This window comes from Fistularia commersonii, chromosome 7, assembly GCF_037954325.1.
Source record: "Fistularia commersonii isolate RoL2024-O1a breed Wild chromosome 7, RoL_Fcom_v1.0, whole genome shotgun sequence".
NCBI classification, from domain to species: domain Eukaryota; kingdom Metazoa; phylum Chordata; class Actinopteri; order Syngnathiformes; family Fistulariidae; genus Fistularia; species Fistularia commersonii.
Genome location: NC_141290.1, coordinates 2,856,205 through 2,925,434, shown reverse-complemented (window position 1 = coordinate 2,925,434; position 69,230 = coordinate 2,856,205). Strand labels below are relative to the sequence as shown.

The 69,230-nt window shown below is 43.9% G+C and overlaps 6 protein-coding genes across 7 annotated transcripts in view; 5 read left to right on the top strand and 1 right to left on the bottom strand.

Annotated features, from left to right (window-relative positions):
* ticrr (TopBP1-interacting, checkpoint, and replication regulator) overlaps positions 1 to 3,216 on the top strand; it is an 11,731-nt gene extending 8,515 nt beyond the window's left edge. Inside the window, exons 19-21 of the mRNA XM_086148754.1 lie at positions 1 to 1,094; positions 1,337 to 1,468; positions 2,942 to 3,216. The exon at positions 1 to 1,094 is cut by the window's left edge and continues 854 nt beyond it. Of these exons, the coding sequence (XP_086004880.1) occupies positions 1 to 1,094; positions 1,337 to 1,468; positions 2,942 to 3,069 (1,354 nt within the window). The 3' untranslated portion in view covers positions 3,070 to 3,216. The remainder of the gene's footprint in view (positions 1,095 to 1,336; positions 1,469 to 2,941) is intronic.
* Positions 3,217 to 10,878: 7,662 nt separating this feature from the next.
* LOC147232354 (creatine kinase U-type, mitochondrial-like) lies at positions 10,879 to 23,828 on the top strand. The gene is made up of 9 exons (XM_086149131.1): positions 10,879 to 11,103; positions 12,596 to 12,794; positions 13,933 to 14,028; positions 14,126 to 14,347; positions 15,194 to 15,279; positions 19,191 to 19,314; positions 19,635 to 19,769; positions 21,881 to 22,006; positions 23,087 to 23,828. The coding sequence occupies exons 1-9, from the start codon at positions 10,961 to 10,963 to the stop codon at positions 23,198 to 23,200; spliced, it is 1,245 nt and encodes a 414-aa protein (XP_086005257.1). The 5' UTR covers positions 10,879 to 10,960; the 3' UTR covers positions 23,201 to 23,828.
* Positions 23,829 to 26,846: 3,018 nt separating this feature from the next.
* pdia3 (protein disulfide isomerase family A, member 3) lies at positions 26,847 to 33,194 on the top strand. The gene is made up of 13 exons (XM_086149173.1): positions 26,847 to 27,153; positions 28,211 to 28,289; positions 28,369 to 28,486; positions 29,325 to 29,432; positions 29,525 to 29,654; positions 29,741 to 29,857; positions 30,364 to 30,489; positions 30,564 to 30,746; positions 30,815 to 30,923; positions 31,311 to 31,439; positions 31,575 to 31,654; positions 32,449 to 32,506; positions 32,575 to 33,194. The coding sequence occupies exons 1-13, from the start codon at positions 27,020 to 27,022 to the stop codon at positions 32,686 to 32,688; spliced, it is 1,485 nt and encodes a 494-aa protein (XP_086005299.1). The 5' UTR covers positions 26,847 to 27,019; the 3' UTR covers positions 32,689 to 33,194.
* Positions 33,195 to 34,111: 917 nt separating this feature from the next.
* isg20 (interferon stimulated exonuclease gene) lies at positions 34,112 to 39,244 on the top strand. Its single transcript, XM_086149130.1, has 4 exons — positions 34,112 to 34,170; positions 35,357 to 35,977; positions 37,602 to 37,802; positions 38,327 to 39,244. The coding sequence occupies exons 2-4, from the start codon at positions 35,390 to 35,392 to the stop codon at positions 38,519 to 38,521; spliced, it is 984 nt and encodes a 327-aa protein (XP_086005256.1). The 5' UTR covers positions 34,112 to 34,170; positions 35,357 to 35,389; the 3' UTR covers positions 38,522 to 39,244.
* A 2,130-nt stretch (positions 39,245 to 41,374) lies between these two features.
* Positions 41,375 to 52,121, top strand: rlbp1b (retinaldehyde binding protein 1b). The gene is made up of 8 exons (XM_086149172.1): positions 41,375 to 41,429; positions 43,112 to 43,156; positions 44,932 to 45,060; positions 46,521 to 46,725; positions 48,641 to 48,819; positions 48,897 to 49,055; positions 49,639 to 49,749; positions 50,934 to 52,121. Exons 2-8 carry the CDS (start codon positions 43,145 to 43,147, stop codon positions 51,060 to 51,062), a joined length of 924 nt encoding a protein of 307 aa, XP_086005298.1. The 5' UTR covers positions 41,375 to 41,429; positions 43,112 to 43,144; the 3' UTR covers positions 51,063 to 52,121.
* Positions 52,122 to 54,185: 2,064 nt separating this feature from the next.
* LOC147232350 (monoacylglycerol lipase ABHD2-like) lies at positions 54,186 to 65,752 on the bottom strand. Of its 2 annotated transcripts, XM_086149171.1 has the most exons (11): positions 65,645 to 65,752; positions 65,246 to 65,326; positions 63,723 to 63,953; positions 62,394 to 62,569; positions 62,083 to 62,250; positions 61,641 to 61,824; positions 60,716 to 60,808; positions 60,370 to 60,471; positions 60,212 to 60,281; positions 58,625 to 58,709; positions 54,963 to 56,192 (listed from the first exon to the last, which is right to left on the bottom strand). In XM_086149171.1, exons 3-11 carry the CDS (start codon positions 63,932 to 63,934, stop codon positions 55,927 to 55,929), a joined length of 1,356 nt encoding a protein of 451 aa, XP_086005297.1. In that variant the 5' UTR covers positions 63,935 to 63,953; positions 65,246 to 65,326; positions 65,645 to 65,752; the 3' UTR covers positions 54,963 to 55,926. The 2 variants fall into 2 exon arrangements, with proteins under 2 accessions (XP_086005296.1, XP_086005297.1); XM_086149170.1 differs by lacking the exon at positions 65,246 to 65,326 and having other exon boundaries at positions 54,186 to 56,192; positions 65,645 to 65,721.
* Positions 65,753 to 69,230: the final 3,478 nt, after the last annotated feature.

Here is a 69,230-nt window from a genome sequence, read left to right as displayed (position 1 = left end):
CGAGAGCGTCCCGTCCGGGACAGACACGGGAGCCGAGCCGGACCCAAAGGAAGAGGCGCCGGTCGACTCCGTCCCCGCCCGCGGGTCCGACTCCGACTCCCAGCAGCCGGATTCCTCGCAGCTGTCCACCACCGACGACAGCGTGGACATCGTCGACGCCTCGGTTGTGGAGACGCAACTCAGCGGCGGCCTGAAGATGAACATCAGCTACTCGCGCAAGCCCTCCAAGTCAGACGAGGACTTTTTGACGGACGCCAAATCTGCCGTGCCGCCGCACGTCACGCCGGCGCGCAGCTACGGCTTCAGGCAGACGCCGGACCGCCAGCAGAGGGAAGCAGCGGCCAGGCTGGGCTACGCCAACGATTTCCCGAGGTTTTCCACCCCGAGGGGCCTTTCCAGGAGGCCTCAGCAGAGCGGACCCCCCAAGTCGGTATCTTACCAGGTAGAAATGGAAATGCAGTCCTCGGGACTCCCGAAGCTGAAGATCAAGCGCACCGACTCCACCAGCGCGGGAGAAGCGGCCGGCGACGGCAGCCCTCGGCAAGCCGATGGGAAGCCTTCGTTTCTGGAAAGCCCCTTGGCTCTGTGCACCAAACACAGAGACCCCTGCTGCGCCTCGCCGACCGTCTGCACGCCCGGGAAAGCGGGAGCCGTCCAGACGTACATCTGTCGGTCGTACACGCCGACGCGTCACCCCGCGGGGACCGTGTCCCCGCAGGCGCCGACCGAGGTCTTCTCCCCGACGCCGTCGCCTCAGAGCGCGGGGAAGGTGACCCCGGATAACCTCAACAGCTGGCCGCGCAGGAAGAGGGCCCAGGCGGGCGCCGCCGTGGGGAAGGAGCGCTGCCTGAGGGGGGAGCCGCTGCTGGAGGAGCTGCTGGAGGAGGCCGAGCTCGGGGTCAGCAGGCTGCAGGACGTGGAGGACTTGGAAGAGCCTCCGGCCGCCAAGACCTCAGCGCTACCCCTGACCTGTAAACCGTCGCCGCCGGCGGTCCGGGCCTCCGCCGCCGAAAACCTGGCCTGGATAGAGACGCTGGACCAGCAGCCCGACAACGCCAAGCCTCAGGCGGCCGAGGAGGAAACAGTTTGGACAGGTAAGGTTTCCCTAGGAACGTTCCTCTCTGAACCGGCGGATTTCAGATATTACAACCGGAAAGAGTCCTATTATGTCAAAATCTAGTGGTCCAGCATCAGGATGGGGGTGACACATGCGTGTGTAATATATGCTACTGTAAATTTATCATTAAATTAAATAACTAACGTAGGAAAGGAAAATGATCATCGAGCATCGCAGATAAATAATTCACGCCCGCCTTGTTTCCCCATGTTTCGACAGGAGCGACTCCCCCCACCCTCAAGGGGAGGAAGTCTGTGACGGCGAGCGGGATCCTGGCCCTCACACACTCCCCGCTGCTGTTCAAGGGCCGAACGCCCGGCTCCGCCAACAAGCGAATGCATCATTTTCAAGGTGAGATTCCCCGGTAGATCCAGTGTGCCGTCTCAGATGGACGGCAGCTCAAAATTCAGCACCTCCTGCAGCCCCCTAGTGTCCGACCGAGCATACAAGTCATCATACGCCCTTCGTTTTGCCTTTACTACTTCTATCTTTACCTTATGCTGTAACTCCCTGTACTCCTGTCTGTTCTCTTCAGTCCTCTCAGTGTCCCACTTCTTCTTTGCTAACCTCTTTCCCTGTATATACTCCTGAACTTCCTCATTTCATCTCATTTCTCCCTGATAACACTCGCCATTGTTGTCCAATCATCTGGGAGCTCTCCCTGACCACACACAGCCTTTCTCAACCTCTCCCTGGAAACCCTACAACCCTCCACTTCTTTGTCCTCTTCATCTTCCTTGTCACCAGAGTCATCCTACAAACCACCATCCTATGCTGTCTGGCTGCGCTCTCACCTACAGCTACTCTGCAGTCACTGATCTCTTTCAGGTTACCTCGTCTATACAAGATGTAGTCTACCTGCGTGCTCTTATCAGTTACCCTATGTTCCTGTTTCTTCTGGAAAAAGGTGTTCACTACAGCCATTTCCATCCTTTTTGCAAAATCTACCACCATCTGTCCTTCTGCATTCCTATCCTGGATACCAAATCTGCCCATCACTTCTTCATCCCCTCTATTGCCTTCACCAACATGTCCATTGAAGTCTGCACCAATGACCACTCTCTCATTTCTGGGAATATTCTGCATCACTTCATCCAACTCATTCCAGAACTTCTCCTTCTCTTCAGATTCACATCCCACCTGCGGGGCATAGCCGCTAACACACAATATATACACTTTCCTTCTCTGCATCATGTCGACAAACTCTCTACCTTTTCCTGTCGGAGTCCCAATATTCAAAGTCCCTCCTCTCAGTCCCAGACTCTTTCCTTTTCTCTTCTCTTTCCGCTTCCGAACACGCCTTCCTCCTCTTCTTCTTTGACCTCTAGTAGCCCAGTTTCCACTGGTTCCCTGTAGGTCATCGGTACCAATGGCGGTCGTTGTTCGTCCATCGTCCATTTGACCGCTCACTGTATATTTTGTAAATATTATATTTTATTTGTTATATTTGTGTTGCTGTTGTGTCCAACAATGTATGTCTTTGTCCATTTTATTGCCATTTTGACATCATGGCCGGGGGACTACAGATGAAAAATAGCCTCTTTGGCTAATTCTGGCTTTTTTACTCATGTTTTATTCGTGTGTTTTATGAAATATGACCGTCCCCTTTTGAAATAAACTAGTTTAGATAATTAATCTGGCTATTATGGTTGATTCGCATGTTTGGTTTTACGCCGGATGCGCTTCCTATCTGCCCGAGGAGACACCGGCCAGTGCCACCCCGAGGCTGCATCACATTCATCATGGCAGTGATTTGGAATAATATAAAAAGAAGCTCAGCAGGAGACTGGTGGAACTTTACTGACACACGTGTCCCTGTCGTAGATGAAGCTGCCGCGGCGTGGAGGATGGAGGTGGAGGCGGACGCAGAGGCGGAGCGTTCCCCTTTCCAGCGGCCGCTCAGACACTCAAACGGCGGGAGGAGCTACAGCCGGAAGCGGCTGATCGACTGAGAGGCTTCAGGCGAACTTCAACGTGGCTGCTGGTTCCTTGAAGGTTCCTTTCTGCGTTTTTACGGCTATTGAGATCCGGAGCCCTCGATAAACCTTCAGTGATCCAAGGTTGTTTTTTTGAAATTAAAAAAAAAAAAAAAAAAAATCAGATCAGAGTAAATTTTCTTATACATTTTATAAATGCTTATTTATTAGCTCATGTGTATGTCTCGTCGTGGCGTTGATTTTAAACAAAAGGTATGGATTGAATCACCTTAAGGAAATATTCAGAATGTAAATATGTGACATGCTGCCAAAGTCTTTTTGTAAATAAATACCTCTTTACATAATTCACACAGCAGATTCTTCTTTGTTGCGCTGCTTTGCTAAAAACACCGCATTTCTTTCTTGCCCGAGTTCAGTGGCGATCTTGAAGTGCCCACATGTGTGACAGAAAGGATGAATGGTTGTGAGCTTGTCATTTGAATGAATAGTTACATATATATATATATATATATATATATATATTTATTTATTTATTATATATGATGTAAGATAAGATAAAAGAATTTATCCTATGGGAATCAAAAAAGTTTGTCACAGCAGTTCTGAGTGTTGATAAATATTAATATGAATTGAGACAATTTGAAGAAAATCTATTTTTCTGTTAGAGAATAGCCAAAAAAAATGAATGGTTGTGCATCTACATGTAGGGTAAGTGAAAGGGTGAATAGTTGTTCCATATATGATGTGTGTGTGTGAGTGTATGGTTGTGTTTATATGTCATGCCAATGACAGGATGAATGGCAACATGTCTGAGATGTGAATAGTTGTCTATGATATGAATGAGGAAGTGAACGGTTGTACGTCTATGTCATAGAAAGAAATAGAACTTCATTAATCTCGAAGGAAATTCTTTTGTCTGCAGGTTCCCAACATTACACACCGTAATTTCCGGACTATAAGCCGCTACTTTTTTCACACGCTTTGAACGCTGCAGCTGCGACAACGATGCGGCTAATTTATGGATTTATGGAGGCTAAAAACATTTAGCTCGAAGAAGGCCACTAAAATGGTTTTAGTGCGAAGCAGGAAGACAAAGATAGCGATCGGCTAAAGTAGGACAAAGCGGGGATAGAAAACGGATGGATGGGTTTTTCCTTGTTTTATTATTAATCTCTTTCATCAGATGTGTTACAGGCACTGTTAGAGGGGGGGAGCATTTCCAGTTTACATTTGCGGATGTTACCGGTATGTATTTAATTAAATATAGTTTCTGTTTACATATCTCATATATCAACTTGTACACCTGTGGCTGATAAATGTACTCATATATTTATTTAGTTATTTTTAGCCGGTGCGGCTTATATTCAGGTGCGCCCAATAGTCCGGAAATGACGGGACATTCACTCGAAACATAATGATTTTATTGCTGTTAAGTGGTGCAGAAAGGTTATATTGAGTTATATTGAGCTATATTGAGTTATATTGTAAGAGTTATATTGTTTGATGGCGTTCTGTGGTTCAGCATCCTCTTCTCAGACACCTTCATAAACTCGTCCAGCTCAACTCCCAGGATGTGAGCGTGAATAGTTGCATGTTGATGTGAATGAGTGAGGGTGCAGTTACACGTAATACCACAAATTCATTCATTCATTTTAATTATTAATTACTTTTGAATTAATTCTTTTCCATTTTCAATTTTGAAAGTGTTTTTGCGCTATTCCTTCCTTTTTCTTATTTCTCTCGTACTCGCCAAGCAGATACGCTGTGTGCTTTGTGGTTTTGCATTCACGTAACAGAAAGGTAGGTCGTAGTTGGAGTAATTTTGCAGCTTGTAAGTCACTGGGAGCCTCAACTGTGCATTAAAAAGCTCAGAACACAGTTACTCAACGGGTAAGTACCCTACAACTGGTAGGATGGATCCCTTGACAGATCAGGTGGGCGGAGCTGAAGCTCCACAAGGGCACCTGAAGCCTTGCTGAGCGCAACAGGCATTGGCCTCCTCCGTCTTGATTAGACAAAAAAGAAAAGGCTTGACGGCTATAGTCCGAGCACTTGCCTTTCAGCTTAGTCAACTCTGCCAAAAACCCCGCTGGCCGGCCACCACGCACCATCGGTGACCTGGTTGGCGAAATATCCCTAGTGCACCGGTGACGTTCCGTTCTGCTTGCCAGGGAGCAGGACAGCCGCAACGCTGAGTTGGCAGCTCATAACACTGACCTGCAGGACCAGATCTATGAGCCTCAGGTCCAGATCGCCAGATTGCCGCAGGAGAAAGCCAGCCTAAAAAAGGAAACGCAGAGTGTTTTGAAACACCTGCGTGCACTCTGCCCTGATCGGAGCAGAAGGGATGCACCAAGAACTCTGACACGGCCAGGTAATTGACACCACCGAGCCAGAGGAGGAAGAAGACGGACCCTCCAACTGTAACATGTCTGAGCTGGTGAGGACACTGGAACCTCACACCTTGTTGTCAGACGAAACAACAACTGCCTACCAGATGAGGACCCTTTCATCCTGGGATGGCTGAGACCCAGACAGGAGGGCTGTGCCCCCCATAACTCTCAGTCACACCCCCTTTGATGCAAGGGTCCCCACACCCAAGGGTCCCCACATACTATCCCCACACCCAAATGGGTGTTGAGGACTCAGGGCGCACCCAAAGGGACGAGGAGGACTCAGGGTACTATCCCCATGCCCAAAGGGATGTGAAGGATTCAGGGTACTATCCCCATCTCCAATGGGGCATGAAGGACTCAGGGTACTATCCCTATGTCCTATGGGGCATGGAGGACTCAGGGTACTAGCCCCATGCCCAAAGGGATGTGAAGGACTCAGGGTACTAGCCCCATGCCCAAAGGGATGTAAAGGACTTAGGGTACTAGCCCCATGCCCAAAGGGACGTGGAAGACTCAGGGTACTATCCCCACACCCAATGGGGCATGAAGGACTTATGGTACTCTGACTTATGGTATTTCCACGCCCCTACAAAGGGGCTTGGAAGACTATGGGTTTTCCTTAACCTTTGAGTCATTTGCACTTAGAGGCTCAGGCCCACAAGTTGCTCATACTCCACCTCCTCAACCAGGAAGAAGTCCCATTCATTGCTCCAGCGACCTTAGCGACTCTGGGTCAAATCCAGATGATCGGCGGTTAAACCAACACTACGGCATTCGCAATCAGCAGCTCAAGGAGCTTGCCACAGACATTGAGCGTCTGTAGCCAAGCAATTCAGGCTCAAACATCGACAACTACCTCCGGGAGGTCGACAGCTGTCTGAGGGACCTGCCTAATGCCACAACTCGAGAGAAACTCAAGTTGATCTGGAGAACAACGGCAAGGAGCATTCACACCTTCGTTCAATCCTTTTTATTCATAATCTGAATGAAACGGTCCGCTACGACGATGAGCTGTACTGCGAATCAGGTCATCTGACGATTCGGCACATTAAGAAGTTTACGCAGAGGCCATGGGAGATGCAAATGAGTCCCAATAGAGTGAACGAGCTGGTTGGCGCCAGGGTTCTGGGGATCCAAGCCTCAGAGGAGGGAGATTTGGCACTAGAGGGCACCAAGGTCCCTCACGCAAAACCATCCAAGGCAAACAGAACAACCCACGAGACAAGAGGAAAAGCTGGAAACCCAAGAACCGGAACCAGGAAGGTAAGGGCCAAACCCAGCAGGTGGAGGAGGCAATCAAGGTCTTCGGCGGTGCACTGAGTTTGCACGAACACGAACCCAGTTCACCATCCACTCAAGAAGATTATCATTTTACAATGATCTTCCTTTTTCTGTCACTTTTTCTGTACTCCAACCAATGCACAACACTTGTATGACTAGATGTCGTGCCAATTAGAGGGTGGTCGATAAACATTACTGTCCTTTTATCAGGTTCTCTTTCAGGCTACATCCTGCTCCAGAAGCCTGCACCAACTTACATTGTGTGCGTTTATCCAGATGTACAGTTATGGAAATTATTGCTAGATAAATTAAAGTAACAGTTTATGAATTCATGTGATAACCATCCTGATGTAAACGTGTTACCGCAGAAAGTGCAACATGAACTTTGATCCGAGCGCCGCGCTGACCGCTGCGTGCACGTTAAATCCCCGGATTATTGCGTTATCCCTGTCACGAGTTCGCGGCGATACTCTAAGCACCTCGACGTCTCTCTCTGAGGGTCCGACTTTTTGTAAAAGCAGGTGAATGAATGTGAGGCGGGGAAACATCCAGATTAAGCAGTTGACTAATCAGCTGATTCAGCAGTTCGATTACCAAGCCCACCATTATTTCCTTTATGAATATCAAAGTATCATATCAGCTATTAGCATATAGCTGCTAGCACTACTTTTACTCTTCATCTTCCTGTCCTTTTCGTTCTACCCCAACTAGTTAAGACAGAAGGACACCCAAATTGAGCTGTTAGTGTCATCACATATCTGGGTTGTGATGTGGTGCAATTTAGATAAAATCTTGACTACTTTACACCTTTTATAGAATTATTAGAAAGATGTCCAGCGAAAGTTCAAGGTGGAGGTAGGACTCCATCAGGGATCAGCTCTGAGCCTCTTCTTGTTTGCAGTGGTGATGAGGAAGTCTGGAGTTGCAGAGAAGTATGTTAGACTGGTGCAGGACATGTATGCTAGCTGTGAGACACTGGTATGGTGTGCTGTAGGGGCAACAGAAAAGTTCAAGGTGGGGGTGGGACTCCATCAGGGATCAGCTCTGAGCCCCTTCTTGTTTGCAAGGGTGATGAACAGGGTGACAGATGAGGTTAGACAGGAATCCCCATGGACCATGATGTTTGCAGATGACGTTGTGATCTGTAGTGAGACCAGGGTACAGGTTGAGGGAAAAACTAGAGGTGGAGGTATGTTCTGGAAAGGAAAAGAATGAAGATTAGTCGCAGCAAGACAGAGTTCCTGGGAGGAACTTGGGTGGAACTGTGAGGCTACAGGGACTGGAGATCAAGAAGTTGGAGGATTTCAAGTACTCAGGGTCAACAGTCCAGGGCAACAGAGAATGTGGAATAGTGTCAGATTTCATTCAGCCAGAATGAAAGGAAAGGTGGACAAGACAGTGGTGAGACCGGCAATGCTGTATGGACTAGAAACAGTGACAATGACCAAAAAACAGGAGGTCGCAGAGATTAAGATGCTGAGCTTTCTCTTTGGGAGTGACCGGGATGGATAGGATCAGGAATGAGTCCATCAGAGGGTCGGCAGATGTTAGATGTTTTGGAGAGAAGGTCAGAGATGGTTGGGTCATGCACAGAGGAGAGATAGTGAAAGAGAATTTTTGACCCACAAAAACAGGCCCCACTGGAAAAGTGGTTCGGACCCCCTTACTTTGGAAGTCGATGGGTCAGGCCACTGCCTACAAGGCGCATGTACTAGACACTCACCTCAAAATTCACATATATACATATATATACAGGACAGCGGCTACAAGAGGTACTCCACTTTCCCATGCTTGGTTTTTCCACCCTTCCCAGAGTAAACATCCGGCAGTGGTGTCCGCTGTAAGAAAAGTCTCTCCACAATGGAGTAGGGTGCTAAAAAATGCTCGCCGGGTGAAAGGAGTGTCGTTTCAGGCTCGGGTGTCACTGTTTGAAATGTAACCAGATTTGTTTTCTTTTTCTTTATCGGAGGTTCGGTAAGATATACATATTTGACAACCCAACAAATTCGATGACGTCGTCGAATGTGACAGCGCTATCAGGAGTTTAGCGCGCCGTCGTCCGCCTCCATAGATGCTAGTCGGACCGATATTCACCTCTTTGTTCATGCTCATCTCGCAGCTGTTTGGAGTTCCTTCAACCACGTCGAGGGCTTCGCAACACAGTTTATCACCAGGAGTCCATTCTTCATCCGATCCTCGATCATTCCAGGACTCGTAATGAGTTCGCTTAACCATCTCCAGGGCTTCACAACATCGTCTGTCGCCGGGAGTCCATGCTTCGTCCAATCCAATACTACTATTTTCCATCTTTCGGAGCGCGCCCCAATCTCCGATCGTCTTCAGGATGCCCACGAGCGAAGGGTTTCCTGGTCTGAGGTCTGGTTTCATACATTTGTGGATATACGGAAGGTCTGACCCGAGATCGATCAGACCTTCCGCACAACTTCGCGCAGATAAAGACACGTGACGCCTTTGTGCATCGGGGTAGGAGAGGTTTCCTGTTTACCTTCATCGGGCGTTAAAAGGCTTCGCTCCGGGCCTCTTCTGACCTGTCACATGACCTGTTTTGTGTTTCACCTTTTCTCGATTCTCTAGCGCCAGCTCCGTTTTAACCCCACGATAATATTGTAAACCGCTTTGTCATAAAAACACTCTCATACTCGAGTTGAGTTGGGGGTTATTTGTCCTAAACCAATTAGTTTGGGGAGGGTGTAGCCTCTGCTCGTGCCGTTGGGTCCTGAGGAGCTGGGGGAGGTCATAAAACAATTAGTAATAATAATAGCAGTAATAATTGATATCATTACATTTGATTTTGATCTTAAAAACCAAACAGAATGTTGGTTAGTGTGCATCGTGTCAGCATTGCGGTTCTGCGCCTCGGCATTCGCTGCACGCTCCTCTCCGCGATTGTGAAGCGCGCTTTAAATCAAAAGATCAACTTCCGGTTGAGCAGCGGATTTTCAAAATAAAAGGGCGATTCTGCATGGACGCGATCAGTTTGGTTGCAGTCAGATTGTTAATTTTAGCATCGCAGTTCAACGTGCAAAAACATCCCAGTGGATAAACAGGAGAAATAAATGACAAACATGATGTTATTTTAAACAAAAATGTTTAGGGTGAAGTGCCAGTGCAGACTGCCTGATTATATGAATGGATAAATACATGAACCAATAAATAAATACTTGTGTAACCATGTAAATGATGTGTTATTTTGATTTTGGATTGTTTATTGGCGCTGCCCTTGTTTTGTAGGGACTGATTTTGAGGACGCACGGATGAGAAGGCGGTGTCGATCCGGTTGGAAACGTGCGGACGCGCTGAATCCGACTGTCCCGCAAGTGAGTATGAAATAAAGTCTCTCCGGACTTGTCCTTTACACTGTAACCCGAAACACATATGGTTCTGGCACGATACCTCTTAAAAATAAGGGTTAAAACTATATAGATAAATATATGGGTAACTATGATGATCCCCTGGAGGGAAATTAAATTGTCATCGCATCCAGATACATGAAAAAACAAAGAAAAATTTGAATAACAGAAAAAATGTTAATCTGTAACTTCTGTTTTACTTTTGCATGGAAAAAACATTGTTTTATAACTGCTTCAGATGTTTTACATCACGTACAGGAGTGTCTCAGAAAATTAGAATATTGTGGTAAAGTTCTTCATCTTCTGTAATGCAATTATAAAAACAAAAATGTCATACATTCTGGATTCATTACAAATCAACTGAAATATTGCAAGCCTCTTGTTATTTTGTTATAGCTGATTATGGCTTACATCTTTGGAAAACTCAAAAATCCTGTCTCAAAATATTAGAATATCATGAAAAAGTAATTTTTGTTTTTTTAATTGCACTACAGAAGATAAAGAACTTTATATTCAAATTTTCCGAGACAGTCCTGTATATTTTAAAACTTGTGGACTTGTTTGACATTTAAGTAAATATGATGCAGCGGAAAAACAAAAAGGGTCGCATTTTCATTTCAAATATGATAAAACAAAAAAAAAATGAGAATACTGTCGGTTTCATTTTCAAAGGTTTAACTTTATTTAACTTTTATTTTGAAGCAGCACTTCCGGTCCCGCGCTGTCATTCACCGGTTAGCTTTACGTGGTTTCTATAAATACCCCCTGCACGTTGGGGCTCCTCCAGAACCTCGTCTGTATCACCACCGGTCCATCCAACCTCCTCTTCCTCCCCGGTCCTTCAGAAGAAGAAAAAAAATGGCAAGCAGCTTCTCAAGAATCCTGTCATCCAAGCGGAGCATCGGAGTTTTATCGGTGGTCGGCGGTTCTCTAACGGCCGGGTTCCTGCTCCACCGGGACCATGTCAACGCCAGCGCCGGGCGAAGGCTCTACCCCGCCAGGTAACCCCGGTCCCCCGCCCCGGTCGCCCGCCCCGGTCCCCCCTCCGGTCACACACGACGCACCGCCGTTTTCGATGTAATTAAATTAATAATAATTTTAAAAATAAATATACACATAAATATAATCGATATAAACATAAATAATATCGTTTCTGTTAGCTTTTCGGGTGACATTCATACATTAGCTTTAGCTAATCGACAAACGCAGGTGTTGTAATTATCGCGTCATTTAACGCGGGATTTGGAGAATCGCCGTTTGACCTTGAAAAAAATACAAATAAATTTTGATTATTCGTTTTTTAAGCCTTGCTTTTTGGATGATATTATTAAAATGTTAAAAAAAACGCAACTGGAGAAAAAAAAGCCTATCAGAATGTGCCTTATGGATAAGATTTTTGGTTATTTAAAAAGAAATCATCTATGTCAGTTACTGTAATGATAAAAATATGGTTAAAAAATGGTAGATGATTTTAATATTCATGTGTTCTTTCATCTAAACCTGGACATTTCATGATATGACATTGATTTATCCAGAAAAAAAATAGTATCCGGCTGCGGGATACAGTGGGTGTAAACCGTACCGCTCTGTGACAGAAGTGCTTGTAATCCACACCAAGGGAGTTTTTTTATTTTTTTAATGGATGCTTGCTATTATGGGATACGTGCCCCAAGGCTGCACGTATACACAGATTAGTGAACCCTTATCTATCTGATATAAAGCATAACTCGGTGTTGCATAACACACACACAGGGCACTGCCAGGCTGGTGTCAAGTCTTTTCCACATGCAGTCGAGGGTTTAGAGATCAGGTTCGAGACTTCCTGTTGGCCGTGCACGTCTTCCAGACAGCTTCGACGGGCTCAAATCTCTCCTCTTTTGATGAAGTTGTATGTTGGAGGGGGTGTAATATTCCACATGACAGATTTACCGAAGTCTTGCGTGCGAAGCCGTGATGTCGCAAGCGGCGGCGCGTGTGATGTCACACAGGTGAAAACAGCAAAAGGCGTGATGTTACACAGAGGGTGGGCAGGCGGGGATGACGTCGCCGTGAGGTCGGACTGCAGAGAAGCTGTGGAGAGGAGGATGCAGAGGAGAATTTGATGGAGGCCGGCTGGAGGGATCGGCTCGAAGAAAGAGGAAGGTGTGTGTGTGTCTGTGTGTGTGTCCCATCATTTCCCTCAAGGCCATCGTCTGTGTGAGAGAAGAGTTGGGAAGGGACGTCATGACACCTTCATCCTTTCATCGGACGACTTCAGACACAAGGCAGTTGGCTTTTCTGCCTGTGGGAGTGTTTTATTTGGCTGTGTGTGCAGCGTCTGGGATTAAATATCACAGCTAAGACGTTCAAGTTTGGTTCCTACTTACCCGCCGGCCGACTTGTCCTGGACTCCTTGAGAGCGAGAGAGGGCCCTGTGTCTTTTTTTTTTTTTCCTTTTTAATCCTGTCAAAGATTAATTTGGCGGCGGGCTATCTTGCATTTCTGTTTGTGCAGTGCGGAGTATCCCGACCTACGCAAACACAACAACTGCATGGCCACCCACCTGACGCCGGCCATTTACGCCAAGCTGTGCGACAAGGCCACTCCTAACGGCTACACGCTGGACCAGGCCATCCAGACCGGGGTGGACAACCCCGGGCACCCGTTCATCAAGACGGTGGGCATGGTGGCCGGAGACGAGGAGTCCTACGAGGTCAGATGGTTTTGACAAACACGTCTTCGAGGCCTTAGGTTGTAAAACCTAAACAGGACAAAGCATTGCAAGCGTATTATAGTGATCCCTCGCTATAACGCGGTTTACTTTTTACGGTTTCGCTACTTCACGGTTTTGCGTCGTGTGTTGTGTTCTGCATTCTGATTGGCTAAAAAGTCACTCTGCTTCTTCTCTACCTGTGCGTCAATAACGTTGCAGTTTGATATGTACACGTACGTAAAACAGCTCGCCGAATTTACATGACGTACGTGCAAACTCTCTCGCAATTTCGAGTTTCTCTAAAACCCATAATGTTGACAAAACGCTCTGGACCGACAAAAGCACCTTGCATGGCCCAAAAGGCACCGGAAGATGCTATCTATCACAGATAAAGTTAAACTTCTGGACATGCTAAAGGAAGCTAAAAGCTATGCGGCTGTAGGTCGGCATTACAGAATTGATGAATCTTCTGTTCGTTCCATAAAGAAGGAAGAAAAAAACATAAGGTCGACAGCAGCAATGTATAGTAGAGTATTTAATTGTATAATAATTGTAAAAAAAAAAAAAAAAGGTTTCTACTTCATGGATTTTGCCTATCACGGGTTCTTTTTGGAACGTAACCCCTGGGAAAAACAAGAGTATACTGTACACACTTGAAAAAGGGATACTGGAATAAAACGTTTTCAAATTCTGCAACCCGGCGGGAAGAAACCCAATTGGTTCGTTGTCGTAGTGTTCATTGCACTTTGGTAGCAGTAAGTGCACAGCATACAAGTCAGCCTTTTTTTAGCAGGGGGCTGGTTGTCAGTCAGGACGCCTCTTCTGGGACGTTTTGGTTTCCATCTATAGAGACGGACCTGATTCAGATGCTCCCTCGGTGTCTGCGGTCCTCGTGATCATTCATCGCTGCAGGTTAAAACGCTCCGTGGGTGTGGAGAGGTCAAAGTCAAGACCCGTCGTGAGTCACGTCCAAGCGGAGCTCGGCGACGCCCGCCTAGTTTGTGAATTTTCACATTCACTTCCTCCACGGAGAAGGGTTTTCAAACCTGCCACCCAGTGAGCGCTTGGATGGACTCCAGATTGTGCACGTATGAATGAACCAGCTCCTGCAGCTCCTCGCATCTCCCCTGTGTTCCAGGTGTTTGCGGATCTGTTCGACCCCGTCATTCTGGAGAGGCACAACGGCTACGACCCCAAAGTCATGAAGCACCCGACCGACCTGGACGCCAGCAAGGTGTTCCTCACCCTCCGACCCCCTTTGCCTCCCGCAGGGACGCCGCTTCCCGTTTGGTTTGGCCGTCTAATGCGGTATTTCTCTTCCGTATCGTCAGATCTACTCGGGCCACTTTGACGAGCGCTACGTGCTGTCCTCCAGGGTGAGGACGGGCCGCAGCATCCGCGGCCTGAGCCTCCCCCCGGCCTGCACCCGCGCCGAGCGCAGGGAGGTGGAGCGCGTGGTGGTGGACGCCCTGGCCGGCCTGCGGGACGACCTGTCCGGGAAGTATTACAGCCTGACCCAGATGACGGACAAGGAGCAGCAGCAGCTGATCGATGTGCGCTATGTAACACACAGCAACAGCGGGCTGGATTAGAAACGAGGACGGTTCGGTTAAAATCCGCGAAATAGCAACCGTCTTTTTCTTTCTTATAAACACTTCCTTTGCTCTTAAATGAGCTCCGAAACGATCGTACGACGTAACTGATGAGGCCAGATGCTGAATGCATGCTAAGCACGGGTCAGGGTGCTCTGGTTGGTTGCAGCCCCGGAAAATGCTTATTTTTTGAATAATAAATATCCATCGTCTGTCGTCTGCATCCTGTTCTCAGGGTCGCAGGGATAATAAATCTACAAAAATGTATTCATACCGCATAAACATGATATTGTGAAAAATCCGCAAAGATTTTTTTTTGCAAATTAATCTGGATTTTTAATAAAATTCCATGGTGGATTAAATATGAATATTTTTACAATTTGATTCAGTACAGTTCATCACAGGATACAGTCTCTGTCGCCGATTTTAAATCCATGATAAAATTTTAAATAGTTTTTGCGACACCATGGGTTTTTACAGTTTGATATCCCGTTTATTTAACCCGTGAGACTGAAAAGGTGATCCTCTTTAGCGAGGAACTACTGCATTTCAATAATCTGAGAAAACCCACAGGTCTTCCTCACATCTCTTGATAAATCAATATTTGGTGGTGTTCAGGTGATTTATCGCAGCGCACAACTTGGAAAGCACTTCGACAGATGTTAACAAACGTGATAAGATAATGCTTAATTGGTCCCCGCACTTGTGTTTGGCCTCGCCTCACGGACACTGTTCCAGAAAACTACTCCGATTGTATCCCGTTCTCGTCTGGACTCACTTTTTTCTTGCTTTCCGTGTCGACCGCAGGATCACTTCCTGTTCGACAAACCCGTGTCCCCCCTGCTGACCTGTGCGGGGATGGCCCGTGACTGGCCCGACGCCCGCGGTATTTGGTAAGTGGCCCGATAAAAAACGTCTTTTTTTTTTACGTAAAGATTTGGCCAGCCCTCGGTTGGCGACGTCCTGGACTTACGGCGTTTTGTGTTTACGTCCCCGTCGCCCGTAAATTTAGCCTCTTTCCATCATTCTCGCTGTCGACTTCAAAACGCTCGTCTCACCGAAGTATCTCTCACCTTCTGTAGGTTCTGAGTTTTTGCCGCTGTGTAGTATCGTGGCAAAAATCGCATCATGTTGCGGCGAAGATCTCCATCTCTATCTCCGGATTGTGAATTTTCAGACCCGAGTTCACGTCCCGTCTGTCAAGACAGATTCATATTTCCTCCCGAGGCTGCCGGTGCGCAGCTTCGCGACCGCAGACACTCGGGAAACCAGTGTCGTGTGGAAGGTCGCTGCGAGGAATGAAAGAGCGATGAATGACACAGTCGTTGTGAATTATGCAAAGCTCCTTTAGTAGAATCCACGATTACACTCGCCAGAAAGGAGCATCTTTAATATTTATAGGTAGGCGTCCTGATACCTGGGTTGTGATCTAATACCAGGGGTTTTATCGCCCGTTTGTATCTGTGATCGGCAGCTGCCGTCCGCCCTGCAGAGACCTAGTGGTCTCCGCTGTGTCCCACGGTTTGGATGACTGTTGCATCTGGCTTCTGTGGTGCGGTTAGGTGGAGGAAAGACTCCTGATCTGAGCTGAAATATCCAGAGGAGATGAGACTGCAGAGTATCTCCTCCAGGAGAATGTGACCACTGCAAAAAGAGCTTGTTTAACAGGGCGCTGGAACTATTCTCAGACTGTCACAGTCAGAATAATTCACGAACAAGGAATTTTCTGTGAGTCGGTCGGAAGGAATAACAATTTAATAAAGTTTAAAAAAAAGGAAAGGCATTGGTGCGAAGGGCTAGCGTTGCATCCAAGTGGTGAAGAGATGGAGCTGTTTTTGTAGCCAGATGTTTCTGGTCCTGATGGAGCGCCGCAACTTTAGCGAAAACTAACAATTGAGCCCCTTCTTGTTCGCAATGGTGATGGATAGGCTGACAGATGAGGTTAGACAGGAATCCCCATGGACCATGATGTTTGCGGATGACATTGTGATCTGTAGTGAGAGCAGACAACAGGTAGAGGAAAATCTAGAGAGGTGGAGGTATGCTCTGGAAAGGAGTGGAATGAAAGTGAGTCGCAGCAAGACAGAATATATGTGTGTGAACGAGAAGAACTCGGGTGGAGCGGTGAGGCTACAGGGAGTGGACATCAAGAAGCTGGAGGATTTCAGGTACTTAGGGTCAACAGTCCAGAGCAACGGAGAGTGCGGAAAAGAGGTGAAGAGACGGGTCCAAGCAGGTTGGAATGGGTGGAGAAAAGTGTCGGGTACTATGTGATAGAAGACTATCGGCCAGAATAAAAGGAAAGGTGTACAAGACAGTGGTGAGACCAGCGATGATGTTTGGACTAGAAACTGTTCCAATGACCAAAAGACAGCAGACAGAACTAGAGGTTGCAGAGATGAAGATGTTGAGGTTCTCTTTGGGAGTGACCAGGATGGAGAGGATCAAGAATGAGTCTATCAGAGGGACGGCACATGTTCGATGTTTTGGAGAGAAGGTCAGAGAAGCCAGACTGAGATGGTTCGGTCATGTACAGAGAAGAGATAGTGAATATATTGGTAGACGGATGCTGGAATTGGAGCTGCCAGGCAAGAGGTCTCGAGGAAGACCAAAGAGAAGATTTATGGACGTAGTGAGAGAGGATATGAAGGTAGCTGGTGTGAGAGAGGAAGATACAGAGAATAGGGTTAGATGGAGAAGGTTGACTCGCTGTGGCGACCCCGAACGGGAAAAGCCGAAAGAAGAAGAAGAAGAAGAACAATATTAGCAGCGACTCCCTCCCGCGGTCACGTACCAGTCGTGGTGTTTCTGCACGTTGGCGGCACATTAGCGATGCAGCATTGAGTTGCAGCGTCTGCCTCTGCCAGCCGTGATCAATCACCGTCTCCCCGTCAGCCAATCCCTGCCCGCCTTCAATAATTCACCTTTACTCCCGTCTCTTCTTTCAGTCCGCGGCCACTCTCGTCCTGTTCCGCCGTCTGAATCTCCGAAGCCCCATCCGTGTCCCGACAGTCTTTTCCTGTGTTTTGTTTCTCTTTTATTGTAATTACAGCAACGACCGCTCAATGTCATGTCTCTGAGATGCAGAAGACCGAATGAAACGTGACTCATAAGTGTTATGAAAGTGTGCGCTCCTGCATTTCAATTCAATTCAGGTCGAGCAACTTTTGTCTCCCGATCAGTGTAAGATGTGCGGTCAGAAACCTGCAGTCTTTGAGCCAACAAGGTCCGATGTTTTTCAGTTCTCCTCCGGCGTGAGTCACGTCCTCCAGCTCAGACCTTCTCCCAGGAGAGCAGATGACAAGTCGAGCCGTCCAGTTATCGCTAAGGACGGCTTCCACTGGCGACGGGGACGTTTAGAACCCATAAACGGAGGCGAGCTTCGCAGAGACGCTCCCGTGGGCGTATCTGCAGACGTCTGTCTGAACGCAGATCCTGCATTTTTGGATTCGGAGAAGATCCCAAGCGGACCGTCAACTGTTTATCAAATAAGAAAATAATCTAAACTCACTGCGGAACCAGTGCATTTTTGTTGACCAAACTCATCTGTTGCTGATATTTAAATGTTACCCTGTGGAAAAAGTTCCTGGAATACCTTGAGGTCCATTCATTCATTCTCTGGACTGTTTTCCTGCTCGGGGTCACATGGGTGCAACCGTTCACTCATTCATTCACACGTCATATAGAAGTTCAACCATTCACTCGCTTATTCACATCACAAATATACAGGCATTCATTCACATCACATATGTAGGTGGTCCTACTCTACCCACTAGGTCTACAACGACTCGGAGTCATGACAGGCGTTGTGATAATATTAAAATGCGCGCTGAATGCACTGGCAGCGAAATGCAGTGCTTATAATTGGCCTATACTCACGCAAATATGAACATTAAAGGGTTAAAAAAAAGGTCAAATAGCACGGTACAAATAGCCGATATGAATGCAAATACTGAACGGTGCTACGGTAGAAACGGTGTTTCGCTTAACGACGAACTCGCTTAATGACAGACCCCTTGGAACCTGAGGACCAGCTGTCCAGGCTACAATAACCCACTCATTCACACATCTAGAGACACCCACCCATTCATTCACTCATTTACATCTCAAATATTACATACGTACATACACGTATACTTGGATGTGTAGCTCAGTGGTAGAGCACATGCGTTGCATGTATGAGGTCCTGGGTTCAGTCCCTTGTTTCCCCGCCGTGCCAAATGACTGTTCTTGTATTCTATACAAGCTTTCTGGAGTTAATAGAATCCAATATCGTAGAGGCAAATTTATGCATGACATGCTGACTCAGAGGTGTTGCAGGAAGGCGCTGTTGTGAAGCAGCAGTTCTCTATGTTTTGATGTACTGGCTGGAAGAATTTAGCCCCAACACACACACACCTTCTGGCTTCACATCCAGCCCTTAGTAAATCTCTAGCACTGTCAAAGGGGCCGAAACGGGCAAAGAGTCTCTGCAGCGGTTGAGTCCGTCGGGTTGACGTGCACAAACGACGTGACAAACGGTGTGTGATGTGTATGTAGCAGGAAGTTCCAGAATAGATTTAACTGTCATATCATCTCTGACGCTGAGAAAATGTATACCCGTCCTGATCTTAAATATGTTAGATCCTCCTCCTCACAGCAAGAGGGGCCTTTCTGTGGAGACTCCTCTGGTTTCCTCCCACCGTCCAAAAAACATGTAGGCTGCTCAGTAGATATAGATTGTCCAGATGTTTGAATGAGAGGGTGAAAGCTCGTGTGTCTGCACGACGTGCGACTAATGGAGTCGTTCTTTTTTTCCGTGCAGGCACAATAACGAGAAGACCTTCCTCATCTGGATCAACGAGGAAGATCACACCAGGGTCATCTCCATGGAGAAGGGCGGCAACATGAAGAGGGTGTTCGATCGCTTCTGCCGGGGACTCAAAGAGGTTGGGCTTATTTTTAGACTGGCGAGACGAGTATGAGGCGGTGTGTGTGTGTGTCGATCGAACCCGTCTATCGAACCGGTCATCAATAAAAGCCAAATATCGTGAGTTGTCCGGTGATAGAAGCGGGGCGGCCTGCCAGAAAGTCGCTGTCCAAACACACCTTATTTATTCAAGCCGTGCCCGTTGAAATTGAAGTGCAAAGGGCAGCGGGAGCGTCTGGCCGCGGACGTGACGGCCGGCGTCGCGCCGTAACGCCAGCCGTTCCCGGCGGAGCCCATGCATGTGCGTCTTCTCCCCCCCCCCCCCCCCCCCCCCGGCAGGTGGAGCGTCTGATCCAGGAGAGAGGCTGGGAGTTCATGTGGAACGAGAGGCTCGGATACGTCCTCACCTGCCCCTCCAACCTGGGCACGGGCCTGAGGGCCGGGGTCCACGTCAAGCTGCCCCTCCTGAGCAAGGTAACCTTCTGCCGCGGTTTGCAAAAAAAACCCCAAAACAAAGCAAAACATTTGTTTTCCTGAAATCGTCGCCGCACCGGATTGTTGTCTCGTCCTCTGCTATTTGCTGTGAGCTCAACGAAACACCTGTCGGTCTGCAAACTGAGTTTACCGTAATTTCCAGACTAATTAGCGCACCCGAATATAAACCGCACAGGTGCAAAATAACAAAATAAATATAGGTGTACTTATATAAGCAGCACTTGTCTGTGAGCTTCAGGTGTCCACAATGTAACAAGATATTTACACAAACATTTTAAAATCCCGGTATATGTACTGGAAATGATTTTTTCAGAATAGCTCCTGTGACACGGCTGATGGACAAAGATTTACTGGGATAATAAATAAGACAAGGAAAAATCCATTCATTTGCTATCCCCGCTCTGTCCTACTCCAGCTGATCGCTGCCTTGGTCTTCCTCCTGCGCACTGAAACCGTTACAGTCGTCTTTTTCAGTGTCGGAATTGAACGGCCCCGGAATTTCATTGGTCCGATGTGATGAAGCTCAAGGTTTTGGCGGCGTGGAGCTCCATAAATAAGCCGCATCGTCGTTTAACCCGCAGTGGTCAAAGCTCATAGTCCGGAAATTACGGTCGTCATACCCTGACTTAAGAGTTGATTTTATTTCCTTGACCCAGCTCGTAACGCTGCTCGTATATCAACTTAAATTTCCACATTAAGATTAAAATCCCCCCTATTTTCCTATTTTGCTATGTGTTTTTAGACAAGAAAAATACACTTCATAAATCGCAAATAATGTTAAAAAAAAATAAAAGTACATGATATAAGAGAACGTAAAGAAATAAACAGTTTTTTATTCAATGTATTTACTTGAAGATCGTTGAAAGATGCCCGTGGCGGTGAGGAGGTTAACTAACTGGCTACACATTTAATGCTACAGTGTTGCTAAATGTAACTCGCACACTTTGCCACACTTTGTCTAAACTTCATTTATGGGCAGACTGAACCCCACTCCTCCTTTTTAAAACCAAAATCAAACCGTCCCCGACGTTCCTGCCGTTCGTTCCACCACTTCCCTGTAAAAATCTCCTGCCTTCTCACAGTCGATGCTCTCCGTCACCGTATCTCACCGAAAACAACTTCTCCATCTTTTCACGAACGAGTCCACAACACGCTCGTTTTTTCATTATTTTCTCCAGGCTAGCTAGAGCTGCGCGGTGCAACCGACTGATTTTAAACACCACTTCACGGGCGGCGGAAATCTTTGACATGCACTCATAAGACGAGGTTCCACTGTACTCGCTAGAACCTAAAGCTCCAGGTCAGGATGTTTGAGTCCTTTGCAGTTGTTTCCCACAGAAAGGTAAACAGTGGGAGCCACAAAACCCTTCGGACATTGAAAATGAAGCTGACGCTTCTGCTAACAGGCTCTGCTCTATTTGAGGTCCTTTTTGTATTTGGGAAATCAAATGATCCGCTGCTGCAAGCCAAAAGCGAGCTGTCAGCCGTCAGCCCAAATTAAAGGCTATTTCACTGAATGCCGCAAAATAGAAATTTGCAAATGAAATCACCACTTAAAATGTTTACCTGATTGATTTGATTTTTAGTTTATCTTTTTTGCACCCGAATCTTCGCACACAGGGTCTGCACATCAGGGCTGCAACGGCTAAATCATTTTTTTTTCTGTGCATGTTTGAAGCAACAAGAAAATTAATCACATTTTATGTAAATGCTGTAAGATCACCATCATCTACAAATGTAGAATTAAAATTTAATTAAATACTCATTATCTATTCTCCGCAGTGGCGGGATCTGGTTCAGATGCTGTAGGGGTCCATATCTTATTTCAGGAAAAGACTAAATGTCTAATTTTCAGAGTTATAGAGAGAGGATATGAAGTTAGGTGGCGTGAGAGAGGAGGATACAGAAAATAGGGTTCGATGGAGAAGGTTGATTCACCGTGGCGACCCCTGAAGGGGAAAAACCCAGAGGAAAAGAAGATGAAACGCAACATCGATGAATCCAGCGAGGAATTTTCCGATTGCAAGCGAGTGAGAGCGTGTGTGTGTGTGTGTGTTAGTAATCTGCTGTTCTCACACACCTCACCCAAGGATCCCCGCTTCAGTAAGATCCTGGACAACCTGCGCCTGCAGAAGCGAGGGACGGGCGGCGTGGACACGGCCGCCGTGGGAGGCACCTTCGACATCTCCAACCTGGACCGCCTTGGCCTGTCAGAGGTAGGAAAGACAGGATGCGAAGTATCGATTCCTGCAACGGGGAAAGTCAGTTGTCACAATAGTAATATAAATATCGCAGGGATGGGGTGAGATAGGGGGTAGAAGGGTTGTGCATAAAAAAACATTTTGGTGATGCTCGTGAGCGACGTCTAAACTGTGCTGTATTCAAGTAAATGCTCGTGAGTTTGCAGTATTAAACAGCCTGTAAGTAGACGGGATGAAGGACCTGCGGGTGAATCACCCTCGGAGAATATCCTGCACTCATAACAAACTCCACTCCCGGAGAATTTGCACTTATTTTGCAAAGCTTTGAAGGAGGGGGTTAGTGTGTGTGTGAGTCAGCCGAGGTTTCATAGCTGATCCCCGGTCAGTGGGGAGGAGGAGCCGTTATCACTCTGTGTTTAAAGATTCTTAATCCGCATAGTTTTTATTTAATTTTTTTTTTTTTTTTTTTTAAATTCCTCGCACGATAAGAGACCGTTGCGTTTTTGGATATTCAGCCTCCCCAGTTGGGATTTCTCGCTTGAAATTTGTGCGGGAAATTCTCAACGCAAAAATTCAGCAGCTGCACGTTCCGGATGTTAAAGTTGATCCTGTGCGCGGTTTCACAATCGCTGCTGCTGATAAACATCGAAGCGGTCGGTCCCGTCCGAGACGCAAAGTGTTTGCTCCAGCAGAGAACTGAGAGGATTTTATTTACGCTCCCTTCCGTTGTCACATTCCCACCGATATTTTGGAGGAAGGCTTTTCTGGCATCGCCAAGCCGTCAGGCTGATGTTTAGATACAAGCCGTGAATGGCGGCGACTTCACGACCACCCGAAGGTCTGGACTTCTATCTGAAGTCGCAATCGGAGAGAATTGAGATGTAAGTGGGAGGAGGAGGAAGAGAGGCTGCGTCTTGCCTTTGTCAAACAGCACAATGCAGCTGTTCTCTGTTGACGTAAGCGATCGCGCACTCGCCCCTTCGGTCCTCGGGACGTTATAGACGGTCCCGTAGAGAACGTGCTGGAGGGAAAAAAAAAAAAAGGGTTGGCAGCAGTCGTGCCCTGCGTTGAAAGGCCGTCCCGTCCCTCCTCCAGGTCCAGCTGGTGCAGACGGTGATCGACGGCGTCAACTACCTTATCGAGTGCGAGAAGAAGCTGGAGAGAGGCCAGGACATCAAGGTGCCCCCGCCCCTCAAGCAGTTCAAGTAGACCCCGACGTCCACACACACACACACAACCCTCCGGGTGCGCAAACACAGATGTGATAAATATCTATATTTCTGCTTCATTTACTCCGCCTGCGCATCTGATCTCCCCAAGCCGCCGTAAAACATCCAGTGATATCATCTGCAGCAGCCTGGACATCCCAGGAACCTGCTCTCAGCTTAGGTGTGTCTCATCCGGAGGCTTTTTATTTTTTAATCAAGATTAAATCCCGTCGTCATCACACTACAGGCTCATACATATTTATACAAGATGTATTTCTATAATATCCGCTGGTTGAGCACCCAGCCCGACTGCATGGCCAAACTCTATCTTCAGCTCTTCGACCAAACTCCCTCCGATCGTGCTGTTGCCTATGACCTGGTGCTTGTGTAGACCATCTGTTTGTGGATCACGTGCGCATAATTCTGTTCCTCCCCATCTCGAGTGGATTCGGTCGGAGATCACAAGGCGACGGAAGAGACTGCGGTTCCTCGCGTATTTTGAAGACGTGGCATCGAAATGTAGCGACGCGCCAGCTGAGCTGGGTCCCGTACTGTAAGCTGTCAAAGCTATATCATCTCTGAATGTCACACTGTTGTGTCTTTTATTAAAGAAACCATCTATTTAACAAGATCTGCCTCCCATGTTCCTGTCTTAAGGCCCGGCTCCTTCCGGTTTCCCCGTGGATGTAACCCATCCTGTGGGATCTGAGGATATTGTGGCCGAACCTGAAGCTGGAGGAGCCGGATCGGGATCCAAACAAAAGTGTTTTATGTCCAAAACACAGGCGGTCTCAATATTTGAGTGTGTTTTTCCTCCAGTGCAGACACTAAGTGCTGGAGAGAATCCACCATGCCCTCCAGAGACTTTAGGCAAAGCTCATTTTGCAAGGACGTTTTCCAGCGACTGCAAACTCTGTGACCGAGTGACGGTTTGCTGTCCGCCGTCAGGCAGTAGATGTTCGCTGGATCCGCACGTCGGCAGGACAACAGGCGTCCAGTGTTGTGTGAAGACGCAGCTGAGGCGACGACGTGTTCCCAGACGTGAGGAATCCCTCTGTTTCCCTCTCTAGAAGATTCCGTTGTTCTCGGCGCGTCACACACACACACACACACACACACAAACACAAACACAAACACACACACAAACAATAGCTGCAGACTCATCTCCTCCTCCTCATTACACATATGGACAAACAGCCAGCCATCATGCGGGTATATTGTATTCTAGACGTGATTCTGAATTTATTTGGGAAATAATAGCGGATACTTTTAAAGTGCAAATATAGAAAGGGTTGAAAAAAAAGGCATGAGTGAATCTAAGATTGAAGGATTTCTTTAGGGCTTTTATAAGGATGCAGTCATCCTGGCTTGTTGTAGAGAGCTCCATCTGCTGGATGACCACCGCACTGCCCCTGCGGATAAGATAGTAATAATAATGATGTGTTAGAGTAATTAAATAATGTCAATAACAATAGCAGTGGACTAACTGCCACTGTACTGTTTTTCATTTTCTATTTTGGCAATTTTGGCTATTGCTGTTTCATCCTGACATGTTTTTTTTTCTCCATTTGTTTTTATCCATTGTTCTCTAATGTCAAGTGTCCTTGAGTTTTAAGAAAGGTACTTATAAATGTAATTTTATTATTATTAGATATAATAGACCCCTATTGGTTCTGCAATAGAAGAACATGCAAATAAGGATATAGATACAAAATGAACAAAGACTATGTAACATGTATTCACTTTGTGCAGGGTTATAGAACAGCACGTGAACAGTTAGCATGATGTGGGTGGTAAAAAAATGAAAAGGTAATGGGTAAGGTGTCCTGGAGAATGTATAAATATAGCACAAATGAGATAGTACAAAAAGATATTTTGAGATTCCTGTAGCAGCATCAACACCCAGATGTTTGTATATTGGTGGTTTGATTGCAGTGATGTCAAATCCTGAAGGCAGCATCATTGAGGCTGAAAAAAGGCGACATTTTCCTTTATTTGCTCTCCTGTTTGTAGATCACGTCCAAAATGCTCTGATGGCAACCGATCACGTTAGTAGAAGTCTCCTGACTTAGAACAGGACATGCCTTTACTGGTCCCACGGTGGGGACATTTCAAATTCAGGGATTCAAGACTTTTATTGAAATTACGCAGAGTGCAACGAAATTTAGAGATAGCAGCTCTCAGGTTCGATGGAATCAAAAACAGACAAAAACAACCTTAAAAAGCAGGATGTAGCACAACAATTCACTGAGAGTAGCATCTCTGGATTCGCGATATGAGAAAAAATAAGGGCAAATTTAATAATAACTAGACAAATAAATAGATAAATATGTAGAAAGGAAAAATTAAAGAGGTAAAAAAGTGAAAAGTAGAAAAAAAGACTGTACTGTATGACACTGCAGTCATAGTAGTTACGTCAAAGCAAGAGTTGGGAAATAATCCATGAGCTCACAGTAAATACTCTTGTGTAAAAAAGGATCAGCAGAAATTGGCAGCAGATGAACACGGATTACAGCAAGAACACTTTTGAGTGAATGGGTGGATATATGAATGAATGAATGAATGAATGAAATCTATCAGGAGCAGAGGTGGGAGCAAAACAGTCGACCAGCCGCTGGAATGAAGAATCTGCTAAATCTCTCCTTCACACACTCGGGTGAAGAAGTTCCCCTGGAGAGCTCCCTGCAGTCCAAAGGACCTGAATCCATGCAATGTGATTGTCTACACCTGTGAGCTCCAGCTTGTCCCTCAGCGGCAGCGGCCGGATGGTGTCGAAGGCGTTAGAGAAAGGGCCTTCACAGTGCTTCCAGGGTTTTACACGTGAGAGGGATGATTGTGTCATCCACCCCGATGCCAGGCTGGTCGGTGGATGGATTCACCAGGGGAGCCAAAACCAGCCACTCCAGTGTCTTCACGAGGTGCAATGTCAACAACGCAGGCTGGAAGCTGTTTAGATCCTTCAGTTTCCAGTGCCATTTGACCCCTCCATGTGTCTTGATACTTGAATTCCTGATGAATATGTAGATTTCTGTACCCAACATCTTTGCACAATCGACACAAAGTCTTTTCAATCCTTCTCATCGAAAAGTGCATAACCAGTCCAGCAGGATAATCAAGCTCGGCACAATTTCTTGCCATAAATGTCATGTCAAAACCACAACACGGTGAAAGATGAATCTATTCAAGTTTTAAAAAAAGAAGTAAATGAATCATAAATCATTTTAAGTCACATAGTTTGAAGCCTGTTTCCCGAGGGTGACCCAACCTGGCAACCTAACAAATCAAGCGGAAACAAAACACAAGTCTTTTCCAAAAAGATACGTGAACTTGCACGATGGTGAAATAGAAATGACTTAACTGAAAAAGATTACACTTTTTTTTTATTATTTGGAGCGACACATTTGATAAAACTTGTAAGTAGAGCAGTGAACTACTAAGGTAATGGCTTCAGCGTTTGAGAGCGGTTTTGATTTTGCGGCGTCCTGATTGGTTGGCAAGGATGGTGTCTAAGTGTCCCGATTCCCCATTGGACAACCGAGCTGGAGTGACGTTCACGGCCGCCCAATGGGAGGCTGCCACACTGTGGTAAGGAGCGGCTCCGCTGCCAGTGTTAACCACCACCACCACCCCTGACTGCACCGCCTCCGTCTCTTTCTCTTTCGGCTCTCTTCGTCTGAACCGTCCGCGGAGCTTCTCAGCCTCGGCTTTCCCGTCGCAGTGAAAGAGCAGCAGCGGCCGCCGCAGCAGCGACACGGATCGAACACCGAACGGCTGTATTCAAAGGCTCCTCAGCGGGACTAACAGCTAGTGCTGCAGCGTGATGTTGCGGCTCATCTTCCTTGCGGCTCTCGTCGGCTTCTCGCGAGCCAGTGATGTGCTCGAATACACAGACGACGATTTCGAAAGCAAAATTGGAGACCACGACCTCGCCCTGGTGGAGTTTTTCGCCCCATGGTGAGCCGCTAAATAACATTTGTATTAAAAAAAAACTTTGCAGATGTGACGGAAACGCTTGCTAAGCTAATTACCGTAAACGTGATTGATTTTTGATGGTTCGCACGCCACACAACGTAAACAGGCGTTGCTTGCTCTGCTTATTAAGCCCAATATTAACAATTCTTTTGCCTAATGCACATTTTTCTAAATGTAGAGTAGTGTGTTATAAGAACCGTTTGTTTTGCCCAAATGAAAATAATGAAGCTAGTTATCGAACGATAGCGTGCTAGCGACTAGCGTAGGGGTAGAGCTTACTCACGTCATTTCAATGATCTCGAAACAATGAAATCCTATCAGGCCGTAGTATTAAAATCGATGTTTATCAACTGCTAATATTTGACATGTACCGTTATTTCAATTTTGTTGAATCGGTTTTAATTGAAAGTACCTGCGAACAAGGAAGTTGGGGGCGTGCCTTTGTTTGTTGTAACGTTCTCATTGGTCCAGGAAGTTTTGGTGTCCACCTCTGATTGGCCGAGCGCGAACTGTTACGTGTTTCAATGTGCCAAAACTTGACTATGATCGAAGAAAGACTTAATCCGACATGTCAAAGCACAAAATTTAACGTTAAGGTTTTACATCATTATCGAAATATTGCAAAAACTAATTGTCTATTCTTGTCATTTCCCCCCAAACCCCTTTCAACTGTGATTCTTGTAAACAATACCCTTGGTGCTATTTTTAGGGGGTGACTAAAAAATATCAAAATTCTACTATATGACGCTTAGAGATGGATAACGTACACAAGCAGTTGTATTTCATAAATGATTGATTTATTTAATATGGCATTCCTTTACTTTCTCCCTGTCGTCCCCAATAAGTAAATTAGGGTCAATACACTTGTTTATTTGAAGTATTTCAAGACTGACAGTATTATCTTTTTGTGCCTGAGTCAGCATTGAGCGAAATGGTATCACGTTTCAATTCCACGACTTTGCAGGAGGACTTGATCCAACCCTGAATACAAATACTCGGGTTAAGTGTTGTCTCATGGTGTGATCTTCTGCCCTTTTAGGTGTGGTCACTGTAAACGTCTCGCTCCAGAGTATGAAGCAGCAGCCACGCGTCTGAAAGGCGTCGTCCCTCTCGTAAAGGTACAGCATCTTTTCAAACGCCACGTCGCGTTTCCGTCTCGTGCTCCTTCAGACGGTGAAAGCCGTTGTTGTCTCTTAGGTCGACTGCACAGCCAACAGCAACGTGTGCAGCAAATACGGCGTCAGTGGCTACCCCACCCTGAAGATCTTCAGGGACGGAGAGGAACATGGTCCTTACGATGGCCCCAGAACTGCAGGTACTTGGACAAAACATTATTTTGTTTTCTGCCGGTACCTGTATGAACCCTCTAACAGCGGCCATTTTATAAGACGGAGTCTCATCGATCGTTAAGGATATAACGCGTGTGTGTGTGTGGAAAAAGAAGACCATGTGTGTCCCTCTACGCTTTTGAGATGCTCCAGTTTCAGAAAGTTATTTTTCCCTCAACTCAGATTAATCACCCGCACCGTGGGTCATCTCACTTTCCCACTTGAAGCGTGTTTTAATTTAGCCTTCACAATCACACCAGTTTCCAGGCGCTTGTGAATTGAACATGCCATTTAAATGTAAGCACTTTTTAAATTTATCTTCCTTCCTCTGTAAATGTTGAGAATAAGATCTGTTTTTTCTACCAATTCTACCGTTGACAGTTTCATAATTAGTGGAAACTGATTTAAAAAAAAAAAAAATCACCCAACTTGAGAAACTTGGTCCTCCCGGTAAGCCTCCTGAGTGGGAGCACAAATTGATGGCGACGGAGACAAGACTGCAAACAGGATATAAAGCGTGCCCGACCAAAAGTTTAGGCTGGAAGCTCCTACCGGCTTTGTGTTTTTTTTTTTTTGTTTTTTTTTTGTTTAAACCTGCATTGAACAATCCAAACTATATCCTGCAGTGTGAGGCAGCACTTAAGCTGAGTCTCTAAGGCCGTGTGTGTGCTTGAGAGTATCGAGAAGAGAACCCATGAAAGTGTGTGTGAGAGCCTGATTTTGAATAAAGAAAAAAAAAAAAACCCTGCTCAGCTCTACACCACCGGAAGTCTTACTGCATTATTTAAATTTTATTGTAAATATTTGATTTCTCTCTCTCTGTAGACGGGATCGTAAGTTTCCTCAAGAAGCAGGCGGGCCCTGCCTCCGTGGAGCTCAAGACCAACGCCGACTTGGCCAAGTTCATCGACGACCACGACGCAAGCGTCATCGGTGAGTTGCCCGTCCGTCCATCCGTCGGCGCCCTGTGTCGCCACGACGACGGCGCCACGCCCTGATCCCAGAGCTCCCCCTCCTCACCTCAGGGTTCTTCGCTGACGACAAGAGCACGGCGAACAGCGAGTTCCAGAAGGCGGCCAGCGCCCTCAGGGACAACTACCGCTTTGCCCACACCAGCGCAGAGGAGCTGCTCCTGGCTCAGGGCATCGACTCCGAGTGAGTCTCGCCGCGCCGCGACCTCTCCCTCCCCCAATCCCCCCGATCGACCAGGCCGCGACTGAGATCTGTGCTTTCGTCTCCAGGGGAGTCGTCCTGTTCCGTCCGCCGAGGCTCAGCAACAAGTTCGAGGACAGCGCCGTCACGTTCGGCGAGGACAAGTACACCAGCAACAAAATCAAGAGGTTCATCCAGGACAACATGTAAGTGTGTGTCTTTGTCATAACGGGGCAGGGTTTTTTTTTTTTTTTTTTTCGTCTCCGCAATATCAACACACTCAAGAATATCAATGACACACACGCTTACTTCTAAGTCGGCTGACAACGGCTTTAACAAACGACCACTTCACTGAAGCTGCTGAGCTCCCGGGAAGCCGCATTTTCCATCCTGTTGTTTAGACGAGGGGGTAAAACGAGACTGCGATAGTTTCCACCGAGCGGTCTTTCCGTTGGTTCACGCCTTTCAAGGCGCCGCTGCATCGCAGCACCAGGAAGCTGGGTTTTATCTACGTGTCTGAGAGCAGATACTTTCACATTTCACCCGGATGCGGGGTTTCCTCGAACGCCTCTCAGTTTTGCTTTCAATATTACCGTTACGGTCGAGCTGCCAGGAATGTTTTTCTGCTCGCTCACATATCACGTTTCCCCCTCCCCCCCGATGTTTGTGCAGCAAACAAAGTGAAAGTTTAATTTGCCCCTCCCCCCCCCAGATTTGGACTCTGCGCCCACATGACGGATGACAACAAGGACCAGCTGAAGAGCAAAGACCTGCTGGTGGCGTACTACGACGTGGACTACGATAAAAACCCCAAAGGGTCCAACTACTGGAGGAACAGGTGGGACTTTGTCCGCCGGTCGGCGTTCAGTCGGTATCAAAAACCGGGAGATGAACCCGATAATGGTTCCTCAGGGTGATGAAGGTGGCCAAGGGCTTCCTGGATCAGGGCAAGAGGCTGGCCTTCGCCGTGGCCAACAAGAACGCGTTTGGCCAAGACATCTCGGAGTTCGGCCTGGACAGCAGCTCGGGGGAGGTGCCCGTGGTGGCCATCCGCACCTTCAAGGGAGAAAAATACGTCATGGCCGAGGAGTTCTCGTGAGTGTCCGTCGGTTTGTCCGTTTTTGTTTTTCCCCGCTGTTAGAACGTGTCCCTTCTCCCAACAGCCGCGACGGAAAAGCTCTGGAGCGCTTCCTGCAGGACTACTTCGACGGCAAGCTGAAGCGTTACCTCAAATCCGAGCCCATCCCGGAGAGCAACGACGGACCCGTCAAGGTGAGATAATGATGGGACGTCTTCCTTTCGTTTTTTGCCGTGTGAAGAGCGCGCGAAACCTAATTACACTGTCACATCCGATTGCCAAACGGTCTTTTTTGGTTGTTTTAATTCATCTTTATCGCACGAGAGTTCACCTTTTCCTGATCATTTTAAGAAATATATGCTGAAACAGCTTTTCCGACATGTTCAAACTGCGTCGGGTTACTATTATTTTACCATCATGTTTTTTTTCCCATGACCTACTCAGTAAGAAGTTTGGCACTCTCGTGTTTCGGCAGTTCACTAACACTGAGGACCCAGCGCTGCCCCACTGGCACATTTAGAAAACCCAACCAGGTTCTCTTCGAGCTCCTCAAACTTCTTTGCGTGTGCGTTCACCCCTAGGTCCTCGTGGCGGAGAACTTCGACTCCATCGTCAACGACGACAGCAAGGACGTGCTGATCGAGTTCTACGCGCCGTGGTGCGGACACTGCAAGAGCCTGGAGCCCAAATACAAGGAGCTTGGCGAGAAGGTGACGACGCTGCCGCGCTTCTCTTTAGATTGATATTTTTGATCCGTAAAAGCATATGCCAGAAAATGAACAGCTCCCTCAAACCCCCGTACTTTGGCAAATAACTTGTTTTTCATTTTATTTTTCCCCCTAAAGCTCTCAAATGACCCCAACGTCATCATCGCCAAGATGGACGCCACTGCCAACGACGTGCCCACTCCATACGAAGTCAGCGGGTGAGTAGCTTCACAAGTAAAGTTCTTTTTTAGAGACGAACCTGGCCATTTGTTGCCTGGGTTCTTTTACCTGCCAACAAAAGGGAGTGCATAAGTTTAGGGATTATTTTCAATGAACAGGTGACTGTAAACCAGTGCTTCTCAATTATTTTCTGAAGAAGAAAATCTCAAGAAAACGTCTCGCGCCCCCACCCACTCTCCGCCGCGACTATAAATAATATCATTAGTCTAATAATTCTTACAAGTGTACCTCTGCATAAAATGATATCTTTATTAACATTAAAGAAAACAAAAAAGAATAAAGTATAGTTCGACTTGCAAAAAACAATACCTTTATTAACATTGCTATTAGTCTGTAACAGAAAAGATTTTAGGTGTTAAATTTCCTCGTCTCCCATTGTAGTCACAGTGAAGCCAAGCGCTACGTACGCTTCGTCATATCCCTCGTCTTAGCTTTTAGCTGACTTTCTTTCATCTCATCATCCTCGTCTCTCTGCGCCTTTCTTTTCATCCCTGTTAAAAAAAAATTCATGTCGTCCCTTGAGGGTTCGTTTACTGCACTTCATATCGCCTGCTCGGTGCAAAAAAAAAACCCCTACGCCATAGAGCTCATACTTCCTGCAGCGCCACTGCCGACTACTGTAATGGATGTGCAGTTACACTTTATTCTAGTACGGCAAAAAAAAAAAAAAGTATGTTCCCCAGGGTCAAACGCTGGCTCCACTATTTGAGAAGGACTGCTTTAAACCAACAAGGTCTGTTTATTTTTCTACATTTCTCTCATTTTTCCTCAGTTTCCCCACAATCTACTTCTCTCCGGCCGGGCGGAAGATGAACCCAAAGAAATACGAGGTGAGCACCGAGTCTCGAGAGCACGGTCCCGGTCTCCAGCTCGATCTGACCCGGCGTTCTCCTTTCAGGGAGGTCGCGAGGTGAGCGACTTCATCTCCTACCTGAAGAGGGAGGGCTCCAACCCCTTGGTGATGCAGGAGGAGCCCAAGAAGAAGAAGAAGAAGGACAGGACAGACTTGTAAAAAAAAAAAAAAAACGCTTCGACCGGAACTCACCCCCGCCCCGAGGATCGGGGGAGGGGGATCGAATGCAGAAAGAACTAAATTATATCCCACTCTTAGTGAACTACGAATGCTCTGAAGCCGAGGCGACAAAAGACGCGGCCCCTCCCCTTAGGTCCTCCGCTGCTCTGGGAACACTGGGAGGAGGGGAGCGGCCGCAGGGCCTGCCCCAGGTTTCCAAAAGATTTAGCAAAGAGGGGGACAGCTTCTGAAGAAAAAGTTCTTTTTTTTTTTTTTTTTTTTTTTGTTTTGTTAAGTTTTTTTTTCCATTTTAATTTCTTGCCCCTGTCTGTCCACTTCCTCTGATGCACTTTGGTTTGATACCAGTTTCTGTCATCTATCGCCGCTTTGGTTTGGTCGTCGTCCCGCGGGGGTTAATGTTCATGGTGAATTACAGCTTTTCATTTTTTTTTTTTTTTTTGTACATTTGGAAGGATTGTAAAATAAAAAGGCCCACAAAATTCAAACGGACTGTATGATCTCATTCGTTTTCCCAAACGATCTATTCGTTGTGTATTTCGAAGTTGGCAAAGCCTCGGCTGGTATTAAAACCTTACAATGAAAAAAGAATCAGATGTCACACGGACACGTCAATTTCCTCAGCAGACTTATGATCTCATAAGCCCAACTATGATCTCAGACTATAATCTTCTGTAATCATTGAATCCAAACTGCTGCAAAACTCTAAAGGGATTTTTTTTATACAATGACAGTAAAATTTGTATTAAATTCTTTACTTAAAAGCAGCATGTTGAAAAATGCAAAAAAGGGACTGGCAGTTTGAGTTGTCAGCTTTCTTTGCTGTTGAGTTGTGGGCACTGGGTTCTGCAGCAGATGGTTCAGTTTCTCTATTAAGAACAGACACAAGTGATTTCCTGGATTCCTCATGGAAATAAACAATTTTGCTCAAAAAAGTGTGAGTATAATTTTTTGACAATTCTTTTACTCGAATTATTAATTTTCTAGGACGCATGCTCTAATTTTTCTTTTTTTTGACCTTTACATTTAAAGCAGATGCGAAGTGTGAGTCCTGTGTAACTTACTGGATCACATTTATGTTTATGAATCTTTATGAATTCTTAGCAAGTTCAGTTTAAAAAGGCTGAAATGTGCAAATTATAAGCCAACACTTACATGACGGCAATTCTCATTTAAAACTATAATCACGTTTTGTTTTGTCAAATTTTGTGATTTACACTTAAGTGAATAGATGTGATTAGACTTTGATAATTTTAAGAACTGAAAAATATAATTAAAACCCCTTTTTTTCGGTATCTTTACGAGTGTCACGTTTATTGTAGTTTTAATCCAGCAGACGGCGAATTGACACTTCCGGGTTTCTAACCGTAGAAGAAGAAGCAGCGCCATCAGCCAATCAGAAGACGGGGACCTACAGCGCATGCGTCCGGACATGTCCGTTGGCTCCACGTGTGACGACGAGAGGTAATGATAATGATTCATTTTTTGTAACGTCTTTTGCTTTTTTTTGTCCTTTAGCACGAATCGCAAACAGACATCGTTGAATTTAACCCTTTATCGCGCGTTTCACGAGGGAAATAAATACGCTTGTAATTAGCGGGTTTGTCAAGCTAGCAGTCCGGTTGTGTTTCACGGATTATGACTATTCAGCGTATACTTTCGACGTCTTTCGCTTTTCCCACGACTTCCGTGGAAGACGCATGATTTATCTTTCAGTCACGATCTTTTAACATCTCGTCATGGAAAAGGGCTGTGAAACAGAGCTAAAATAGCCGTTTATTGGATTTTGTAACGACGGCGGCAACCATGAGGCTGTCGGCGTCCAGATAACGTTTCTCCAATCACACCGAAATGTTACGTAACTCAAAGTGCCCGGTTATTTCCTGTCAATTTCGCGGTATGTCAATTAAAAATATTTTTTTTGTGCCTCGCCATAGCCTCCCCTTGTAGCCTACTTCACTTGCCCTTTTTCGAGTTTTGACAACTCAACAGCGCCACATTTCCCCTAGCGGATTATTTGGGAATTGCAGCATTTTGCATGGAATTAAAAACTAAATTATGTACAGATTTAAACGTCAATCGTTGCACTTTTAACACCCCCATCCATTCAGGAGTCACTTCTATCGCATGGCAATCCCTTCTTCTTGTGTAGATCCTGTCATGACATCAATGCAGCGCACACTTTCCACTAGAAGAGGGCGCTGTGACACAGAAATCCCAATAATTGTAAATTTCAAAACTAAAGCATGAATGGGAAAAGCATTTACTGCTTTTCAATCCAAAGGAACAAACCCCAGAAATAGCGGCACTCTGACAATTCCAGGATTGTTATGACCTTATTATTATTGTTGTTATTTACTTTTTCCCACCCAATGTACGGCATCATTTTTGGGAGCAATTTTCCGAGATATATCCTTTTATGGTAGTGCCTGAAATGCCCCGATGTTGTTGTTGTGGTAATATTTAGTGAGGGAAAGGTTCATCGGAGGCTCCAAACAAGCAAAAGAGCCGCAACAAAAATGCAATATTGCTCTTAAGTACAACAATATCCATGGAAGTCTGGTGTCTTGCTAACGGGTTCGGTGATGCTAACACAAATCTGAAGTTCGTTTAGCGATGGCTGATCTAACGTGTTTTTTCGTCTCCTCAGAAATGTTCACCTGAGCAGCTTGGTTGATTGACGATGGCCGAGCTGTCAAAGAGGAGCAAGTCTTCCTCCTGGAGGCTCCCCAACAATACCTCGCTCCTTGGGAAAAGAACCATGCTGCTCCGCGCCGCCGCGGCCACCCAGGCCCGGAAGAAGCGGCGTCAGGGGGCGACCGGCGTGAAAAGGAAACGGGCGGAAAGTGAAAACGAACCCATGGATACAAATCAGCCGATCAAAAGAACTAAATGTAGCGACGCAGAGCGGGAAGGTTTCTGCCACGTGAGGACTGAGGGCGAATCCCCCGGGGTCTCCTGGGCGTCGGGGGTCCCGGACGCATCGGGGTCGGACAGCGGCTTCAGCTCGGAGGCCAGCCCGTCGGCCAGCGGCCGGAGCTCGCCGTGTCCCGACGCCGTGGTGGCGCTGGACTGCGAGATGGTCGGGACGGGGCCCGGCGGGTGCGTCAGCGAGCTGGCCCGCTGCAGCATCCTGGATTACCACGGCAACGTGCTGTACGACAAGTACGTGCAGCCCACCCGGCGCGTCTGGGACTACAGGACGCGCTGGAGCGGCATCCGGAAGCATCACCTGCAGGACGCCACGCCTTTCGCCCAGGCCAGAGAGGAGGTGAGAGCCAGGAAAGCCTCATCGGACGGTTCGACCGCAGCTTCGCCGACACGTTAACTTCATGTTTGCCCTCAGATACGCCAGCACCGCTTCGCTATATTCATTTAATGCTAACGCCCGACCGTTCTGTCTTCTCGCCGGGCAGTTTTAGCCATAAAATCTCCCAAGACTACTTTTAAATATCACGAGATAATGATTAATGAGCTCATCACTGAATACAGGTCTTTATGAGTAGATTAAAAATCTAATTAATCGGAGACCTTACAATTATTTACATGACCGATTGTGGTTTTTTTTTTGTTTTTTTTAACAATTTTAATCCGCGAAAGAAACATCAAAATATACGTGACATGAACACGCATTGTGCTCAGATGTTGTTAGCAGGCGTCTGATCACGTTATAGGGATGGACCAGTACGCGAGTTTCTTCAGAAGGGATGGAAGTGCCATTAATTTGCATTTATTGATTAGTATGGGTTATTAAAGTAATTGATACTCAAAAGTGCTGCATGTAAGTATCAGTATTTTGCCACCATGGAATCCACACTTCCATCTCTAGTACAAAGCTAATATAACCATATTTCACACTAAATTGCTGCTACAAAACTAAACTTTTACAACATGCGTGCGGATGCAAAGCTAACGTTCCCGACATGCGTGCTAGTATTTCCAACCTGCATGCTAGTACATAACTAATACAAAAAAATGTTTATGACATGCATGCTATTAGAAGGCTGATATTTCAGATCTGCATGCGGATGCGAAGCTAACGCTCTTGACATGCATGCTAAGACAAAGCTAACATTTCAGGCATGCTTGCTAATACAAAAGTAAGATTTTTGACATGTATGCTATTTCAGGGCTAATATTTTCGACATGTATGCTATTTCAGGGCTAGTATTTCCGACATGCATGCAATTTCAGGGCTAATATTTCTGACCCCCGTGCTAATGCGATGCTGATATTACTGACCTCCGTGCTAGTATTTCCAACATGCATGCTATTTCAGGGCGAATATTCCCAACATGCATGTTATTTCAGGACGAATATTTCCAACATGCATGTTATTTCAGGACGAATATTTCCAATACGCGTGTTATTTTAGGGCTGATATTTCCGACCCGCGTGCTAATCCAGGGCTAATGTCCCTTACATGCTTGCTAATGCAAAGCGAATATTTACGACCTGCTCGCTAATATTTCCGACATGCATGCTATTTCAGGGCTAATATTACCGACCTGCGTGCTAATGCGATGCTGATATTACTGACCTGCGACCTGGTATCTCCAACCTGTGTGCTAGTATAAAGCTAATATTACCGACCTGCGCTCGAGCTCCAACACGTTGAGCGTTGAGGTGCTAACAGAGGGTCGCACTGTTCCTGTGATACCCTTAAAGTGTAACGAACAGCACATTCTTTTGTTACTTCCATCCAGAAGTTTCTTATATTTACTTTTCAACAAGCAGCATCCGTCACACCGCACGGCGGTGAACTCTGACCCCTGGAACGTTCCACGCTGCAAATTTTAAGAGCCATTACAATGCGTTTATTTTTCAACACAAAGCTGCTGGGAAAAATACTTCATGAAATATTAATGTTGCACAATCGCCTCTCTCTCCCGCAGATCCTCGGCATACTGGAGGGGAAGGTTGTCGTGGGACATTCGATCCACAACGACTTCCAGGTGCTGGACCTGGTCCATCCCGCCCACATGGTCAGGGACACGGCCACGGCGCCGCTCCTCGCGTGCCTGGCCGGCTTCAGCCGCCATCACATCCCCTCCCTCAAGACCCTGGCCGCCACGCTGCTGAGCCGGAGGGTCCAGGTGCGGATATAAGGAGTGCACTATTTCGACATCGCTTATCATTCTTTTTGCTTATTTTACTGTTATTTTCCAAATTCTCCCAAGTGGCGCTTTAAATGCGTTGATTTCAATTCGTTAATTACAGAAAAAAAATTTGCAGTAAGAAAATGAACTCATTTTAATTACACATTAGTTATAGAATAAGATGTGGTTTATTGATCCCCCATAGGGGAAGTTCTTGTCACAGCAGTGCAACAGTGATAGTATCAATAAATACATAATTGATATTATTACATGATGTATATAATGATATTTAGAATTTGAGTATCCCGTCATGGGAATTGTATAGTTATTTAAATTCATTTCCATAAATGTAGGACTTGTCGTTATGTCATATTTTTATGATGATGTTTTATTTATCTTTTATTTTGCCATCGTCATCAAACATCTGGCGGCGGGAAGTTTGTCTCCGTAGCTGCTAGCGTTGCCAGTTAGCGCGGCGGCGCCTCTTCTTAGCATCGCGCTTAGCATTGTCGCTTCTCCAGGTCGGCCGGAGCGGCCACTGCTCGGTGGAGGACGCCCGGGCCGCCCTGGACCTTTACAAGCTGGTGGAGGTCGAGTGGGAGCAGGAGCTGCGCGGCGGCGGCGGCGGCGTCTCACAAGAGCCCGTCTTCGCCGCCTCCAACCACTACATGAAAGACGAGTACTGGCCAGAGGACCTGCAGCAGGATGACCTTTGACCCCTTCACCCTCCAAAGGAAGACCGACGACGTCGGAGCAGATGAGCGTCCAAGGTCATCCGGCTGCCTCTCAGGACTGGGACCGGACGACCTTTGACCCAATTATGTGCGAAAATACCTCACAGTGTGAAGAGAATCAAGAAGGGGAAAAAAAAAACGACGAGCGGCCCGGAGACGGAGGCCCTGCTCATCTCACTAGGACGAAATGACCACAAATTTTAATTTATCGCGTGGGAGCGCCCCCCCCCCCCGTTTCGATCGCGTTTTACTCGTGAAGCCAGAGCCACATGTCAGGAATCGGACATCGGATTGAAATGGCCGTCGGTCCGTGTGACACGTGAATGAGAGGGTGAATGTTTGGACGTCCCCGCTGGACAAGTGAATGTCTATATTATGTATTTTTACGACATGAGTGAGGGGATGAATGACCGATTGTATGCCCATATAAGGAGTGAATGCTTGTGCGAATGAGAGGGTGAATGTCGGTATAATGTATTTATTTGGCGTGAATGAGAGGATGAATGGTTGCATGATGTGCGAATGTGGCCCCGCGATCCAGAGCGAACCCCCTCCTCCCGCGCAGATCGACGACTTCAAGCGGCGAAGGGACGGCCGCCGTTCCGTCACGCGTGGCCACGCCTCCCAAGATGGCCGCCCCCGGGTGTCCGTAAACTGTAACCGCCGCTCGTCAGCTCGCCAATTAAAACAAAAAAAGTGAAATCAGTCCCCGCCGTGTGTTTTCTCTAAAAGGTTCCGAGATGTCGGTCTCGGCCTCGAGGCTGCAAGACAGTAACCAGCAGGCGGCGCTCCGCCATCCACCCGCCGCCGCCGCTTCGACCACCCCCTCCCCCCGCCGCCCCTTTTTCTGCAAAGCCTGACCTCGAGCCTCGGAGGGAACACAGTGCCGCATTGTTCGCTCAATCCATATAATTTTCTTTTTTTTTTTTCCCCCCGTTTTGTTCCCCCCCAAATCGCTTTATTGAGCAGATCAGGCCCGGTTTAGCGGATTACTGGTCGTCCACCCGCTGCCGTTCTGTTCATCTGGAGGAGGAGAACGCGAGGTGGTGACGTCGGCGTGGTACCACCCGGGAAAAAACCTCCAGAACACAAAATGCGAGGTTGCGTGTCCTTTCTATTTTATTTATTACTGTTGTAAAAACTCTTTAAACAAGGTTTTTTTTTTCTGGAGACTCGTGCAAAAATAACAAAACAGGAGTTATCCAAAAAATAGCATTAATTTCGGGGACGGTTTTACCTCGAATGTCAAGGGGAAAAAAAAATCAATTGACAACGTTTGTTTTTTTGGAAACCTTATTTTTAGACAATTAATCCGGTCCACGCAAGCGCCTTAATTCGTGCTAGAGGCACAGTTAATATCTGGTGATATAAGTGTGAAATGATTGATCTAAATAAAGATCGGCATCTTAAAAAAAATAAAGATTGAGCCAATCATCCAGGTGAGGTCTGATGCCATTGGTGGATTCTGCCAATTTGTTGCATCCATGTTGCTCAATTCCAGGTTAATGTTCGTACTCGACGTCTTCTCAACACGATTATATAAAGCTTTACGTAAATCCCAGGTCTCACACACACATACATACAAATACGTATCAAGGTAATGGTCATGTAAGTAAAGTTGTTTCAGTACTTCCATATTATTTTTTTAATATTAATGAAACCAAAACGAATAAACAAATCAAAATTCACCTCATTATTGGCTATAAAGGCATTCTTTAAATGTATTTATTTTGTAGTATTTCCCCTAAAATATCTTTAATTTCAACTGAATTCCTTAAAGATTTTTGCAAAAAAAATTTTTGCTGTTTTTTTGTTTATTTTTTTCTGCTATCTGGATGTTTATTTGGCATTCATTGGAGGAGGTCGTGGGTTTGACCCTTTTGACTTCTGCAAAATTTTCAAATACAGGACTGTCAGAAAATTAGAATATTGTGATTTTTTTTTTTTTTTCTGTAATGCAATTACAAAAACAAAAATGTCATACATTCTGGATTCATTACAAATCAACTGAAATATTGCAAGCATTTTATTATTTTAATATTGCTGATTATGGCTTACATCTTAAGAAAACTCAATAATCCTGTCTCAAAATATTAGAACATCATGAAAATTTTTTTTTTTTTTTTGCATTACAGAAGGTAAAGAACTTTATCACCATGTTCTAATTTTGGACTTAATAAATTTAATCATATTTATGAAGAAGTTCGAGCCCTCGTGAAGGTCAAAGGTCAACGTCACTGTGACATCATGAAGTTGCGCCAACTTGCCTGCTTTCCATGGATGGAAACGTTAGCTAGTACCAGAACGTATTCTTGTCAAAATTTTTTATTTGATTCTCCTCACTTGATGTTCCTTCAGTTCAGAGCATTTTGACGAGAATCGGCCACGAACATCCACAGACGTCCAGGAAGTAGTTCTTCCACCTCAATATTTGTAGTTTTACCTGCATTTCTGCCCCTCTGTGCCGATTTAATCAACTTCAGGTCGACGTGGCGGACGGACCTTGGTCCCGCTGAACACGTGAGACGGATTTAATCACTCACCCGACTGGGGGCGCATTCACGTTGCACAAAAGCGGGAATCACAATGCTCCCTGTTTCACTCCGTCCAAGTCCCTAAGGAATGTAAATCGCCAGCCTAAAAAGTGTGTATCCAGCATTACATCATTGCAAAATGTGGCCTGGATCTAACTTTGTCATGGGAGGGCCGTCACCAACCCCCCCCTCCAACCGCCACCACTTGCACTTTTATGTTGATTGAAAAGAAAAAAAAAAAGGAAATCTGCCGGGTGTAATCTGGTGTGACGCCACTAATCCCGGACGCTACAAATCATAGGTCCCCCTCGCCACCGAGCACCACATCCACCCCGAGCGGCTTCGCATCTGCACAGGTAAGACGCCCGTTCGGCCTCCTCGGACCCCCCCCCCCCCGTCCCTCTCACGCCGGGAGGTTTTTTTTTTTTTTTTTTGTACCATTTAGGTGCTTTAAACGACTCGGAATCAATTAATGTTTTGCATTTACAGTAATTTATTATGTTTTTTTTTTTCTCTTAAAATGCAGACGAAAAGGGTTTTTTTTTTTACCATTTAGGTGCTTTAAACGACTCGGAATCAATTAATGTTTTGCATTTTACAGTAATTTATTATGTTTTTTTTTTCTCTTAAAATGCAGATGAAAAGGTTTTTTTTTTTTTTTTTACCATTTAGGTGCTTTAAACGACTCGGAATCAATTTAGGTGCTTTAAACGACTCGGAATCAATTAATGTTTTGCTTATTACAGTAATTTATTATGTTTTTTTTTTTTTTCTTTTAAAATGCAGACGAAAAGTTTTTTTTTTTTTTTTTTACCATTTAGGTGCTTTAAACGACTCGGAATCAATTAATGTTTTGCATTTACAGTAATTTATTATGTTTTTTTTTTCTTTTAAAATGCAGACGAAAAGGTTTTTTTTTTTTTTTTTACCATTTAGGTGCTTTAAACGACTCGGAATCAATTCATGTTTTGCATTTTACAGTAATTTATTATCTTCTTTTTTTTTCTTTTAAAATGCAGACGGAAAGTTTTTTTTTTTTTTTTTAACCATTTAGGTGCTTTAAACAACTCAGATTAAATTAATGTTTTGCATTTTACAGTAATTTATTACCTTTTTTTTCTTATAAAATGCAGATGAGGAGGTGGGTTTTTTTATTTATTTTTTTTTTTTTACCGTTTAGGTGCCTTAAACAACTTGGATTTAATTAATGTTTTGCATTTTACAGTAATGAATTATCTTTTTTTTCTTTTAAAATGCAGATGAGGGGGTGGATTTTTTTTTTTTTTTAAGTTTCTGATGCAACTGGATTTTCATTTTTTTTTTTTTGCATAGTTTGATAAGAGTCACTGTTTGCAGATCAGTAGTCATGGATTCAATGCATAATACAAATTAAACAAATATCACTGAGGGGTAAATATTTTTATTTTACTATGTAGTATATTTTATTTTGCTGAGATGTCACTGCAAAACCGACGAGAAATTTTGTTTAAATAGCAACAAGAATTGCTTGGAAAATCTCAAAGAAAAGGAAAAATTTGCATTTTTTTTTTTTCCCTTGGAAATGAGAAAAATTGATACGTCAGTAAAAAAGCAAGTCACCTCTGAAATTTTAAATTGCTGTGTTGCAAAAAACACAACTATAGAGCTGATAAAAAAAATTACGATTTTTCTGTTTTAATTCTTTAACATTTCCGACAGTCACCCCATCATGTGTCTAATGCCAGAAAACAAATTTTAAACCCAGATCTTATTCCGTATTCGACGAGTTTTTTATTTTTTCACCCTCCTGCAGTTCCGGCGACCCCCCGGCTCGTCCCCCTCCGCCGATTACGAAACCCATCGATGGCAAATCTCCCGATAAATCCTCTAGAAATGGACGAAAGCTAAATTTAACCCCATCAAGGGAACCCTGTGATTGCAGAGGGGCCGGGGATGAGGAGGGGATTATCGCAACACAGTGTGTCAATTGTTTGCGTCGAATCCGATGTACATCGCCGCCAAGTTCAGCCCCGCTTTTTTTTTTTTTTTTCCCTTCCAGATCTCGAGATCCCGATTTTGACGATCAGAGGACATGGCTGTTGTCGTAAGTGCGCCTCTCCGGATCGATCCGCTCACGCTTCGGCCGTTCATTCCCGCCCGCGAGCGTCGACTCACGCCGCTTAATATTTCCGGGCTAATCTACGCCTCAGGTGAACCTCGACGTGCGTTTGCGGGCTTTACTGGACTCATGTGAGCCAGATTAGCCGAACACCGGGGGTGGGGGGGGGGGCTTATCCGCCGCCGGCGGACACAATCGGGCATAAGAGCTTTACGCTTTCATTGAAAGCAACACGAGACCATCGGTAGACCAGGACCGGGGCCGACGTGTTGCCTCGGTTCGCAAAAAGTCCAAATAAACGTATGAATATCCAGAGTATCACCTCGCAGTCTTGGAAATTATCTACATTTGAAACGTACGCCTCAACCGTTTTGGTCCGGATAGCCTCGTCGCGTCGCCGCTAACCTGCAGACATCGGTTTTAGGAACCGACGTTCTGAAAATTCTGCTGCTTATCCATTGATGAGGTTCTGCGAAGCAAAACAGGCAACGGATTCACCGTCAATATCACGTAACGGGACATACAACTTTTAGCTCATCTGGGGAACGAAGCTACCGCATGTTCTTGGTTGGTTTTATTCCCGTGGAACCGGAAACCTTCTTGCTACGAGTTGGATGCCGCCGAACTGGCAAAAAGCGATGTCAGGAAACCAGGGGATCTTTGCGCGGATGGGTTTGCGAATCGGTCGAAACCGATTTCGGGGGAGGAAATGAAAGTGCAGTTGAGCAGTGGGACGGTTGGAGTGCATCGGCGATGAAGTCACGGCGAGGAGATAAAAAGGAGTTAGGACCTACTAAGCCGTGGCTCGTCTCGATTTGAGATAAAACTATAAAGTTTGATGGTACAGAAGCATTTTTCAGCGAGCCAGACGAAGAAGAAATCAAATGAACCAAGTTTATTTAAGTACCTGAGTGGATTTTAATAGTTAAGGTTGACCAGAGTGAGTTTTGCCAGTAGTAGCTAGTAGCTGCAATTCAACAAAATCTAGTCAGATTATATTGATATGACGTCCAATCACAAAATCACAACCCCGCTTTTCCACGTCGAGCAAGTTTGGACCAAATTCTTCAAGATAAGATAAGATAAGATAAGATAAGAACAACTTTATTAATCCCGGAGGAAATTGTTGTGCCAGAGTGACAGAAAATATAACAGTAATAAATAATAAAAAGAAAAGGCAGAATTAGAAATAAAATAAACTATAACTATAAAGTGTCTCAGTGAAACTATAAAGTGTCTTAGTAAACAAGGGATAAAACTATAAGTGTCTTAGTAACAAGTGAGGTAAGGAGTGCACAATAGTATGATAAAGGAAAAATTGTAGTGTAGCTGTTATGAAATGAAATATTGCACAGTTCTGAATATTGCACAGTGAAATGAAATATTGCACAGTTTTTGTTTTTTTTTAGGTTAAAGATAGGTTTTTATGGTCGCCGGCGGCTGAATGGAGAGGAGTTAAAAAGTCTGATCGCCTCGGGGAGGAAAGACCTCCTGTGGCGTTCAGCGGAGACGGAAACCCAACATTTCCTTTTTTTTTTCGAGGAACCACTTGGCGAGGAAACGTCTGCCTTTCCCACCCCGCTAGAAACCTTCGGAGGGGGATACCAGGGTTTTCAAGATGTGCAGAACGCTGCACGCTAATAGCCGAAACGACGCAATCGTAGCTTTTCTCGGACTTGTGGACACCAGTGGAGAAGATACGAGGTTCCTATCATTCATCGACGTGACATGATAATATCAAGTCCATCTTTTCCCCTCAGAGCGGAAGTTACCGTATGGTTTCGGAGGAGGAGCAGGCCCTCCGGGCTAAGCTGGAGCGCCTCACCGTCAAGGATCACGGTCCCGTGTACGGACCCTGCGCCAGCCTGCCGGACCACACCAGGCAGAAGGTGAGCACGGAAAATAAGGATTGGATGCGCGGCTTTGTTTACATTGGTTAATATTATACGGTCCGTCATCTCGAAGTCACTGATGTATGGAATGAAATGACATCTTCAGCTAGAAGTGACCAAAAAAAAAATCTCTTTTCAATTCATTTATGTATTATAAATGTAAAATTGTGCACAGTCGCTCTATCTATTGATATTATTATTATTATTTATATTCTCCAAAATAAGTCCATTATTATCTCTTGTAGACACATCGAGTTCTGTTCTCTGTTGTTAGCTAGAAGTGACAAAAAAAACACTCTTTCCAATTCATTTATGTGTTAAAAATTTTAAATTGTGTTAACAAAATCATCAGCAGCAAATCTGCACAGTTGCTCTATCTATTATTATTATTATTAGTATTTATATTCTCCAAAATAAGTCCATTATTATCTTTAATAGACACATCTAGTTCTGTTCTCTGTTGTTAGCTAGAAGTGACAAAAAAAACACTCTTTCCAATTCATTTATGTGTTAAAAATTTGAAATTGTGTTAACCAAATCAGCAGCAGCAAATCTGCACAGCCGGTCTATCTATTATTATTATTAGTATTTATATTCCCCAAAATAAGTCCATTATTATCTCTTGTAGACACATCTAGTTCTGTTCTCTGTTGTTAGCACCAGGCTAAACTAAGCTAAGCTAAGCAGCTTTGTACCTTTGACTTTTTTTATATGCTTCTAGTTTAAGAAGATGTGTTTTTTGCTTTTTTTGTTCAAAACACATCACAGAAAAAAGCAAAAAACTGTTTTTGAAATTTATTTTTGTATTTTTATTTGCTCGTTTATCTCAGAGGATAAATAGCTAAAGGTTAGCAGATTAGCCGGCAGCAATTACAAAGAGTAATTTTTGTTTTTTTTAATTATATTTTCTTTTTTTTTTATTTAATTTCTTAAGATGTAAGCCATAATCAGCAATGTTAAAATAATAAAAGGCTTGCAATATTTCAGTTGATTTGAAATGAATCTAGAATGTATGACATTTTTGTTTTCGTAATTGCATTGCAGAAGACAAACAACTTTATCACAATCTTCTATTTTTCTGAGACAGTCTTGTATACGTTCATAATCGCAAATATTTAATATTTAAATGTGTACTAATGTGTCTTAACACATGCTGTTTTTTTCGCACATGCATTTGTATTTATTTAATTTTCCTCTTTTTTTATTTCTTGACATCCGATTAATTACCATGTTTTCTTTTGAAACAATATTTTTCATTAAATTATGTGGGTTTTAAGTAAAGATACCCAATCCTACACAAGGAACATTACTAATAATCAATGATTCAATTTTCAATAAATAGTAAATGGTCTCAAACCTACATAGGGGTTAAAATAAGAGCCGGGAATCGAACCGCCGACCATGATTGAAAAAAAAGTATCAACATTTCGGTTATTATCGATCCGCTTCCCTCGCAGGCGAAAGACGAGCTGAACGAGACGGAGGAGAAGCGAGTGTCGGCGGTGAAGGAGCTGCGAGGGCTGATCAAGGAGAAGGCGGACGGCGGCGATGATCTGGCCAAGGGGGTTCAGGACACGTTCGGAGAGAAGCCCGACAGTTTGCTGGTTCGCTTCATCCGAGCCAGGAAGTACGACGTGCCCCGATCCTTCGACCTCATGAAAGGTGGGCGCTCAAAATTTGCAGTTTCACCGCCTGGATCAGGGGTGGCAAACTCATTTCGGTCCGGGGGCCACATGTGGAAATCCAAATTTTGCCTTTTTTTTAGTTTTAAATTGGTGAAATTACACCCTGAAAATATTAAGAGAAAATCTTGTCACTGTGGGAAAATTTACCTCTAGAATTTTTAGAAAATTGATTGTTAGCATGTATAGCATTTTTTATTTTGAAGATGAACTATTCCCCTAAAAAATACATGACAAATTACTATTAAAAAATACATGACAAATTACTATTAAAAGTTTATATTAAAAAGGAACTGATGAAATTACACCCTAAATATATCAAAACAGAAAATCTTGTCACTGTTGGAAAATTTTGCCACTAGAATTTTTAGAAAACTGATTGTTAGCATGTATAGCATTTTTTATTTTGAAGATGAACTATTCCCCTAAAAAATGCATGACAAATTACTATTAAAAGTTTATATTAAAAAGGAACTGATGAAATTACACCCTAAATATATCAAAACAGAAAATCTTCTCACTGTGGGAAAATTTTGCCTCTAGAATTTATTAGAAAATTGATTGTTAGCATGTATAGCATTTTTTATTTTGAAGATGAACTATTCCCCTAAAAAATACATGACAAATTACTATTAAAAGTTTATATTAAAAAGGAACTGATGAAATTACACCCTAAATATATCAAAACAGAAAATCTTCTCACTGTGGGAAAATTTTGCCACTATAATTTATTAGAAAATTGATTAGTAGCATGTATAGCATTTTTAATTTTGAAAATGAACTGTTCCTCTAAAAAATATATGACAAATTACTATTAAAAAATACATGACAAATTACTATTAAAAATGTATATTAAAAAGGAACTGATGAAATTACACCCTAAATATATCAAAACAGAAAATCTTCTCACTGTGGGAAAATTTGCCACTAGAATTTATTGGAAAATTGATTAGTAGCATGTATAGCATTTTTTAATTTTGAAAATGAACTGCTCCTAAAAAATACGGTACAAATTACTATTACAAATGTATATTAAAAAGGAACTGTTGAAATCACACCCTAAAAATATTGTTGAGTTAAAAGAGAAAATCCTGTCACTGTGGGAAAATATGCCACTAGAATTTTTTAGAAAATTGATTGGTAGCATGTATAGCATTTTTAATTTTGAAAATGAACTGTTCCTCCTAAAAAATACAGTACAAATTACTATTACAATTGTATATTAAAAAGGAACCAATGAAATCACACCCTAAAAATGTTGTTGAGTTAAAAGAGAAAATCTTGTCACTGTGGAAAAATTTGCCACTAGAATTAATTAGAAAATTAATTGGTAGCATGTTCAGCATTTTTATTTTTGAAAATGAACTGTTCCGCCTAAAAAATGCATGACAAATTACTATTAAAAATGTATATTAAAAAGGAACCGATGAAATCACACCCTAAAAATATTGTTGAGTTAAAAGAGAAAATCTTGTCACCGTGGGAAAATTTGCCATTAGAATTTATTAGAAAATTTATTGGTAGAATGTTGAAAGGCTAATGGTGGCTATTCTGTTTATGAAATAAATCTTTTTTAATTTTGACCGTTTTTTTTATGCTATTGATTTTGTGGTTTTCATAGAATTAAGGAAAAAAAAGGATTTTTTTTTAACAATATCACTGGGCGTTGTTTCATCAAAAAACTTTTTTTTTTTTTTTTTTTTCAAATTTTGAAGCAAAAACATTGCAAAATTCCTTTTTTTATTTTTTCCTTACCCGTTGTTTTTGTATAAAACCCCCAGATGCATGCGAGGAAAAAAAACATACGTGCCGCATTAACACAAAGATTCGTTTTTTTTTAAACCACAAATTCTCTTAGACCCCTGGATTTGAATTTCATCTTTTCGCGTTTTCAGGCTACGTGCGCTTCAGGAAGGATTACCCAGAGCTGTTCGAGAACCTGACCCCGGAGGCCGTTCGCAGCACCATCGAAGCCGGATACCCCGGCATCCTGCAGAGCAGGGACAAATACGGCCGCGTGGTCCTGCTCTTCAACATCGAGAACTGGGACTACGAGGAGATCACGTTTGACGAGGTGGGTTGGTCGGGTAGGGGGGGGGGGGGGGGATATCTCCGAAACACATCCGATGACGATTTCCGTGGCGAACGCAGATCCTCCGCGCTTACTGCGTCATCCTGGAGAAGCTGCTGGAGAACGAGGAGACTCAGATCAACGGGTTCTGCATCATCGAGAACTTCAAGGGGTTCACCATGCAGCAGGCCTCCGGGATCAAACCCACCGAGCTCAAGAAGATGGTGGACATGTTGCAGGTCGGGAAAGGTCACATGTGGGCTCGACGTTTTTTTTTTCAAATATTTACTTCCTCTGTGATGCGGGCGTTTTGTAAAAATCTGGTGACGTGCCGATCAGCTGGTCGACGGGCTACAATAGAAGTAATCGGTAGTTGTGACGGAGGAGATGATGCCATCTGTAACCGGGCGATGATTAAAAATTAAAGTATGAAAATATCGCATTAAAAAAGGGGGGGGAATATTTTCCAACAAACTTTCAAGGAGTCAAAGTGTTTGTTTTTAATTAATGTCAACATTCGCTTTTTCAAAGTGCTCAAACAGAGAGGGTACGTGTCGAAATGTCGAACATTGCATAATATGCTTATTACTTATTTTATTTGTTTGTTTTTCGCAACCATTCTAGCATCAGCAGAAGAAGAATTTCATTGTACACATTTTGAATCAGTTTTGACCTTCAAAAACACGAGGATATATTGATTTTTCATGCAAAATACGTTCAGGGAGTCTGAAATGCGCCACATTTTCACATTTTTTGTCTCTCTGGAGGTTTATCATACGCATTTTTTTTTTTTTTTTTGTTTGTTTTTGTTTTTCTGGGCAGGACTCCTTCCCCGCCCGTTTCAAAGCGGTGCACTTCATCCACCAGCCCTGGTACTTCACCACCACCTACAACGTGGTCAAACCCCTCATGAAGAGCAAGCTGCTGGAAAGGGTGAGTTTCAAACTGGATGGCCTATTTATTTTGAAAAAAAAAAAACAAAAACACACCAGTCAACAGACAGACTTAGAATTCAATAAATATCTTTTTGGTCTTGGCGTAGTCCAAAAATTCGAGCCGTCGAATTATTAAAAAAGTCGATTCAGATTTTTGTTGCACGTCAGGGGTCTCAGACCTCGGAACAATATTTTGTGCCCTCCCCGGCCTGAAGTCATATCTTTGCGTTTTGTTTCTCACATGCATCTGGGTTTATTTTTACAGTGGGTTTTAAATAAAAAACGAAAAAAGAATGAAAAAGTCACTTTGCGATGAATTTTTTTGCTTCAAAATTTGAAAACAAAATGATTTTTTGATGAAAAAACATCTAGTGACATTGTTAAAACGATCTTTTCTTTTCTTATTTCTATAAAAATCCACAAAAATCCACAAAAACGGGAAAAATTAAAAAGATTGACTTCATAACCACATTAGCCGCCTTTAGCCTTGTAAACATTATACCTCCTCTTATACATGCTAACAATCAATTTTCTAATAAATTTTAGTGGCAAATTTTCCCACAGTGACAAGATTTTCTCTTTCCACTCAACAATATTTTTAGGGTGTGATTTCATCAGTCCCTTTTTAATATATTTTTATAATTTTATAATTTTTATATATTAATATATTTTTAATAGTAATTCGCCATGTATTTTTTGGAGGAACAGTTCATTACATATAAAGATTTTTATAGTTTACCTGTTTACTTCCTTTACACTAAAACAAAGGAAAAATTTGGACTTGGTGTTACTTCTAGGTAATGATTTTATTGGTTCGGATGTGGCCCCCGGACCATAATAAGTTTGACACCCCTGTTTCACATGAATGTCGCTGATCTAATTCCTAAATTAAAATCCCTAATAATCAATTTAATTAAAAATCTTCCAACGTAGCACACGGCGTCTCCTATTTCCTTCTATAGAGTTGAATTGTCCGATTTAGTTCGATAACTGCGTCAGAACTAAAGTTCATTTCAATTTAATGTGTGAAAATACCTTCTGGAGTCAAACGCACACAGTGACCCTCAAACACTCTTCATATTATTTCTGGATTCCATAAATAGGTGTAAAATCAGAAAAAAAAAGGAGCGCAAGGCGGAAATATGAAAATCGCTTCGCTGACGGACGCTCTTGGTTCTCTAGGTGTTTGTCCACGGAGACGAGCTGGACAACTATTACAAGGAGTTTGACGCCGACATCCTTCCTGCGGAGTTCGACGGAAAGTCCCCCAAGTACGACGGCAAAGCCACGGCAGCCAAGCTCTTTGACTAAAACCTCCACCCTCCCCTTTGCCAACCGACGTGAGAATCATAATCTATAATGAACCCCATAGACTGTGGAGACTTTTAAGCCCGATCTAGCTGTGTGGTGGTAGGAAACAAATATTACGAAGTTATGCGTGAGCGAGATGTTTCCAGGGTCCTGACCGAGCACAAGTAAGAACAAAACGATGGCTTGCACGATCACAAATTTTAAATAACTGCACATTTGTTTCCAAAGCCTGTGATTTGGAACTAATCTGCATGCCTTCAAGCAAACGCCATTCTGAGAGTGAGCATTAACATTAACAACCTCTAAGGAGCTCGGAGGTGTCAACTTATCCCACATGCACATGGAGAGATGTCTTCTATTTATAAGATTTGGACACTTTACAGGGGTGTCCAAATATATAGCTGAGAGCTGAGAGACAAAACTCCTCATTATCTGGTCAAAAAATGTGCTTTTGTTTAAATCCATACATGGGCTTAAACTATTGATTGATTGTATCTTTTAGTCTCAGTGTTATTCCCTGAAAAGCTGGCTACAAAAGCATTCAGCGGGTGTGGAATATTTCCATCGAGCCAACATGGCAACTGACGTGATCACGGTCGCAGTTGCTGACCGTATTATGCTTTGTTTCCATTTTCTGGCGATTATAATCCCAGATCATCTTGTCCTGGGTCTGCAAGCTAAATGACAAATCTGTGGCAACGTCCCCGAACAAAAACAAGCTAAAAAATACACTAAATTCATCAAGTCAAATACATGAATCATATTCTGGACACGATGATTCCCCCACGTTGGGCTGAATACTTAGTGAAACTGCTTGAGGTTCCCTGTTCATTCGGGCTTTGTTTGGACTTTTGGTCACATTCTCACTCACACATACTTAAAACACTGGCAGGCCCCAGCTTTTATCAGTTTCCTAACCCACTCTGTCCTCAAAGTGCATGGCTGGTATTCCAACAAGTGCCTGTCTCTCGTGTGTTTTTTAGATTGTTCTTCGATAAGAATATTAAGTTTACCCATTGTGCTTCCTGGTGCGCCAAGAATGTCAATAAACTGTACAATAAACTGTATATAAATGTAAGCTGAGGTGTTTGGATTCATTTAAATGTCCCATATTATGCAAGAATTACCACTTTTGTATGGGAGGGGGGGGAAATAAACAACCCAGTCATTTCTTTGAGGGAACGCAATCGCTGAAAAAAACTGCAACTGTGAAATGCATTTGGATACCACGTCCCAAGTGACAGCACCTGCAAAGTACATGATTCAAGCCTTCTTGGAGCACAAAGGCCCAAAAGGATCCGCCTACTGGCCTCTTGGCTCAGCAGCACCGAGGCGACAGGCCACGTGGCTGGGTGGATTTTTTTTGTATAAATCCATAGTTTATTACATTCATTTGCAAACATCTGTAACTTTAACATGTCACATTGGCTTTTCCCTTCTTAGCGTGATCAATAAGGAGCAGGCAGAGGTATACACTTTTCAAATATATTGAACTCATTTATTGATTTTTCTTAGTTCTGTTAAGTTTTTAAGATCACAACAACTGATACAAAACAAAACAAAGCAGGTTCAGCTTTATATTTCTTTAAAATTCTTCTTTAAAATTGCATCTTCTTGCATCTGTTTTTGCTTTTTTCCAGCTTTACTTAATTTCTTGATATTTTTAGTGAGATGATTGATTTAATGGTACACCAGCATTCGAAAAATGGAGCCTGGGTTATTATTTTTATTTTTGAAATTGTAGCCCATCTCCAGGCGCAATATGCCTCTGTGGAAAACACTTCCGTGTTATCATCCGGGTCCTTGCAATCACGGACAGGCGGGCTTCTTTCAAGTGGCAGTTAAAGGTAACAACAATTGTGAGTGTTATCTCAGTCATGGTACCTTTCTGTGTTTTTCCTGACAAACACGCAGTCATATATATTTTCGATATTACCTTTTGTTACGCCGGATTAGTACCGGTTTTCCCCGAACCCATTATTTTCATTGTCCTAGCCGGCGTCAGTCCTGACAATTACGCTAGCATTAGCTTTAGCTTCTCCTGCGGCAATTCGAACAGAGTTTAATATTTTTTCTTTCATCTCCACTCCAAATTGTTTTTTGTTTGTGATTTAAAACAGTCACATCTGTGGTAATGGTGGACCCAACACCTTATGTGACTTTCTGTGTGCTTATGTTTGTGAAACATGACCGTCTTGGTAGCCGTGCTAAAAGCCACGGACACAAGTAGATCAGAACTACAAAGAACTACAGGGGGCGGGGCCAAAAGCCGACTGTACTTCCGGGATGCGCGTGCTGACTAGAGGTGCATTTATTTATAACAGCAGACAGAAAAAGACTCCAGTAGATTCGTGAAAAAGTAAACATAACACAAATATGCGTGGGAGTCCAAAATATACAACTATAATGGTATAAAAGTTCAAGAAAAACTGGTCATATCAACCATTATTATAGGTTGCATGTGATCCTATTTAAATAAAGGGTAGTTTGGAGTTGAGCTTTTTGTAACTGTCTCTGGTTGTTTCATATTTGCGACTATAGCTTAGGAACATTTTTTTTTCAGCACGCAAGTCCTCACTGTATGAACTATCTTGCATAACAAATCAGGTGTTTTTGGTTAAGCAGCTTAAAATTAAGCAAATTTGACCCCAAACATCGGTCACTTATGAAACCAATGAGTTGGACCTTGTTCAAGGTAACGACAACATTGCGTGTGACAAAGCCGTGTGGATTGTTGAGGAAATTAAGAGGAGCCAGAATGCAGAATGCTTCTTTTAATACTCTGAACCAAAGGTTGCAACGAAATGAACGCAAAATTTAATTTTCCATTTTGAACATTGATTTGACACAGCCCTTTATACCACTGCAAAGTCCCGAGGGGCTGTTTTAACACGGTCCACATCTTTGTCGGCGCTACCAATTGTAGAAACTCTCTGGGAGGGAAACTGGCAAACCTCAAAAATTCAGTGAATTAAAAAAAGTATGAATGAAATTATTCACCATATCTGAAATGCGATTTGAATGGTTTTCACGGGGTTCATTTGTTTATTTTTGCAGTTTTGCCGCCCCATTTAAGGCGCTCCCGTTCAACTCCTCTCGGAGTTGTAACTTGGAGCAGATATGTGGGAGCTGCCCTAAAAAAAAAAAAAAAAAAAAAAATCTAAACACAGCTGTGTTAATACATAGATATTACAGTTTTGACACAAGGCTAATTGTGACAAGACGAAACTGAAAGCAACTGTGAACAGAGAAAACCGAGGGTTGACGCTCTAGCAACAGGCCGAAGTTGGTGCAAAGGAATGCTTAGACTTTTCACCTTCATTTAAGCTGTAACAAAAACACATAACAATTATAATGGGAAGTCCAGTACAACTAGAAAAGCCCAAATGTTTCCTGTAAACATTAGCGGCACCCAGCAGTCGCTCATTGTTTCGCCGTTTGTTGCTCTAGAGTGACATACCGTATATAATAACGCGCTAAACAACATTTTACAGAGTCAAACCATGTGGCCGTTGTCAACTGAAGGCTGGATGCGTCTCCGCGTCCAGAATCTGCCAGCTGGAACAATCGGACATTAAGATAGCAGCGTAAAGCATCTCGGCAGAACCAAGAAATATGAGGAAAAAAAAACCCATAAAGTTACAAAATGAGCAGGTTCTTACATTTTGATCAACGCTAAATCTCTTTCAAAAAGAAACCCATGTTTTCATGAATGTGAGATCATCAATAATCACACCACAGCCTGGTGTTTAAGCCCTTTTGGAGAACATTAATTAACTTTTACCGTCTGAGGCACAAACCGCTTTCGCAATAAAAAAGTAACAGTTGTGTTTGTAGAGCTCAACAACAATCACATTTAAAAGTATCAAGTCACCGAAAGCGCGACATGTAAAATCAGGATGAAATTTACCATAACTTGAATCTCCATTCGATTAAATTCAAGTTTACTTCATGATATTGATCCATGTATGTCTTTCGCCGTGAGTACATAGATTTAAGAGGCTTTTACGCCCGTTTCCATTCCTGTCTGGAACAGCAAAAAAATCAAGAAATTAAAACCGATCAATGAAGAATTCATGTTCAGATGCTGCTCACCAGATATCGAGTATACATCAGGATTTATACAAAGGCACTTTAAAAAAAACAGCGGGCGTAAGGATGGCGGTCAAATATAGCAAGTTAGAATACAAGTCGACAAAATGTCATCATCGCATTGATGACCCACTTTAAGCCACGTGTGTGTGTGTGTATTTATATATAAATATAATCTAAAAAAGACCTTTCCGGGAAGCTGGTTTGCTGAGAAACAGCAGGGGGCGACCCACGCTACTTTGGAGTGGAAGTGGGTTACGAAACAACAAGGCACGACTTACCGAGGGGTGCTATTACACCACGGAGGTCAGATTCTGGATTCTCCAGTGTGCAGTGTTTGCTCCAAAGGCTACTATAACGTCTTACTCACTCAGACTATTTCTTTTTCATATTGGACTTTTAAACCTGACACGGCTTATTTTTTTTACTGCTTAATTATACTGTACCCTGCAAATAGCAGTAAACGCGGTTAACAAATAACCATAGGGTTAAATTTACCAAGAGTAGACCCATGTAAAAGTTGATTCTCGTCCGTTTTTTTTTTTTTTTTTTGGGGGGGGGGGGGGGGGCCTCAATAGACACATTAAAATATATTACCCATTAAAATGCTTTTCTGAGTAAGCTGACGGGCCGGTCCGCTCGCTCCGAGCCCGGTTGAATATCTATCCCTGGTATCCTTAGGTATTTTTCCGCCTGTGGAATTCCCCCCCCCCCCGGGGCTTCCGCTGTATCTCAGCGTACCATCTGACAGTAATGGCTTCCGCGAAGGCGGCTACAGAGGGTCGTCCACTTGGTTTTCGTCCGTTGTCTTGCAGAGATGCCCCGCGTCCTTCGGGCAGGAGTTCCTTCCCCGGCTGCTGCTGCTGCTGCTGCTCCGGCAGGCCGGCCTGGTCCGCTCCCACTGGCACATGGCGTCGGCGTACTGGACCACCACCTTGTCCATCCAGGTGAGGGGCTGGGGGACGAGCACGGCGCCCTCGAAGAAGCCCAGGTGGCCTCCATGCTGGGTGAGGGCGAACATCACATTGGGCATCTTTTCTGGAGGGAAAGCACAAAAGGAGATTGTTTTTCCCTCCCCGCCTTTCTGCTCCAAACATCCAAATGCCTTTTTTCCTACTGATTATTTCTCTTATTATCTATGTCAGGGGTCGGCAACCCGCGGCTCTTTCATCTTTACACTGCGGCTCCGAGTGGCTTGGGAAAATAAATTATAAATATTTGATTAGAGTGTATTCCATTTGTGTTAATTCCCTTTTTTAGTTCTAAATTGGAAGATTATTGTGATCTTGAAATATTAAATGAAATTATTATTATTATTTTTCGCCGCTCAAATTAAACGTCACACTGGCGGAAGCCGGTAAAGTCCCGATTTGCAGATACTGTGTGCAGCAGTTCAGGAGCAGAAGTCCCATAAACCGGGTAAAATAAATATTTATGAAGATATTTTGCAAATATTTATTTTTTATTGTTTACTGACACAGTGATTTTTTTTTCCCGATTTATTTTTAAAATTCAGGTCAAGGCTCCGCTAAACGCTCTGAAAGCCCAAAGCTCAAAATGAGTTCATTACATAAATAAGATTTAATTTTCTCCGTAATACTTTGTGAATTTCAGAAGCAACACACTACACACTTGTTTATACAAAGTGTAAAGGTAATAAAAAGCAACATATACAGTGGTACCTTTTTTTTTTTTTAATTTTAGACGTCAAAAAGTAATTGCGGCTCCCAGTGTTTTCTTTTCCGAGGAAACCGGGTCCAAATGGCTCTTTGGGTGTTACGGGTTGCCGAACCCTGATCTATGTTTTATTCGTGAATGATAAAATCTGAACGCGATCTGCTTTTAGTGGCTAAGAGTGATAAAATGGTTAAGTCCGAGGACGCTCCGCAGGGACACGCCTTACACGTGTCTTTTGTTCTCGGCTTTCCGTCCCCGGCCACTCGACACCGCTCGCTCTTTCTCCAGGCGAGCACTTGTCTTTTTTCTTGTTTTTTTTTTAGAAGCACAAGCAAATATAAACCAGCTCGCATACCAAAGTAAGAACCATCCCGAAGGATATCTGGACACTTAACTAAGCACTAAAAGCGCAGCTGAACTGCCCCTAAGGGCTGGTGAATAAACCGATACGTCCCCAATTATCCTCCCGAGTCTTAGATTTTACCATGGACTTGTTTTGTATGAATACCAAGTATTCAGGAAAATAATGATTTTCGAGTGTTTAAATTTGCAATAAATGAGCTCCAAATCAGCGACAATTTTCTTGTAAATGAGTAAACATGCAAATAATTATTTAATAATTCGAAAAAAAAAAATACAAGAAGAATATTCCCTCATGAGCTGACAGGAAATAAAGTCATTATAAACAAGAAATGAGCTTAAAGATCAGCGAGAATGGGCCAAAGTAGAAATAAAGGACATATCATTATTACGAGGGCACGGTTATTTAATGGTGATGGTTGTTATTGTGGCTAAACATTATTTTTCTCACCTATGCAAATATTGTTTTGTATTTCACATTTAAACTAGGGTTTTCCATTTTTTTTTCCCCACTTTCTACTGTCAAAAAGGCCTTAAAAAAAAAAAAACAACCTTAGAGTTAAAAAAATATCCATTCCTGAACGACGTCTGAGCTGTTACTGCTGAGAGGACACGTGATTGAGGAAGCGGTGGTTGGTGCAGACACACACACACACACACACACACATATGCATACAGGATAATCCAACATCCTCGGGCGATCACATGTCCCCCGAAGAACTTAAACCGTCTCGTCAACACGCTCGATTTATACTGTCACCCATTCGAATCCGATGTGTTTTGATTTTTAGCCTGAACGCCAGCTTGCAGGCTTTTAAAAAAAAAAAAAAAATGGCAGCACCAAGACGGCGCGATCCAACACCCTGGATGGATCGCATGTCCCCTGAAAAATTCAACAAGACTGCCTGGGCCGCGGGCGGGAGGGCGGGAGGGAGGGAGGAGGCCGCCGGACTTGACCAACTCCGAGGAATCCGGCTCCAGTGTTGAGTGTCAAGAGGAGAGACGGCAGGTTTTGTTCGGTTTATTATACATGACGGTTCGTCTCCTACCTCGCCGACGGGGAGACGTTCGAAAACAAGGCCAAAAAGGAACGTATTCCTGCTCCGGCACATGACCTACATTCAGGAGCTTCGCGTAATCTGGAGTTTTTTCATCACGAGACCACGACGGAGGCCCTTATTACCAAAACATGTCCCCATGCGTGACTATTTTTATTTATTTTTTTACCCCTAAACATCCATCAGCTGTGAATATCAAATGTCGGGGTTCTAGTTTCCTGCCGGCTGCGATTACTGAACGTGTCGCGTTTACTCATGTCGGAAGAAACCATCAGATGTTTTGACTTAAGTGATAAATAATGCGTGTGATCAGTTTCACTAAGAATCACCAGTCATGTTATCGCCAACCGCCGGCGTGGATGTTGTGACACAAACCTGAGAGCGTGCGCGGAATGGCGAGCAGAGACTGGTGAACCAGCGGGTCGTCCGAGGAGTTCAGCAGGAGGAGGGGCACCGACACCTGGGAGCCCCAAAAAAAATATTTTTAATTGCATGTTTATGAGCATCTAGGAAGCAAACTGTCTTGTGTTCGCAGTGGAGAAGTGGTTCCGTCCAACGGTGGCGTCTGAGCTGGTCACTTCCTCGTACCGCCGCCGCCGCCGCCGCCGCCATGCGTTCATGACAGCCAGGCTCGTACGAACCCTCATCAGGTGAGCGGCACGTGGAAATAAACTTCAACTCGAGCCGTCACGTGAATTTACAGACTAAACAACAGGAAATCGTGTCAAGTATCCTAATGTCAAGTACTGTATTAACGGAAAGTTCATTAAATATTGACATGTTTGCAGGAAGACTTGCGGTAAATAAGTAATTTCTGGGTTTTTTTGAGGGGGATTTTTCTTTTTCTGTTACGCTTATCCCGCACACAGGGTTGCAGGTGGCAGCTTTCCCTTTTTGATGATTTACTTTTTTTTTATCTTTATGATTAAGCGCGTCTGTTCTGTATATTTCCTGTGCATCGTGTATTTGCAGGTGTATTTGCAGTCCCTATGTCCTCTACTGTAAGTCGCTTTGGATAAAAGCGTCTGCCAAATGCAATGTAATGTAATGTAATGTAACTTACTCAAATCCAAAACAAAAAACAACTTTGTGAATACTCAACAAATCATAACTTCGTATGACCAAGAACTATTTTTGACATTAAGACATTGCCCTAAACGTACCTACGGTGGAACAAATCGATCCAGAAACAAGGTTTTTGCATCTACCCGCGAACAAACTCCATAGCTTTCCGCGTTGTTTACATCATTTTTCATCGCGTTTTCCTCTTTTCGCTTAAAACTGGCCCTCGTGGCTCCCGAGGAAATGAAAAGAGCTTGTGATAGCGGTGTTTGGGTCTCATCTGCGAGAAGTTGGTGTTGATCTGGAAAAAAAAAAAAAAAAAAAAACCCAGCCCCGATGTCTACACCCTTAGTTGAAATATACTGCTCAAAAAAATAAAGGGAACACTTGAACAACACAATGTAACTCCAAGTCAATCACACTTGTGTGAAATCATAGTGTCCACTCAGGAAGCAACACAGATTCATTTTGACTTGTTTTAAGGACATTACATCAAAGTTGGATCAGCCTGGAGTTTGTTTTTACACTTTAATTTGAGTGTGATTCCTAATCCAGACCTCCATGGGTTGATACATTTGATTCCCATTGATCATTTTTGTGTGATTTTGTTGTCAGCACATTCAACTGTGTAAAGAGCAAAGTATTTCATAAGAATATTTCATTCATTTAGATCTAGGATGTGTTTTTTAAGTGTTCTCTTTATTTTTTCGAGCAGTGTATTTAAAAATCCCAACTTGTTCATAAAAACAGATCCCAATGTCCTCAAAGCGCAGTTGTGGCTTCTGAACATTATGATGGGTTAATGAAAGGGAAGTGCAAGTAAAACGGAAACAATCCGGTTCAGTCCGAACTGAATCCTTCAAGCGGCTGTAGTTGTTTGTAGGAAGATTTCCTCCTCACCTTGTGGATGTAGTGCATGCAGCTCTCCTTCTCGTAGTAGTCCTTCAGGGAGCCGTAGCCGTGGAACTTCCTACGGGACCAATCACGAAATCACATCGGTCAGACGGGGAGGGTTTTTCCCCGACGGGGGCCGGCCGGGAACCGAGGGGAGGACTTACCTCATGATGCTGTCGTCGATCTGCATCAAGGACGTGGCGGCGCACAGCCGGTTCAGGTCTGCGTCGCCCACGCTGCTGGAGTTCATGCTGAGAAGGCTGTGCCTGGAAAAACAGAATACGTCATCCCGATGTTATTCCTAAATCGCTAACGTCCTGCTTTTTACTTTGCAATGAATCAAACTTTGGTTGTATTTGTTTTTCAGTCATCTTAACTGTCACTGAATGCTCTTTTGAGAAGTTTCCTCTCGGGTTTCGGTGCGGTGCTCTGCAGCGACCGCCCTCTGCGGAGAAACTCGGACAAACGTCGATGCGGAATTCGAAGAATGATTGAAAAACACTTCCTCACCTGTGTGACAGGATCAGCTTCTTCATGTTGTCTGCCAGCACAAAGTTGTAGAGTCTGCGGAACTGGTCCCATTGGAGAAAGGTTTCCTGGGCTCTAAACACACACACACACACTTTAAGATATAGCTCAGCACGCATCTTTTAGAAATATTTAGAACGTAAATATTTTCTACAGCTAATGTTATTCTATTGAATGAAGCACTCCACACACAAATCTGCCTGCAATAGAGGGTTTTCAGGGTCTTTGGCGGACCAGTGACTTCCGTAGGGCGTTAATACACTGCTCAAAAAAATAAAGGGAACACTTAAAAAACACATCCTAGATCTAAATGAATGAAATATTCTTATGAAATACTTTGCTCTTTACACAGTTGAATGTGCTGACAACAAAATCACACAAAAATGATCAATGGAAATCAAATGTATCAACCCATGGAGGTCTGGATTAGGAATCACACTCAAAATTAAAGTGTAAAAACAAACTCCAGGCTGATCCAACTTTGATGTAATGTCCTTAAAACAAGTCAAAATGAATCTGTGTTGCTTCCTGAGTGGACACTATGATTTCACACAAGTGTGATTGACTTGGAGTTACAGTGTGTTGTTCAAGTGTTCCCTTTATTTTTTTGAGCCCGGCTAGAATCCCTTCCCCGACGGTTGTTGATGTATGACGAGGAGAACCGACCTCGGGGTCTGACCCACTTAACATACTTGCTGTTTTGACATCAACTGCTATCTGCCGTTGACCTTTGACATTGCATTTTTGTCGCTGCATCGTTCGTTAGAATACAAGCCGATGCGTCACGGCTCACTTTGAGACCGCGCGATGGTCTAAGAAGCAAAATCCATTTTTATTGCTAACCGGTATTGTAGCATAAGCGTTCAGAAACAAACCCAGTGTTGACTTTTCCCCCGGCTAGACGAACCTGAGTGCGCTGTAGCCCTGGCAGACGCTGACGCAGCACAGCACCCTGTCCTGGTTGGACCGGTTCTCCCCCAGGAACTTGCACACAATGTTCCCGCCCAGGCTGAAGCCCACCACCACCAGCAGCGTGTCCGGGAGCGAGCGCTTGATGTAGTTCACCATGGCGGCGTACTCCCAGGTACAGCCTGCAGAATCCACACAGTGTGACAAAGGATCACGAACTATATGTCTCGTCTAACCTTATTATTTAGCGATGTTTTTATATGTAGCCCTGTAGCTGTTAACCAGCCGGAATAGCCCCCTGAGTGCAGGATAAGCGGTTTAGCTCATGAATGAATGAATAACCAACATTAGCAACAACCTTCCCCTCAGCTTTAGCATCTTATTCTTTCATGTGGTGTGTTATTTGAGTGACAGGCGGCTCTGTGTGTCGCCCCGGTTACCGTAGGTGAACATGCGCGGGGAGGTGAGCTCCACGCTAGGTAAGGCGCCCAGGTGGTTGAGCACTGCGCAGCGGTAGCCTTGCCGCTGGGAGTAGTCCACAAAGGTCCGGATATAGTTCTTCTCGCTATGGTTACCGATCCCGGGGCAGATCACCATGGTGATGTCATCTGGCAAACACAGGAAATGGAACGAGTGCACAAAAAGATAAAAAAAAAAACAAAACATACAACTTGGAGCCACAAGTCGACCTCAGCTGGGACGTGTTTTAAGAACAACGAGAGCGTGAAGCGGAAAGAACCCGGCTGCTGACCCCCCGTGCTGTGGTCCCCGAGCGCCTCGAAGAGGTCAAAGGTCGCCGTGGCGCCGTCCGGCATCGGGAGGAACTTGCGGACCCCGCAGGGCGTCGGGGTGTTGATACGTCCCATCTTTCCATACAGGGCCGTCTGGAGATGGCCGCTCTTCCCCCACAGCAAGGGAGGAATGTATCTGAGGAGGAGGAGGGCGAGCCTCGCGTTACATAACACCGCCGGGACGCGACGATGACTCGGCACATTCACGAGACAGGGACTGTCGTGGGCCCGCAGACCGGCACGGATCCGAATATGCGGGTGCGAGATCGGAGGCAAGATCCGGCCGCGGTGGAGGCGGCTGAGGCCGAGGCCTGCAGGTCGGCTCCCCGCTAGTGATCGGGGTTTGAGGTCCGAGGGAGACTTGGATTTAGGTCAGAGAGTCGGGTCAATCTGGTACCATTCTGGCCTTTCGTCACAGATTATGCTGAATGGTCTTTATAATACAAATACAACGGGGAGGGGAAAAAAAAAAACCCTACTTGAGTCATTTCTCAAGCACTTTTCTTATTTGTCTGGAAATACATTCCTGTGCAAAAAAACAAATATTTCAATTTTTTTTTAAAGGTTTTACTTTCATTATTTATCTTAATCTTGTGTTTTTTTATTTTCAGGTAATTTTTTTTTCTTTTCTTTTATCATACATTACTTTTGATTATGCTTTTTAGTTTTTTTTTTATGTTGATTTTTGATTTGATTTTTGTGCAATTCAAAACATTGCTGTTCTCAGTTATTTATTCCTGCTATCGTGTGAAGTCAGTTTCTTCACTTTCCTTTTTTTTTCCTGGGATGTTTTTTTTTCACTTAGCAAATAATCTCTTGTGAAATTTCTGCTGCATTTTCATAATATTTCTTCCCATTTTCAGGTTAATCTTGAAAACTGGTTTGCAATTATATGGGGCGAAATAGAGTCCCTCCGCTGTGAACACAGTTGTGTTGTTTTTGGAGGTAAGATTTAATTTCATTTATGTTTTAATCTTTTATTCAGGTTCATGATTTGCACTAAAAATATTTTTTACTCACTTTTGTGGTGGATTCGAATGTTTTCATGCTAAAGTTAATTTCCAGTCACGAAGCCACTCAACGGGCTTTAACCAGCAGCTGCATCAGACAACAGTACGACCTTATGGATTTGACATCGAGATAAAAACAAAACAATCGTCATAAAAAGAAACTAAAATATCTCCTTGTGCGGACATTCAGATTAAGACGGTTTTAAGGATGTTAGATTTCGGTTGGTGAGCAACGCAACCCGCTTTCAACTACACGTCCCGGTAGTGACAGGCACTCACTCTTTGGTCAGCAAGGGGCAGGATTTCAGCAGGTAGCGGCTGAGCGCCGTGTCCTGATAGGTGACCTCCGGGGGCGCCGTGGGGCTCTTGAGGTTCAAGCAGCGGACGATGATGTACAAGACGGTGGCGACTGCGGCGAGCTTCACGCTGTCAAACGTGGCCGGCAGCTCCGAGCCCAGGGTGTGCGCGTCGCTGCCCTCGAGGGCGGCCATTGCGGACAGGAAAGGGGATCTGCGGATGTCGTTTCAGGGAGAAACTGGTGAGCATATTTGACACACAAGGACAAAACTTGCTTTTGAAATATTTCACTGCTCCCATGTTGTGTTTAAAAAATCATTTTCAAATCGCACTGTTCTGCAAAGTCTTTAGATTTAGTAAAAACTCATAAGATGGGTTTTCACCTCACTGGTGTTTTAGCACCGGCCTGGAGGTCAGCTCTGCACAATGCACAGTTAACTATAGCATCATAGCCTAGTAAACCCACTGACCGCCATTTATTATGCTAAGCTAACACGCCGGCCTGGAGGTCAGCTCTGCGCAATGCACAGTCGTCTATAGCATCATAGCTTAGTAAACCCACTGACCGCCATTTATTATGCTAAGCTAACACGCCGGCCTGGAGGTCAGCTCTGCACAATGCACAGTCGTCTATAGCATCATAGCCTAGTATACCCACTGACCGCCATTTATTATGCTAAGCTAACACGCCGGCCTGGAGGTCAGCTCTGCACAATGCACAGTTGTCTATAGCATCATAGCCTAGTAAACCCACTGACCGCCATTTATTATGCTAAGCTAACAAGCCAGCCTCCTGGAGGTCAGCTTCGCACAATGCACGGTCATCAATAGCATCATAGCCTAGTAAACCCATTGACCGCCATTAATGCTGCTAAGCTAACAAGGATGTCCCACTTCTCACAAAGATGAGATAGAACATTGGAATGGGGAAAAGCAGCAGAAAAGCGGACAGCGCAGTAGAGGTCGTTAAGCAATAAATATAAGTTACAACAGAAGCATACAAAAAAAATAATAAAATCAGAAAATTGTGCAGACTTGTCCAGAAAATGGAGTGTTTATATTTTTACAAGAAGTGAATTTGACCCCATCACCGCTGCCTCTTACAAACTTCAACTGTCCTCTATTTCTAGCAGTGCCTACATGTATTTTTACATGTTTATACTTTGACACGCTGGATTCCCCCTCAGTTGGAGTTACCGATAAATGGACATCAATGTTTTGTTTTTGTTTTTTTCCCACATTTTTACTTGTTGCTCTGGAGCGCTAAGTATGGATCTCTTGCACATTCCACGCCTTCCACACACTCTCACTAAATCATTTATCACAGTCCACTGACAGCCACGAGTTTTAGATTCATCCTGTCTGTGTGGATCCAGTTAAATCTCTGATGTGGCAGAGCGGCCCCTCCTGAAACTTCTACAAACCTGCTAAAACCTCACAGCGAGTCAAACCATATTACTGTTTTAGTATAAATAGTAGTGTTTTTGTTTTCTTTTTGAACCCACCTTGACCTTTGAGACTTTTTAAAGAAAGTGCAACAGTCCAACTCCAGACCCTTTACACGCCCAGATGATGCTCATTCAGTCCTGGAGAACAGAGTGTGGGGGCCACTTTTTCACGATTTTGAAGAAAAAAAATACAAAAAAACCCCATCGCTGCACCCCAGCCACGTCATTTGCGATGACAAACAAACGGGAAATGAATCTTACAATGATTAAAAACACACTCACAACGACGGGTGTCGAAGCTTTCCGCTTCTTTGCTCGTTTGTCGAAGCACTCAGTCAAAAAAAACAATGTTTTTTTTTTTTTTTTTTTTTTACTTCAAACTCTTAAAACTACGTCTATTTAAAAATGATAAAAGTTATTGAAAAAAAAAGTTAAAACATAATTTCCGGTTCTTACCCGCGTTTCGAGGCGTATCCGTGTCCGGGTCCCGCCGGGTCTCCGGTGTGTTTACCGACCGACCGACCGACCTGCGGCGGCGGACAGCGGGGCTGCAACAGCTCCCGCCCTCCCTTCCGCGCGGTGCGTTCACGGACCCTCGCAAAAGCTCCGGACTTTTTGCTTTCCTTGACTTCGAGGTCGGCTAAACAATTAAAAATCCGAATCCGAATTTCCCGATTTTGCTCAAAAGGCTTTCCACGGATGGCAAACTCGTCACATCACGCGTGGATCTGGTGTTTTTTTACCGGCTGACGGGGAATTTTTCGGTCACCCCACCCGAAGTTTCTAATGTCCGACAGAACGAAAATGCACCATGACTAACTTCCTCTCCAGCAACAGAAGTTTAGTTCATGTACAGCTGGGGTTTTTATCGCAAGTTTCGGTTAGTCATAAGAAAAACTTTATTTATCCAGAAGGAAATGGTTGTGCCAGAGTTACAAGAAAAATATAACAAAAATGAGTAATAGTTGAAAATTGCATAAACAGTAAAAAAAAAAGAGAATAAGAAATACAAATAAACTATAAAGTGTCTTAAGTAACAAGTGACAGACAAGGAGTGCACAAGAGTATGAAAAACTATTGTACACGAAGCTGTTATGAAATGAAATACTGCCCAGTTATGAACACATATACAGATAAATTATTACAATTCACATTAAGTGGGTGAGAATTGTTTTTTTTTTTAAGGTTTAAGATTTTGGGATTTATAGAATCATATTTCCAGAATACTGATAACATCTTGTCAATATCAATTTTAGACAAACACACACTAAAACAGAGTGACTAATAACATGTTGTAGGCCAGACATTTTACCATTAATATCTATCTATCTATCTATCTATCTATCTATCTATCTATCTATCTATCTATCTATCTATCGTGTGTGATTAGTTTGGTTTAACATGTTTTTTGTTATTTTTATTTTTACAAGAAGCAACAGCTCGTTTAGTGTTTTGGCCGCTAGGGGGCGCTATCGCACCCCCCGACCCCGATGAGCGCCATTGCCTTTGTAGTTCTTTGTAGTTTTTACTTGGATTTGAAGTTAGGATGGGACCATGGCTCAAACTTGAACCAGCTAGCTTGTATTTTAAGTCTTTTCTGTGTCTGCAGAATATTTGTTACGGCACAATCTGGTCACTATTACACCAACTTTGTGAGAAGTCACGCCCGAAGCATGGCCATTGTTTTATTTTTATTTATATACTAAATAATGCAAAAATGAACAAACACACAGAGGAGTGGAATTGAATGCTGATAAATAAAAAGAAAAATCAATGACTTCAGTGTGTTAATACTACAATAAAATTACATGTAAATAGGGGCAAATAACTTTGAGCAGCTAAATAATTTCCTGTCAGGATTTATTGTAATTGCGGCAGTGCGGTTCCGCTATATAAAATTAGCAAAACAAAAACGGGTGATTGAAGTGGAAGAGGGCTTTGTTAAATTTTCTTCAATCGCGCAGACACTCAATGTTCAAATGACGATGAAGTTACTGCTTCACACGTAAAGAGAAAGTTGGATGCGTTATCTTTATGGTCACGTAAACCTTCAGCGTCTCCGTTTCGGTCGCAGTCGTTTCACTTTGGAACAATCCAAAACCGAGGTTGTCAGGAAAAGCAGCAAAGTGCAGCGTGAGGTTTGACTTGGTGTGCGGCTGGAAGCCACAGCAGTATTCACCCCGTTCCCCAGTCATTTTCACATCCATATATTTGTTTTGGATTTTTTTTTCTGAACTTTTTATAAGGGTGACTTCTTATTTCCAGGCAAAACTAAAACAGGATTGGGATTTCTTTTTTTTTCTTTTTGCAAAGAAGGATCTGGTTTGCCTCTGAAATGGAAACGTGTCAATCTGATTTTAGTTTATGCGCCACGTCTGACTGACCTCCTGGAAATATCAGCAAACAAATCAGCAAAAGCATGAAATTACCTGAAAATTCACATGTTTAAGAGCTTAAGACGAAAGCTTCTGAATAATCAACACAAAACAACAAAATAATCTCTGACACAAGAAAGAAAATTGCAAGATAAAAAGAAAACATCTGAACGAAATTGCTACAACAAGAAATAACCTAGTCAAATATTAAAAGTGCTAACAGTAACATGACATAATAATGTTAATATTCATAAAAGAAATACTCATAAAAAGAAAGGTTTTTAGCCTGTTCTTGAACAAATAGAGGATCAGTGAGAAATTACTGAAAACCAAATGAGGATCAAACAAATTACTGGAAAAATGATCATTGTCATTAAATAGATTTTGCAAAAATTAAGCCCTAAAATAGAATTAAAAAGCATTAAATTCAATGTCTAGGGCATTTGAAATTGAAAAAAAACTTGATGGAAAAACACATTGTTATTTGCAGTTTAATTTAGTTAGGCGATGTAAACATTTAATAATTTTGATCGGAATTGTGTGATGATTGACAAGCCGAAGTCTTTCATTGGCAGTTTACGGCCGGTTTTCTGACGCTGCACGAAGTTACAAGTTGGAGCAAAAAGGAAAACAAACTAAGAAATAACTCCAAATCTACTCCAGATGTGAATGACTGACGTCATTAATAAATAAGCATATATGCAATCACACATGGTCCGAATTTGTTTAAAGTGGCATTAAAAGCATTAAATTAGATTAATTGATACTCGCTGGAACCCTGGATTAAGAAATAATCAATATATACCCACATTTTTTTTAATTTTTTTTTTTTTGTCTATAACAACCAGAAGTCACAAAAAATCTAATTGAAAAATTGAATTTGTGTAAAAGAAATGTAACAATCAGCAAAAAACAGGTGACAGGCGGACGATGCTTCTTCTCAGAATTTGCCTTCTCGTGTCTTTGGGGGGAAAATGAAAGTTCACCTTCACCGGTTTTTGAAAATATTTTTTGTGCAAAAAGTGCGAACGCCGAGCAGAATCCCTTTCAAGTGCTTCACATTTTCACAGGATTTTACTCGACGGGCTTATCCTTCACTCCACGTCCGGGATTAGCATCAAACACACTCCTGTCGCTTGGGATTTCCATTTTTCGCGTCACTTTTTTTGCGATAATTAAGCCCATCCTCTGGCTCCAACCCGCAGGAGAGCGATCATGAGACGGTCTGACAGATGAGGAACCATCGGAAGAGACCGCTGAAGGACGCGCTTACTGCCAAGCCGTCCGCAGATCAAGCGGCTGTTCCGGGTCCACATCGGCTTTTTCGGCGAATCCACACTTTCAGCTCGTCTCTGTTATGAAATAGAAGGTAGGCGGAGGCAAAGCGAGTGAGACGAAACAAACTCGTGTGAAGTATTTTGCTTTGTTATCCACAAGTTGAAAAAAATCACGGAGGAAAGGGACAAGTGATTGGCGAATTGGAAGAAACATGGATTTTTTTAACCGCCTTTTCCTCCGCTCATTGGGTACCAAGTAAAGCGAGGGAGGATTGTCATTTCCCATGGTACGGTGAATTCCCCGTCTTCCAGATCTGTCCGTCAGACTAATGAGCGGGGATGTAAGAAGGCTTCAGTATGGCCGCATAGCGCGAGACTCAGCTTTCATCT

What these genes read in the sequence shown, in the direction of transcription:
- LOC147232354 (XM_086149131.1), top strand. Translation starts at nt 10,961, where the DNA reads ATGGCAAGCAGCTTCTCAAGAATCCTGTCATCCAAGCGGAGCATCGGA. An exon ending in CGAAGGCTCTACCCCGCCAG is followed by an intron (nt 11,104 to 12,595) that starts GTAACCCCGGTC and finishes CTGTTTGTGCAG; the next exon opens with TGCGGAGTATCCCGACCTAC. An exon ending in GAGACGAGGAGTCCTACGAG is followed by an intron (nt 12,795 to 13,932) that starts GTCAGATGGTTT and finishes CCTGTGTTCCAG; the next exon opens with GTGTTTGCGGATCTGTTCGA.
- pdia3 (XM_086149173.1), top strand. Translation starts at nt 27,020, where the DNA reads ATGTTGCGGCTCATCTTCCTTGCGGCTCTCGTCGGCTTCTCGCGAGCC. An exon ending in CCACGACGCAAGCGTCATCG is followed by an intron (nt 29,433 to 29,524) that starts GTGAGTTGCCCG and finishes TCCTCACCTCAG; the next exon opens with GGTTCTTCGCTGACGACAAG. An exon ending in GCAACGACGGACCCGTCAAG is followed by an intron (nt 30,924 to 31,310) that starts GTGAGATAATGA and finishes GTTCACCCCTAG; the next exon opens with GTCCTCGTGGCGGAGAACTT.
- isg20 (XM_086149130.1), top strand. Translation starts at nt 35,390, where the DNA reads ATGGCCGAGCTGTCAAAGAGGAGCAAGTCTTCCTCCTGGAGGCTCCCC. An exon ending in TCGCCCAGGCCAGAGAGGAG is followed by an intron (nt 35,978 to 37,601) that starts GTGAGAGCCAGG and finishes TCTCTCCCGCAG; the next exon opens with ATCCTCGGCATACTGGAGGG. An exon ending in TGCTGAGCCGGAGGGTCCAG is followed by an intron (nt 37,803 to 38,326) that starts GTGCGGATATAA and finishes TCGCTTCTCCAG; the next exon opens with GTCGGCCGGAGCGGCCACTG.
- rlbp1b (XM_086149172.1), top strand. An exon ending in CGGACCACACCAGGCAGAAG is followed by an intron (nt 45,061 to 46,520) that starts GTGAGCACGGAA and finishes CTTCCCTCGCAG; the next exon opens with GCGAAAGACGAGCTGAACGA. An exon ending in AGGAGATCACGTTTGACGAG is followed by an intron (nt 48,820 to 48,896) that starts GTGGGTTGGTCG and finishes TGGCGAACGCAG; the next exon opens with ATCCTCCGCGCTTACTGCGT.
- LOC147232350 (XM_086149171.1), bottom strand. Translation starts at nt 63,934, where the DNA reads ATGGCCGCCCTCGAGGGCAGCGACGCGCACACCCTGGGCTCGGAGCTG. An exon ending in TGCCCCTTGCTGACCAAAGA is followed by an intron (nt 62,570 to 63,722) that starts GTGAGTGCCTGT and finishes CCTCCTCCTCAG; the next exon opens with ATACATTCCTCCCTTGCTGT. An exon ending in CCCGCGCATGTTCACCTACG is followed by an intron (nt 61,825 to 62,082) that starts GTAACCGGGGCG and finishes TGGATTCTGCAG; the next exon opens with GCTGTACCTGGGAGTACGCC.